The sequence below is a fragment of the Rutidosis leptorrhynchoides genome, chromosome 8, assembly GCF_046630445.1.
Source record: "Rutidosis leptorrhynchoides isolate AG116_Rl617_1_P2 chromosome 8, CSIRO_AGI_Rlap_v1, whole genome shotgun sequence".
NCBI classification, from domain to species: domain Eukaryota; kingdom Viridiplantae; phylum Streptophyta; class Magnoliopsida; order Asterales; family Asteraceae; genus Rutidosis; species Rutidosis leptorrhynchoides.
Window position 1 is genome coordinate 357,003,485 of NC_092340.1, and position 72,089 is coordinate 357,075,573.

At 32.5% G+C, this 72,089-nt stretch overlaps 3 protein-coding genes and 1 non-coding gene across 4 annotated transcripts; 2 read left to right on the top strand and 2 right to left on the bottom strand.

Annotated features, from left to right (window-relative positions):
- Window positions 1-7,115: 7,115 nt before the first annotated feature.
- Window positions 7,116-7,187, top strand: TRNAT-UGU (transfer RNA threonine (anticodon UGU)). The gene has a single exon. It is a non-coding gene; the product is annotated as a tRNA-Thr (tRNA).
- Window positions 7,188-8,163: 976 nt separating this feature from the next.
- Window positions 8,164-12,564, bottom strand: LOC139864654 (uncharacterized). The gene is made up of 3 exons (XM_071853230.1): window positions 12,088-12,564; window positions 11,772-11,893; window positions 8,164-8,749 (listed from the first exon to the last, which is right to left on the bottom strand). The coding sequence occupies exons 1-3, from the start codon at window positions 12,562-12,564 to the stop codon at window positions 8,164-8,166; spliced, it is 1,185 nt and encodes a 394-aa protein (XP_071709331.1).
- Window positions 12,565-36,091: 23,527 nt separating this feature from the next.
- LOC139863046 (protein JINGUBANG-like) lies at window positions 36,092-37,541 on the bottom strand. The gene has a single exon (XM_071851692.1). It carries the CDS (start codon window positions 37,539-37,541, stop codon window positions 36,237-36,239), a length of 1,305 nt encoding a protein of 434 aa, XP_071707793.1. The 3' UTR covers window positions 36,092-36,236.
- A 32,780-nt stretch (window positions 37,542-70,321) lies between these two features.
- Window positions 70,322-71,259, top strand: LOC139864655 (uncharacterized). The gene is made up of 2 exons (XM_071853232.1): window positions 70,322-70,444; window positions 70,537-71,259. Exons 1-2 carry the CDS (start codon window positions 70,322-70,324, stop codon window positions 71,257-71,259), a joined length of 846 nt encoding a protein of 281 aa, XP_071709333.1.
- Window positions 71,260-72,089: the final 830 nt, after the last annotated feature.

The window sequence follows — 72,089 nt, forward strand, 5'->3', positions numbered from 1 at the left end:
GGTTCGTGAATCGACCAGTGGCCAAGTCTTACTTCCCGACGAAGTAAAAATCTGTGAAAGTGAGTTATAGTCCCACTTTTAAAATCTAATATTTTTGGGATGAGAATACATGCAGGTTTTATAAATGATTTACAAAATAGACACAAGTACGTGAAACTACATTCTATGGTTGAATTATCGAAATCGAATATGCCCCTTTTTATTAAGTCTGGTAATCTAAGAATTAGGGAACAGACACCCTAATTGACGCGAATCCTAAAGATAGATCTATTGGGCCTAACAAACCCCATCCAAAGTACCGGATGCTTTAGTACTTCGAATTTTATATCATATCCGAAGGGTGTCCCGGAATGATGGGGATATTCTTATATATGCATCTTGTTAATGTCGATTACCAGGTGTTCACCATATGAATGATTTTTATCTCTATGTATGGGATGTGTATTGAAATATGAAATCTTGTGGTCTATTGTTACAATTTGATATATATAGGTTAAACCTATAACTCACCAACATTTTTGTTGACGTTTAAAGCATGTTTATTCTCAGGTGAATACTAAGAGCTTCCGCTGTTGCATACTAAAATAAGGACAAGATTTGGAGTCCATGTTTGTATGATATTGTGTAAAAACTGCATTCAAGAAACTGATTTCGATGTAACATATTTGTATTGTAAACCATTATGTAATGGTCGTGTGTAAACAGGATATTTTAGATTATCATTATTTGATAATCTACGTAAAGCTTTTTAAACCTTTATTTATGAAATAAAGGTTATGGTTTGTTTTAAAAATGAATGCAGTCTTTGAGAAACGTCTCATATAGAGGTCAAAACCTCGCAACGAAATCTATTAATATGGAACGTTTTTAATCAATAAGAATGGGACATTTCATTGTCGGTGCCATTTCCTTCAAAAATTGCCCAAAAGAATTAAGTTAATCATATAGAATATTAAGAGTAGTCAATAGTATTTTGTAGCATAATATGAACTCATTTATAAAAGCTTTTTCTTCATATTAGCATTTTATAGTTTTAATTCGTGTAGTACCTACCCGTTAAGTTCATACTTAGTAGCTAATATACAATTTAACTACTACAATTCTATATGAAAAACTGATTATAATAATATTTCGCGTTCAAACTTTTATATAATATTTTACAAACTTACAATACTGCTATTATACATATAGGATGAAATATAGCACATAATAACTTTGCTACTCGGCAGCTATAAAGGCAATTCTAGTTAATACGCAAGTTGTTCAGCAAAAGAAATAAAGACACGTAATTCAAAAGTCCAGAAACAAGTCATGCATTCTGGTTTTACTAAGACGACTTCCCATCCTTGGTCTTGTGGAAAGTAACCTTTATGACATTTGGCTAGGCAGCATGTTGTAATGTTGTCAAAAGGACGAGGGTTTCGTAATGTCCAACAGCCCCGTAATAATCTAAAAACCTTGTTTCTCACCCTAACTACTGAATCCGTCACTTGTGGGAAGGTTATATTTAAAAGTTGTAACCCGATGTTCTTTTTCTCACTTTGGTAAGAAGCAAACATCACTAACCCGTAAGTATAACATGCTTCTTTATGTTGCATGTTAGAAGCTCTTTCTAACTCACAAAACCCTATGTTGGGATATGTTGAGTCAAAATAGGTTCTTAAACCATAGCGTAAAATTGCATTTGGGTTCCCCGCATTTAATGCTTTAAAGAAAACACGGCGTAACTTACGATCTTCCCAATGTGATATACCCCACCTATCAAAGGAAAGCCTTTTATAAGCTAAGGCATTTCTAGAAAGTCTTTCAAATGTTTGACAAGTTAATTTCGCCATAACTAAATGTGCTGATGAATTCTGACCGACTCTAGACAAGATTTCCTCAATCATATCCTCAGGTAGGTCTTCTAAAATATTCGGTTGTCTACCCTTAACGTCCATTTTGTTTTTATACTGTAAAATAGACAAGGATTAGATTCGTAAAAGATAATTAACAAATAATACAAACAATTTTTACATAGAACATAAAAGTACAAGCACACTACAATACATATAATACACAACATAATTACAACCCTCTAATCTAAATCACTGGTTTCTTCTTCTTCGGACTTGGTTCATTTTCCTAATTTTCTAGGGATATATGGTGTTCCTCTAATACGAGCCGTTGTCTTCCACAATGGTTTAGAAAAACCTGGTGGTTTAGAGGTTCCCGGGTTATTGTTACATTTTAGGAAATACGGATGTTGCCGATAAATATAAAGTTCATCGGGGTTGGAATCAGGTTTCTCTATTTTTATACCTTTTCCCCTATTATTTTCTTTTGCTTTATTAAATTGGGTCGAGGTAATTTCTATAACATCATCGGAATCCTCATCGGGATCCGATTCATCGGAAAATTGGTAATCTTCCCAATATTTTGCTTCATTGGCGGAAACACCATTGACCATTTTTAACTTTGGTCCGTTGATTGAGGATTTTCTTTTATTTAATCGATTTACCGTAGGTATCAATATTTCTTCCTCTGGAACCTCTTCTTCTTCCGGTTCCTCCTCTTCCGGTTCCTCTTCTTCCGGTTCCTCCTCTTCCGGTTCCTCTTCGGGAATTTGTGAATCTTCCCAATATATATTCGACTCTTCATTGTTATTAGGTGAGTCGATGAGATTTGTACTAGAGGTAGACATCTATCACACAATATCATACATGTTAAGAGATTAATTTATCACATAATATTTACATGTTACAATTTGTAGTTTCCAACAAAAAAAAATATTAAACAATCATTTTTAAAGAAAACACGGTCGAAGTCCAGACTCACTAATGCATCCTAACAAACTCGATAAGACACACTAATGCAAATTTTCTGGTTCTCTAAGACCAACACTCGGATACCAACTGAAATGTCCCGTTCATATTGATTATAAACGTTCCATATTATTGATTTCATTGCGAGGGTTTGACCTCTATATGAGACATTTTTAAAAGACTGCATTCGTTTTTAAAACAAACCATAACCTTTATTTTATCGATAAGGTTAAAAGGACACCACCTAGATTATCAGAATTGATAATCTAAAGATGTCACACTTACACACTACCAATACATATTGGTTTACAATATTAATATGTTACAACAAAGTAAATCTCGAATGCAGTTTTAAACAATATTATACAAGCATGCTGACACCAAGTCTTGCCCATATATTAGCATGCAACAGCGGAAGCTCTTAATAATCACCTGAGAATAAACATGCTTTAAACGTCAACAAAAATGTTGGTGAGTTATAGGTTTAACCTATATATTATCAAATTAATATAATAGACCACAAGATTTCATTTATTCAATAATCCTACACTCGCAAGTGTATAAAAATCATTCTATGATGAACACCTGGTAACCGACATTAACATAATGCATATAGAATATTCCCCGCATACTCGCAAGTATGTCATAAATTGGCAATCGCAATCACCATATAAATCGAAGTATTAACACATTCCAAATTCCAGAATGGGGTTTGTTAGGCCCATAGATTTATCTTTAGGATTCGCGTCAATTAGGGGTCATTTCCCTAATTCTTAGGCTACCAGACTTGAAGGGGCAATATTCGGTTTAATAATCCAACCATAGAATGTAGTTTCGCGTACTTGTGTCTATTTTGTAAAACATTTAGAAAGCTGCATGTATTCTCATCCCAAAAATATTAGATTTTAAAAATGGGACTATAACTCACTTTCACAGATTTTTACTTCGTCGGGAAGTAAGACTTGGCCACTGGTCGATTCACGAACCTATAACAAATATGTACATATATATCAAAGTATGTTCAAAATATATTTACAACATTTTTAATACGTTTTACTGTTTTAAGTTTATTAAGTCAGATGTCCTCGTTAGTAACCTACAACTAGTTGTCCACAGTTAGATGTACAGAAATAAATCGATATATATTATCTTGAATCAATCCACGACCCAGTGTATACACGTCTCAGGTTAGATCACAACTCAAAGTATATATATTTTTGGAATCAACCTCAACCCTGTATAGCTAACTCCAACATTACTGCATATAGAGTGTCTATGGTTGTTCCAAATAATATATATACATGGGTCGATATGATATGTAAAAACATTTGCATACGTGTCTATGGTATCCCAAGATTACATAATATATTAGAATACATGTATAATACAATATGAGTTAGCTAGGATATGATTAATATAGATTTGTTACCAATTTTCACATAGTTACAACAAGCAAAAAAATATCCAATCTTGTTTTACCCATAACTTCTTCATTTTAAATCCGTTTTGAGTGATTCAAGTTGCTATGGTTTCATATTGAACTTAAGTTTATGAATATAAACAGAAAAAGTATAAGTTTATAGTCGAAAATACAGGTTACAAGTCGTTTTTGTAAAGGTAGTCATTTCAGTCGAAAGAACGACTTCTAGATGACCATTTTGGAAAACATACTTCCACTTTGAGTTTAACCATGATTTTTGGATATAGTTTCATGTTCATAAGAAAAATCATTTTTCCAGAAGAACAACTTTTAAATCAAATTTTATCATAGTTTTTAATTAACTAACCCAAAACAGCCCGCTGTGTTACTACGACGGAGTATATCCAGTTTTACGGTGTTTTTTGTGTTTTCAGGTTTTAAATCATTAAGTTAGCATATCATATAGATATAGAACATGTGTTTAGTTGATTTTAAAAGTCAAGTTAGAAGGATTAACTTTTGTTTGCGAACAAGTTTAGAATTAACTAAACTATGTTCTAGTGATTACATGTTCAAATCTTCGAATAAGATAGTTATACATATATGAATCGAATGATGTTATGAACATCATTACTACCTCAAGTTTAGTAGGTAAACCTACTGGAAATGATGAAAAAATAACTTGAGCTTCAAAGGATCTTTGATGGCTTGGAAGTTCTTGAAATAGAATCATGACATAAAAACAAGTTCAAGTAAGATTATTACTCGAATTAAGATAGTTATAGTTATAGAAATTGAATCAAAGCTTGAATATGAATATTACCTTGATTTAGAAAGATAACCTACTGTAAATAACAAAGGTTTCTTGATCTTAGATGATTGCTTGGAATGGATTAGGAAACTTGGAAGTAAACTTGTAAACTTGGAAGTGTTCTTGATGTGTTCTTGAGTAATTGTTTTTATGATGATTATAGGTAATAATCAAAGCTTGTATTTGATTATTTTTGCTGGAAAAATAGTAACTTAGACGTTCATGGAAGAGTGTGTGTGTTTTGAGAGAGAATTGGGAAGAAAATTGGAAGTGAAATGGAGTAGGTGGTGAGTGGTGAAGGTGAGTGGGGTTAAAAGGAGTTCTTGTTTTTGTTTCCTTGCTCATAAGTCATGCTAGATGTTAAATGATGGTTCCCACATGGTTAGGTGACTCAAATGGGCTGTTAAGAGCTGATCATTGGAGTGTATATACTAATAGTAAATACAATTAGAAGCTGTGTATTGTACAAGTACAAATACGAGTAGAATTGTTGATGAAAATGAATGAGGATGTAATCGTAAGCATTTTGTTAAGTAGAAGTACTTGGATAAGTGTCTTGAAGTCTTTCAAAAGTGTATGAATACATATTAAAACACTACATGTATATACATTTTAACTGAGTCGTTAAATCATCGTTAGTCGTTACATGTAAATGTTGTTTTGAAACCTTTAAGTTAACGATCTTGTTAAATGTTGTTAACACATTATTTATTATATCTAATGAGATGTTAAATTATTATATTATCATGATATAATGATGTATTAATATATCTTAATATGATACATATACAGTTAAATGTCGTTACAACGATAATCGTTACATATATGTCTCGTTTCGAAATCCTTAAGTTAGTAGTCTTGTTTTTACATATGTAGTTCATTGTTATTATACTTAATGATATGTTTACTTATCATTTAACATGTTTATATATAGTGTATCAATATCTTAAAATGATTCATATGTAATTAGTAAGACGTTGTTATAACGATAATCGTTATATATACCGTTTTCAAGTTTCTTAATTCAATAGTCTCATTTTTATGTATATAACTCATTGTTAAAATACTTAATGAGGTACATACTTATCATAATATAATGATAACTATATATATATATCCATATGTATGTCATCATATAGTTTTTACAAGTTTTAACGTTCGTGAATCGCCGGTCAACTTGGGTGGTCAATTGTCTATATAAAACCTATTTCAATTAATCAAGTCTTAACAAGTTTGATTGCTTAACATGTTGGAAACACTTAATCATGTAAATATCAATTTCATTTAATATATATAAACATGGAAAAGTTCGGGTCACTACACCCCCCGCTTCCCTCCGATTGGTTACTTCCCCATTGATCCTGCTCATATATATATATATATATATATATATATATATATATATATATATATATATATATATATATATATATATATATATATATATATATATATATATCCCTTAATATATCATTTTTTGTCTTCGTTATTGCGTTTAATTTGTTTATCCCAACGAAGCGGGATCCCCACAATTCTTGTTATGTTCAATTAGAATGCTACAGGTGAGGTGCAAAAAGGCTTACTAACTTACTACATTAGCACTTTTAATTTGCTGTGAACATTGGTAAGTTATAGTTAATGGCTTTGCTTTACACTGTCAACAACTCGCTAAAACACTCGCCCACCTTAAGCAATTATCTGATGTGCCAGATCGTGGTGACGCTCTCAAACCAATGCGTGAGGCCATTTGTAACCTCATAAAGGCTATGTTTGACATAAACCGTTGCATTGATAAATTAAAGGAGCTCAATAATTGAAGTGGACGATAGAGATGAGTTTTTAGTAGGTGGTGTAAACGAGTTGATCACCGGGCTCAATAAGTTCAAGTTGGTTTGATATTTTGATGAGCTTTACAATACATGTTGAATGATATCGGCTCCAAAACTTTTAGGTATGCCTCTATGTAACCTTGAATAACTCGAAGTTTCAAGTATTTTCTGATAATCAATGTTGGTTTATATATTTTAGAATGTGTTATCTAAACGAAAATGTATCAGAACAACTAATAAATTAACCAGTTGCCCCTATAGCTCAGTGGTAGAGCGCCAGTCTTGTAAACTGGAGGTCTGTAGTTCGATCCTGCATGGGGGCATTTTTTTATCACAATTTTTAATAAAAGATAACGTTTATATGTTCTTATTATATACGGTGTATAAAATGAATGAAATCGTTGCTGTTTAAAATATGATACTCCGTATGTTACTTGTTTTTGTTGTAAGACGTTATATAGTCCTCATGAAATGTTGCAAGGTAAATCACTAATTTTTTTGTGTGTGTTTTTTTATCACTTTAATAAGACAAGAGTTAGACCAATCATCTCTTCTTTCCTCTACTAATTTTGAAGTCAAAGCTAGCAAAAAAGTTAAAAAGTTACTCTCTTTTTTTAGCAAACACACGTCATTTTTAAAGTTGTATATTTTAATATCACTCGGCAAGAAACTCTTTCTTTTTTTGAAAGGCAAAACAAAATATCATTAATTAAACATAAGGAGTACATGGGAGGTGGTGTTGAGAATACCACTTCCTTACAAATCGAGCAGGAACACTACAAAAACTAACAGCGCACCTCCAATTTATACTTTATGCAGAGTAAGCACCAAGCAATCAATTGGAGGAAAACAAACAGGATGATCTAAATTAAGACTAATTACACTAATTTAAATACACTTGGGGATTTACCAACCAAACATGCCATTCGAGCTTCTTATTCTTGAGTCTTCTTGAGATCCAATCAAAGCTTAGAATTTGGATTTCATTGAGCGCCGTCGGACCGACCCAAGATTTGTTCTTGAATACCTTTTCGTTTCGATTTTTTCAAATTAAATAACCCGTTGTCCACTCGACCGCTTGCCATATTTTTTCTCCGATGTCGGAAGTGTTGGTGTTGCAAGAACCCACGAAAGCCTCATTAACACTAAGGTTGTTGAAATTGCCCAAACCCCACCACCTATATACACGAGACCAAATGTCCAAGACCGAATTGCAAAAGATTAGCGAATGCTCAATAGTCTCAACGTCGTCATCACAAATCGGCAACGAACCGAGTGCAAATCTATCCCCCTTTTATCTTACTCTATTAGAGTTGGAAGTCTTTTTTTCAACAATCTCCAAATAAATATCTCGATCTTCTTGGGAACTAGATTGTTACGGATTGTTTCCGGGAGTCCTCTTCCATCGATCAAAAGTTTTTCTACAACGATTTCAGTCAGTTTTTTTGTGGTGAATTTTCCGCTTGAAGAAAGGTTCCATTTCCACGAATCATCCTCTTCCGACCAACTGTTAAAACCTGCAACCAAATTCGTTAGTTCTAGCAGCTCAGCAGCAACCCTTCCTTGTGGTTCTCGCCTCCATTGACCGAATAGTTTGTGTCCAGTATCAGTTAACTGAACACGGTCTGCAACAGACGCGTCGCCATCCAAATCTAGCCTGAACAATCTGTTGAACTTGTCTGCCAAACGAACATTTCCCAGCCATATATCCTTCCAAAACTTGGTTGAAACTCCGTTGCCCACTGCTTTGGTGAAAGAAGATTTGAAATCGATTCCAAGCTCTGAGAAGATAGAACATGCATTTATAATATTGGGCCACACATTCAACAAAGAAGCACACGATCTAGGTAGGGTTGAAGTAAAACCGCCACCTGGGACGTAGATGCTTTTTATAATTTTGACCCATAAAGAATCAGGTTCATTGTAGAACCTTGTGACGCCCCGTACAAAACCATCTTGTACGGATCATCAACAACAGGTCCATTACACGGTATAATACTATATGCTGTTTTAAAACAAGTTTTGCATTCATGAAAAGGTAACGTTTTTACCAACGTCAAATGTTTTACAAAAGATGACGTCTTTACCAACGTCAAATGTTTTACAAAAGATGTCGTGCTTCTACGAATAGAAAGCATTAACATAAGTACGTGACACAAAGGTCATTACAAAGCCATTGTTCAAATGTAACATAAGTTGTGAATGCAAAGTAAAAGTTTCATGATTGAGACATCTCTAAACAATGCAGCAGAAGTCTAACACAGCGAGTCTATAACAGCAAGTCTAACAGCGGAAACAACAACGTCTAAGCACCCGAGAAATAACATGCTTTAAAATGTCAACACGAATGTTGGTGAGCTATAGTTTGTTTGTATTCAGCAATGTCATGTAGACCACGAGATTTCATATTCAAAACAGTATGAAAAGTATATGCTTGTCCGTGGGCACCCGGTAACTAACTTAACGTAAAATAAATATCACCCCCTAAAAGTACACTTGGCGAGTGCGTATGATCTCTAAGTATTAAACACCCGTTAAATGCTAGCGCGACTAGCCCGAGTGGGGATGTCAAACCCTATGGATCCATATCTAATATTCGCGTTCACCGGTTCAAAAACCAATGATTAAACGTTACCGTGCTAAGGGGAATCTTTGTGCCGTTATATCACCCACACATATATAAAGTTTAAGTACTCGTGTCTAGTATGTAAAAACATAAAAAAGCGCATGTATTCTCAGTCCCAAAAATAGTTAAAGTAAAAAGGGAGCTATAACTCACAGTGAATGTGCGGTAAAATCGATACGAAAAGTATGCAAGTAGTAAGTCGGTCCGAAAGGTCCTCAACCTAAGTCAAAGGTTACTAAGTCGGTAAATTGTCCCCAAAAGTTTAAAAGTAAAAAAGTTAAGTCTTAAGTATCATCATCATCATTCGTAAAAGATAAAGTAAGTTTTCAACAAGAATAGAGATCGAAACAAAGGGCTGACTTTGGACAGCTGCTACGACCTCTATACAAACTGAAATGACGCGCGGCCAGTGGCCAAGGCTCCGTTTGTGAGTCCTCTTACCGCTGTCCAATTTTCAGATCCTAACTCGATGTCATTTGACCGTGGCGATGGTTCAAGCGCGAGTAGGTCAGAAATTTCAGCACGTCGTTACGAAGGCGTAGTGATTTTCAGAAGGCTATAAATCCTAAATCCTATATCGGATTTAGGCGAGTCTTAAACGAAAAGTCATCTACTCGAACCGAACTATCTTAAAATAAATTTTCCAGAAGTCCCAGGAGTCTGGTCAGACCCCGAAAAACAGAAAACAAGTGCTCCGGTGGGTTTCTTGGTGCTTGACGCTCATCACGGTTCTCATCCTTGATGCGTATAAGCCTCAAGTGTACAACTCTTGATGTTTTAGCATCACTTTGACCAAGTTTCAACCATCAACACACAATGTCAAGACTAAGAAGATATACAACTCACTTAAGAGTTTTAGAAGGACGATGAACCAAGGTTACATCATGTTCTTAGTCTTAACACAAATACAAGTTCTATTCAAGACTAAAGCTACAAACTTTGATTCAAATCAACAAGACCTTAAGTCACATAACTTAGATCAAACAAAGTAATGAAACCCTAAGCTGGAAAGCTTGGATCCCTTAACAATAATTATGAGATTTCAAAGCTAGAAAGCTTGAATCTTTTATGTCCTTGAAGATCTTCAGAGTAAAAAGCTAGATCTTCAAGTTTCATGAAGATCATAAACACAAGTTTTGATCTTTTAACAAAATAAGGTGATCTTAAGCTATAAAGCTTAGATCCATCAAATTAATGAAGATCCAAAGCTAGAAAGCTTGAATCTTTTATGTTCTTGAAGATCTTTAAAGCAAAAGGTTAGATCTTCAAGTTTCATGAAGATCATAAACACAAATTTTGATTTTTTAACAAAATAAAGAGATCATAAGCTAGAAAACTTAGATCCAACAAAGTAATGAAGATTCAAAACTAGAAAGCTTGAATCTTTCATGTTCTTGAAGGATTCAAATCAAAGTTTGAATCTACAAGATATAACAAGATCAAAAAGCTAAAAAGCTTGATCTCATGATGATGATGATGATGTCGTGTTTAAGAAGAGAAGAAGAAGAAGAATAAAATTTTAAGAACTTACAATTTTAGTGTGATAAAGACTAGAGAGAAAATTAGAGAGCAAGTGTGCGTAAAATGAGAATGAGATCAAGTGTGAAATGAAAGAATAAGGCTTGTATTTATAGTGGTGGAGGTGGTGCTTTGTGTCTCCAAAATCGTAGGCCAAGGGGGAACAAGGGGGACAACTTTTTGCTTTTTGCATGGTGGTGGTCTAAAGGTGGTGCTTGTTGTTGGGATCTCATGCAACATATGTAGTAATGGTTAACAAAAATGCTAGTATGTTGGCTCATCTTAATGGGTTTTTGTCCTACATCTTAATAGATCATAAATCCATTAAAGTTGGGCTAATTCAATGATCCATTAACTAGAGTAGGGTGGGCCTAAGTCCATTAAGGTAAAAAGTCCAATAAGACTAACTAGTGTGCATTAGTAAATTACTAAGCGTAATTAAGCAACCAATCAGCCAAGTAATTGTCATTAGAAAATAACAATTAGTTTTACGTAGTCATAATATTCCCATTACGACAAAAGTTTAACGTGTACAAAGTACGTAGCTCGTTCAAAACGACAAGTGACACTAACGGTTGTAAAAGCATTTGAGGATCAAGTTAAGTGATTAAACACTTAATAGCACGTTTTAAGACATTAACGAAAGTAATTAATCATGAATAAAGATCCCAGAGCATAAACTAGCTCAGTACGCACAAATACGCAGTTTCGTGAAAGTATAGAGCACAAAAATATAAGTCTAAAAAGTCGGGTCGTTACAAACCTCCACCACCATTTCCCGGATAAGGCTAAATTTTTACATTTAAGGGAACCGCTACTAAGTCCACCATCCGAGAATGGAAGAATAACACGGTCCCATTTGACCCAAGAAATCTTTTTACCCACCTATAATCCCCTCAAAAAAAAATTCTCCTCACACTCTCTAATTCTTTAAGGATACAGGGCGGGGCACGGAAGATCGAAAAGTAATATAAAGGGAGACTAGCGAGGACCGATTTGACAAGTGTTAAACGTCCACCGAAGGAGATCGTACGTGCTTTCCATTCCGAAAGTTTGAGTTTAAATTTATCCATAACAACCTTCCAATCACTATTCTTTTTTATCTTAGTACTGATAGGAAACCCGAGATATTTGAACGGGAATGAGCCCATGTCGCAACCAATGTCATCAGCTAAAACTTTTACCTCATCATTTGGGATCCCGACGCCTAATAAATTACTTTTTCTCATGTTGATTTTTAAGCCCGAGGCAAGCTCAAAGCATTTAAGGAGATGTAACAGGCTTTTCAAATTTTCACGAACATATTCACCGAAAAATATTGTGTCATCAGCATACTGGAGGTGTGAGACCGTGATGTTGTCGTTACCTACTTTTACACCATTAAAAAGTCTCTTCTCAACAGCGGTTTTCGTGAGTATATTAAGGCCTTCGGTAGCGAGGATAAAAAGAAACAAAGATAGTGGGTCACCTTGTCTCACGCCCCTTCCCATTTTGAATTCTTCTGTTGGAGAGCCGTTCACAAGAATCGAAATTGAAGCTGACTTGAGGCATGACATTATCCACTTACACCATTTATTTCCGAAACCCATACAAGTCATTACTTCACTCAAAAAGTCCCATAAAATAAATGGTCGGTTAATTATTTAGTCTTTTTAGTCATATTATATGTGCCTGACCCATAAAATAAATGGTCGGTTAATTATTTATTGTATTTATATTTATATCAGCTTTTATGAATAAGGTTTTAGTCGAATGTGGTAAAGATGAATCAAAATGCAAATTTGAGTCACAACATAATAATTTTATAAACTAGTGACCTTCAAAGGTAAAATGATAAATCGTGTATGGTTGTGTTATATCTCTCATTTATTAGGTGATAATTATAATTATATTATTGTTATAATTCAGTAGGCTTATAACTACCTTTAGTGGTTTGATTCTTGATGTTATAATTCAGTAGGCTTATAACTACCTTTAGTGATTTGATTCTTGATTAAGAATACTAATAATGAAGTGTAAGAACAAAGATGATAATGGAGAGAAAGAAAGAAACACTTTGTAAGTGTGAGAAATGGTGCAAGTTTAATGCTTGCATTCATGGCTATTTATAGTAAAAATATCACAAGTTTAGGTAATACAATAATATTACTTTTGTGTATCAATAATTGACTATCCATATATATATATATATTTATATATTATAACACTCCCCCTTGGATAGCAATTTTGTTTGTTGAAGATCAACTGTAAGTTACTGCCTCGTTAAAAACCTTGCTAAAGAAAACCCAGTGGGAAAAACTTTAGCTAAGGGAAAAAGAGTGCAGCATGGAGTTGACTCCCCCTCAAGTAGACATCGCTTCGGTTGTTACATCTTTTGAACATGTCTCATGCCAATGTTATGAACGTGTGTTCTGAAAATAGCAGTTGGAAGTGCTTTCGTGAAAAGATCAGCAGAGTTTTTGCTGGATTGAACATATCTCATTTCAATCTCGTTGTCCTTAATGAGATTTTGAGTGTATGAGAAGAATCTAGGAGGTATGTGTTTGGTTCGGTCACTTTTGATATACCCTTCTTTCATCTGTGCTATGCAAGCTGCATTATCTTCATAGATAATTGTTGGACTTTTATCGCGTTCTAGTCCACAAGAATCAGTAATGATTTGTGTCATTGATCTCAACCAAAAACATTCCCGAGTAGCTTCATGTAATGTAATCACTTCGGCATGATTTGATGATGTAGCAACAAGTGTTTGTTTTTGAGAACGCCATGATATTGCAGTACCTCCATTTAGTAATACATTTCCAGTTTGAGATTTAGCTTTATGTGGTTCAGATAAATAACCTGCATTAGCATAACCAACCAAATCTTGTTTTGATTCGTTAGAATAAAATAATCCTAAATCAGTAGTTCCTCGAAGGTATCGAAATATGTGTTTGATCCCATTCCAGTGTCTTTTGGTAGGAGCAGAGCTGAACCTTGCCAACAAATTAACTGCAAAAGAAATGTCAGGTCTTGTACAATTTGTAAGATACATAAGAGCTCCAATTGCACTAAGATATGGTACTTCTGGCCCAAGAATATCTTCATGATCTTCACATGGACGAAATGGATCAGTTTCAACATTGAGTGATCTAACAACCATAGGAGTACTTAATGGTTTTGCCTTGTCCATATTGAAACGTTTCAAAATCTTTTCAGTATATGTTGTTTGATGTACAAGTAAATCATTAGGCATATGCTCAATTTGTAAACCAAGGCAATACTTGGTTTTTCCGAGATCTTTCATTTCAAATTCTTTCTTTAGAAGTTGAATGGCTTCATAGATCTCTTTATTTATACCTATGATGTTAAGATCATCAACATAAACAGCTATGATCACATATCCAGATGTTGTTTTCTTAATGAAAACACAAGGGCAAGTAAGGTTATTTGTATACCCTTTGCTTATCAAGTAATCACTTAATCGGTTATACCACATACGTCCTGATTGTTTTAACCCATATAAAGATCTTTGTAATTTAATCGAATACATTTCTTTAGGTTTTGCATTTGATGCTTCTGGTACCTTAAATCCTTCAGGTATCTTCATATATATATATATATCACTATCAAGTGATCCATATAGGTAAGCAGTCACAACATCCATGAGATGCATTTCTAAATTTTTAGAAACTGCCAGGCTGATTAAGTACCTAAAAGTAATTGCATCCATAACAAGGGAATAAGTTTCTTCATAATCAATTCCCGGTCTTTGAGAAAAACCTTGAGCTACAAGTCTAGCTTTATACCTTGTAACTTCATTTTTCTCATTTCTTTTTCGGACAAAAATCCATCTGTATCCTACAGGTTTCACATCTTTAGGAGTGAGAATGATGGATTCGAAAACTTTTCTTTTATTGAGTGATTCTAATTCAGCTCGTATTCCTTCTTTCCATTGAGCTCAATCATGTCTATTTTGACATTCAACCATAGATGTTGGTTCTAGATCATCATCATTATTCATGATGTCATATGCAACATTAAATGAAAATTTCTCATCAAGATTTTTCATTTCATTTCGGTTCCATAATATTTTTGAATATGCATAATTGATTGCAATTTTTGTATTGACATCATCAATCTCCTCTGCAGTAGGAGTACTGATTTGTGATTCTTCTTGAACACTTTCTTTTACTTCATTATCAGCTGATTTTCTTTTTCGAGGATTTTTATCCTTTGAACCAATTGGTCTTCCACGTTTCTGACATGGCAAAGATTCATGAGTGACGTTATTGCCAGCTTTTGGAATTTCAATTCGAGCTGGAGTATTTACTGCTGGTATATATGATTTTGTCACCGTTTTTGTATCTGTAAATGCATCAGGCAATTGATTTGCAAGTTCTTGTATATGCATTATCTTTTGAACTTTTGTCTCGCATTCTTTTGTGCGAGGATCAAGATACTTTAATTGAGGTTCACACCATGAAACATCATTTTCTTTATTTTTCATTTCTCCCCCTAATCTAGGGAACAATGTTTCATTAAAATGACAATCAGCAAAACGTGCTGTAAAAACGTCACCTGTCATAGGTTCAATATACCTTAATATTGAAGATGTTTCATATCCAACATATATTCCCAACCTCCTTTGAGGACCCATTTTTGTACGTTGTGGTGTCGCAATTGGAACATACACTGCACAACCAAATGTTCTAAGATGGGAAATATTTGGCTCTTGACCAAAAGCAAGTTGTAGGGGGGAATATTTATGACTTGCACTTGGTCTGATGCGAATCAATGCAGCAGCATGTAAAATTGCATGACCCCATATAGATACAGGGAGTTTTGTTCTCATTATCAATGGTCTAGCGATTAACTGTAAACGTTTAATCAATGACTCGGCTAAACCATTTTGTGTATGCACATGAGCAACAGAATGTTCAACAACAATTCCTATAGACAAGCAATAGTCATTAAATGCTTGAGATGTAAATTCGCCAGCATTATCAAGTCTCACCCTTTTAATGGTGTAATCAGGAAAATGAGCTCTCAATTTAATAATTTGGGCAAGAAATTTCGCAAATGCCACATTACGGCTTGATAACAGACAAACATGAGACCATCTGCTAGATGCGTCTATTAGAACCATGAAATATCTAAATGGTCCACATGGTGGATGAATTGGTCCACATATATCACCTTGAATTCTTTCAAAAAACATTGGTGATTCTTTCTCAACCTTAAGTGGTGAGGGTCTAGTTATCAATTTTCCAAGAGAGCAAGATGTACATGGAACCATTGTATCATGATGGATTTTTCTATCCTTTAGTGGATGTCCATGAGTACATTCAATAATCCTTTTCATCATTGTTGATCCTGGATGGCCTAATCTGTTATGCCATAAACTGAATACACCAGGATCAATATATTTTTCGTTAACTACCATATGTATTTCTGGTACATTTATATGTGTATAATGTAATCCAGAACTAAGTCTTGGCAGTTTTTCAACCACATGACTTGTCAGTGATACTTAAATATTTCTCATTTTCTGTTGTCACTGACTGATAATCATACCCGTTAAGGTATATGTCGGAGAAACTCAATAAATTTCTGCTTGACTTGGGAGAAAATAAGGCATCATTTATTAAAAATTTTGTACCATTTGGTAGTATGAAATTTGCCTTTCCTATCCCTTTTATCAAGTTAGCAGGTCCTGATATTGTATGTATAGTTCCTTCCGTTGGTTTTAGATCAATAAAATATTTCTCGAATTTAAGTATAGTGTGTGTAGTTCCACTGTCTGCTATACAGAGATCTCCACCACTTGATTGATGTTGTATTCCAGCAAAATTCATATTGAACTTCATATATAAGAAATAAATAGTGAGTACATTAATATTACACAATATTTTACACGCAAATAGATAGTACTGAAACATTTAGCAAACATAATGACAAAGACAGACGATATTAAATCGTTTATTTTTCGAAAGACACACAACTTAAACATTCAAGAAATCTTCATATAAATCAGATGGTTTCTCAGTGACTGTTGGATCGACGTTATCCACAAAGTTTACTTCCTTTTCTTTATCTTTCAGCGAATCCTGATACATCTTAACAAGATGTTTAGATGTTCGGCAAGTATTAGCCCAGTGACCCATTCTACCACATCTGTAGCAAGATTCTTCAGAATTTTTAGAAGAATTTTCTTCAACATCTTGTTTAGTGGGCTTGTTTTGTGGTTGATATTTATATTTTCGTGGATTATTATTTCTTTGACCACCACGGCCACGACCACGACCACGTCCTCGCCCATTACCATTACCATAAGGATGGTTTCTACCATAGTTATGGCTTTTGGCATGATGATGGTGATGGTTATTATAACCACGACCTTGCCCGCGTCCTTGTCCCTGTTTATAATTATTTGCAGTATTTGCTTCAGGGATTGCAAGTGTACCAGTAGGACGGGATTGCTGATTTTTCATTAATAGCTCATCATTTTGCTCTGCAACTAAGAGATATGAATTAAGTTCAGGATATGTTTTGAACTTTAGCATTCTCAAATTTCTTTGCACTGTGATGTTTGCAGCATTCATTGTGGAGAAAGTTTTCTCCATCATGTCTGCATCACTTATTTCATGTCCACAGAATTTAAGTTGTGAACATGTATTATGCAGAGCTGAGCTATATTCATTTACTTTCTTAAAGTCTTAGAACCTTAATGTTCTCCATTGTTCCATAGCAGCTGGAAGTAAAATTTCTCTTTGATTATTGAATCTGCTTTTGAGACCTTCCCATAAAACATGGGGATCTTCTACAGTCACATAATTATTTTGTAAGCATTCGTCAATATGTTGATGAATAAAGCAACATGCCGTTGCTTGTTCTTTTTCAGAACAAGTGTTGTTTTCATTTATGGCTTCAAGAATGCCCATTGATTTAAGATGCATTTTTACTTTTATAACCCATGGCATGTAGTTGTTTCCAGTTGATTCTAAAGGAGTAAATTTAAGTTTTTCCAGATTCGACATTTTCTATTAAAACAAACAACATGATAAATTATAGTCACTTTATATTCATAAGTATATAAACATTAAACATAAATTTAATATAACATAAATGATAAGTAGGTGACAGTGTCGACCATATGTAAGCAATCATTAATAAATGTTATATAACATAAATATAAATATTAGTAAACATAAATGATAATTAGGCGACAGTGTCGGCCATATAAATGTTAGATAATAGAAATATAAATGTTAGTAACATAAATGATAATTAGGCGACAGTGTCGGCCATATAAATGTTAGATAATTGAAATATAAATGTTAGTAACATAAATGATAATTAGACGACAGTGTCGACCATATATTATTCAGGTGGTATAACCGACCATATATCATTTAGGTGGCAGAGCCAACCATAATTAGTATTAAGATTATCGTGCTGATAACGTGTTATAATTCAGTAGGCTTATAACTACCTTTAGTGGTTTGATTCTTGATGTTATAATTCAGTATGCTTATAACTACCTTTAGTGATTTGATTCTTGATTAAGAATACTAATAATGAAGTGTAAGAACAAAGATGATAATGGAGAGAAAGAAAGAAACACTTTGTAAGTGTGAGAAATGGTGCAAGTTTAATGCTTGCATTCATGGCTATTTATAGTAAAAATATCACAAGTTTAGGTAATACAATAATATTACTTTTGTGTATCAATAATTGACTATCCATTTATATATATATTTATATATTATAACAATTATATGTGTTGTTAATTAGTTTCAACTTTCAAGTGGTATATATACAAATTTAAATGACAACTCATGTTTCTGGATCAGGGTTCAATATAATTCAATAATTACATGTTTACATTGTAATTCACTAAATCCAGAATTTGTGGCTTGGAAATAAGAATTCGTACATGCAAATTGCAAATATTTAAGGTTTGTTGACCTATGAAATTGTTGTCACATTACAACTTGCTCAATATTTGTATATTTGTGTTCAACATTGTGCACTTCATTTAGTTTCTTTTCATTTTCTTTTTTTTTTCATTTTTTTTTTTTTTTTGCCTACGCATTCCATATGCTATATGTCAATATGACTCAAACGCATCACGGTCTCATTAATTTTTAGGCTCCTGTACCAGACATAAAAAAACTTTTAAACATTAATTATTTTTGGATTAATCTAGTATCCAATTCGCTTTTCGTATCGACTAATTATATGACAATCACTTGTTTCACAAGTTTTCCGGAGTCATCAACAACAAAAGTTATACATCTACAAATATAATAATAATAATAATAATAATAATAATAATAATAATAATAATAATAATAATAATAATAATAATAATAATAATATCAACAAAGCTATCAATATTAATAACTTTTGTTCCTGGTTCGCAAATTATTTTTAAAAGAATATTAATAAATGAATATAGTTATATAGAATTTACAAAAGTTGGGATTCATAAAGATTTTCGAGCATTGTGCGACCGCACACTTGCACATATTTAAAGACGTTCTTACATATATGTTGCGTTCTTTCTTTGTGATCATTTATTAAAAAAACTATAATAACTATAATAATATGCTAATCATTGTATGTGAAAATGGATTTACCATATCCAAGCCCATGAATTACTCATATTATTGATTAGTCCAATTCATTGTCTTATATTTTAATCATTTCATTCCATATTAATTGTCTTTAGAAAAACAAAAACACACCGTTTATGTTATAAAAAGATATGGATTTGATTCAGCCTTTAGATCTTCTATGTATGAGATTTCGTTTGGCAACGTCTATGTTATAAAAAATTAAACTAGGGATAATTAGAAAATGAATTTGATGTTTTGCCGCGATTGGGTTTAGGGTTTATGGGAACCCATTGTTGACGATGGCCAGGGCAAGGGTGATTAGGGTTTCCAAAACTATTAGGATTTCCGAATCAAAGGATTATGTCTCTTGTAAACAGATTATGTGTGTTCATAGATTTATTATCTTTTCGCCTTCTCTCGACCAAAATCCAATCAGCATCATCGTCGATCTCTGAGCAAACTGCATATATAAAGAATAGATACATCTTGGATGGAATCTTGGTTGCAAATGAGGCTTTACATGACATAAAAGCTTCAAAAAGAAAGGGTTTTCTATTTATGGTTGATTTTGAGAAAGCATTTGATAGCATCAATTAGTCCTTCTTTATGGATATAATAGAACCGATGGGTTTTGGCACGCGTTGGAGGAAGTGGATTAAATCTTGTGTCTCTTCGGCCTCAATTTCCATATTGTTCAATGGTTGGCCTACCAACGAATTTAATCTTCAAAGGGGGGGGGGGGGGGGTTCGTCAAAGGGATCCGTTATCTCCGTATCTTTTTATTATGGTAGCCGAAGGTCTTAACAATCTCACAAAATCTGCGGCTACAAGAAACAAATTTGTGGATATTGAAATAGGGCACGAAAATGTTCGTCTTACCTATCTCCAGTATGCGGACGACACCCTATTTTTTGGTGAATGGAATAGGATGAATGCACACAATTTATTGAAAATACTTACATGCTTTGAAGCGACATCGGGACTAAAAATAAATTTTCACAAAAGTTGTGTATATGGATTAGGGGTACCAAAAACTAATACGGATGTGATGACAGCTTGGTTAGGGTGTTTAGCAGGTTCTCTTCCCATAACGTATCTAGGCATTCCCATCGGCTCTTCCATGAAAAAAGCAAAGGAATGGGATTCAGTGTTCGAAAAGTTCCAAAAAAAAGGGCTTGCGGATTGGAAGGCTAGATAGCTATCATACGGAGGAAGGCTCACTCTTATTAAAATCGGTATTATCTAGCATACCTCTTTATTTCTTTTCATTTTTTCCGGCCCCCTCATGTATTATCAAAAAACTTGAAAGTTCGATAGGTCGTTTTTTTTTTTGGCGGATCTAGCGAGGTATCGAAAATGACTTGGGTTAAATGGGATACTTGCTTATTGCCCCATGAATATGGGGGTCTCGATATTGGTCTATTTGAATTAAAGAACCGAGCTATACTGAAAAAATGGTGGTGGAGGTTTAAAAAAGAAAATAACTCCCTTTAGGTACGTGTAATAAAAAGTATTTATGAGGCGGAGAGGGGTTTAATTGAGTCATATTCTCCCCTTGCGGGTCACCGTTCATCAACTTGGTCTTATATTTTAAAAGTGGGTAAATATCAAATAAATTCAAACCCTCTGTTTATCCACTCCTTCAAAAAAGGATTGTGGATGGCTCTCTAACTAGTTTTTGGGATGAAACTTGGTTTGGAGATTTTTTACTTAAAGATAAATTTAATAGACTTTACCGGCTCGATTTAAACCTAAAACGCAACCATTTTTGACCGGGTACGTTGGATGGACAATGGCATTCATACTGATTGGTGTTGATTTCGTAGTATCTCGGAGAGATTACCTGTGACGACCCGGAAATTTCCGACTAAATTTAAACTTTATCTTTATATTATTCTGACACGATAAGCAATGTTTGTTAAGTTAAATCTCAAGGATTTTAAACTATGTTTATACATTCATTTAAACCTCGACCAAATTCCAATGATTCACGAACCATTAAATGAACATATATGAATATGTATGTATATGTGTATATGTTATAAATTGAAAATGTCAACAAAGTATTTAAACGTATAATGCTTTATATGAACGTATTTGTTTCAATATGATTATCGACGAAATTAAAAAATATATATATTAAATGATTGAATTATCAGAAACTTTGAATTATGATTACAAGTCTCTGTTGAGAGGTCCACTATGATTTGAGAAAATCTATTCCTCTTAACGATATTCGAAATAATTTGTAAATAATTTGTAAAGCTATTTATAAATAAAAATAAAAAGTGTCATTTACGAAAGTTAGACAAAAGCTAGTGGAGAATTGGTTTTCATAATATTCTATTAATCTATTTTCAAACGTACAAAAACGTTTTCAGTTTAAAAAGAACTTTATTATTAAAACATATATAACTTTTATAAATATCTAGAATCACTTTTGACAACTCATTACTTAACCAGTATAATAAATATAACGATATTTATATTTTATTTCATTAAATATATATAATGATTTAAATTAATATTATATATATACGCGTATTATACATACATAGTTTTTATACTTTTACTATACTTTAACTTTACCTTTACTTTACTTTTACTTTACTTTAACTTTAATAATTCACTTAAATTCATACTTTAATAATTCACTTTAATAATTCATACTTTAATAATTCACTTTAATAATTCATACTTTAATAATTCACTTTAATAATTCATACTTTAATAATTTACTTTAATAATTCATACTTTAATAATTTACTTTAATAATTCATACTTTAATAATTCACTTTAATAATTCATACTTTAATAATTCAAAAATCTATTATAAATAGAATTCAATAGGTTTCATTATTTCATAGAAACTTGAAAATATATTTCTCTAAACTCTCTCAATCGATTTACATATATATATATATATATATATATATATATATTTGCTCTATATTATTTCAAGATATTATTAGTATACATAAAATATTACGACAGAGTGATGTCCGAGTGATTTCAAAATAGTTTTTTGAGTGAGTCGAAGCTAAGGAAATTATGGGTTATAGCTATGGAGGTGATGGGTATGGTTCATGGGTATGCTCGTGAGGTCAATCTAGTGTCTATCATCTCTGTTTCGTCTACGTACTTTCCTGCAATATTGAATCTCAATATTGATACGTGAGCATTCATAACTTAACTTTTATATTTCAATAGTGTATCCCTGACTAGTGCTCGAGTATATAGGATTATGCATGCTTGTACATTCGATATTGTGCTTAGATAGGTTTGTTGAATCCTGAATTAGATACATATGCTACTGAGATAGGGTATATGATATGCATGTCATTGGAAAGCTAGCGAAAAATTAAGAACTTTTCATTTAGATATCGAATGGTTTCGATGAACGGATTAGAAGTTATAGTCAACTGAATTTTAGTATTATTGTTAAAATGATTATTATTACAGAAATAAATCGATAAATATTATCTTGAATCAATCCACGACCCAGTGTATACGTATCTCAGTATTGATCACAACTCAAACTATATATATTTTGGAATCAACCTCAACCCTGTATAGCTAACTCCAACATTCACATATAGAGTGTCTATGGTTGTTCCGAAATATATATAGATGTGTCGACATGATAGGTCGAAACATTGTATACGTGTCTATGGTATCTCAAGATTACATAATATACAATACAAGTTGATTAAGTTATGGTTGGAATAGATTTGTTACCAATTTTCACGTAGCTAAAATGAGAAAAATTATCCAATCTTGTTTTACCCATAACTTCTTCATTTTAAATCCGTTTTGAGTGAATCAAATTGCTATGGTTTCATATTGAACTCTATTTTATGAATCTAAACAGAAAAAGTATAGGTTTATAGTCGGAAAAATAAGTTACAAGTCGTTTTTGTAAAGGTAGTCATTTCAGTCGAAAGAACGACGTCTAGATGACCATTTTAGAAAACATACTTCCACTTTGAGTTTAACCATAATTTTTGGATATAGTTTCATGTTCATAATAAAAATCATTTTCTCAGAATAAAAACTTTTAAATCAAAGTTTATCATAGTTTTTAATTAACTAACCCAAAACAGCCCGCGGTGTTACTACGACGGCGTAAATCCGGTTTTACGGTGTTTTTCGTGTTTCCAGGTTTTAAATCATTAAGTTAGCATATCATATAAATCAAAGTTTATCATAGTTTTATATGTATGAATTGAATGATGTTATGAACATCATTACTACCTTAAGTTCCTTGGATAAACCTACTGGAAAAGAGAAAAATGGATCTAGCTTCAACGGATCCTTGGATGGCTCGAAGTTCTTGAAGCAGAATCATGACACGAAAACAAGTTCAAGTAAGATCATCACTCGAAATAAGATTGTTATAGTTATAGAAGTTGAACCAAAGTTTGAATATGATTATTACCTTGTATTAGAATGATAACCTACTGTAAGAAACAAAGATTTCTTAAGGTTGGATGATCACCTTACAAGATTGAAAGTGAGCTAGCAAACTTGAAAGTATTCTTGATTTTATGTAACTAGAACTTGTAGAATTTATGAAGAACACTTAGAACTTGAAGATAGAACTTGAGAGAGATCAATTAGATGAAGAAAATTGAAGAATGAAAGTGTTTGTAGGTGTTTTTGGTCGTTGGTGTATGGATTAGATATAAAGGATATGTAATTTTGTTTTCATGTAAATAAGTCATGAATGATTACTCATATTTTGTAATTTTATGAGATATTTCATGCTAGTTGCCAAATGATGGTTCTCACATGTGTTAGGTGACTCACATGGGCTGCTAAGAGCTGATCATTGGAGTGTATATACCAATAGTACATACATCTAAAAGCTGTGTATTGTACGAGTACGAATACGGGTGCATACAAGTAGAATTGTTGATGAAACTGAACGAGGATGTAATTGTAAGCATTTTTGTTAAGTAGAAGTATTTTGATAAGTGTATTGAAGTCTTTCAAAAGTGTATAAATACATATTAAAACACTACATGTATATACATTTTAACTGAGTCGTTAAGTCATCGTTAGTCGTTACATGTAAGTGTTGTTTTGAAACCTTTAGGTTAACGATCCTGATAAATGTTGTTAACCCAATGTTTATAATATCAAATGAGATTTTAAATTATTATATTATAATGATATTATCTTGTATGAATATCTCTTAATATGATATATATACATTAAATGTCTTTACAACGATAATCGTTACATATATGTCTCGTTTAAAAATCATTAAGTTAGTAGTCTTGTTTTTACATATGTAGTTCATTGTTAATATACTTAATGATATGTTTACTTATCATAGTATCATGTTAACTATATATATATATATCCATATATATGTCATCATATAGTTTTTACAAGTTTTAACGTTCGTGAATCACCGGTCAACTTGGGTGGTCAATTGTCTATATGAAACATATTTCAATTAATCAAGTCTTAACAAGTTTGATTGCTTAACATGTTGGAAACATTTAATCATGTAAATATCAATCTCAATTAATATATATAAACATGGAAAAGTTCGGGTCACTACATCCGTGTTAGATCCTTTGATATTTATTACCAAATATAATTTTTCAATCTCTTTCCAAAATAGACAGTTTTGTCACAGCTTCAGCAAATCACCTTCATTTGTTTATACGAATAAACCTTATTAAAACAATTACCCCTTCATCATTGTTACCGAGGAACCTTTCATATCTCGCCACCTTAGCAATAAACTTACCAACAACTTCAATTATCTTTGACTTTTCGAAAAATCATTATATTTATTGAAATCACATCATTTACTCATTCGCATCTTGTAACGAGAATTGTCATACGAATCATCGGAAAACAGTAACCAGTATTTTGAAATCTCGCAGCATGTCTACGCCAACAGTTATATGTGTACGTAAAACGTCTATCTCCTGGACTTACATACTTTGAATGTGAAGTTCTGAAAAATATTTTGAACTGCAAACTAGTTCTTGAAATGCTGACGAAGCATCAAAAACTGTAAACGATCTTAACAGTAAAAAAGTTTGATGACAAAGAATAGTAAGGTGGTAAAGCTGAGAAGAGAAGGTTTGGAACTGGAAAACGGATTGAACAGACTATGAAGGAGGCTGTGGAAAAATCACAAAGACTAAATCTGCCTTCAAAGAATCCAAATGATTCAGTGCCTGCTAAAGTCATTAACGAATACCTTACTCTTTATTCTAAACCTTTACAGAAAAATCTTCATCATCATCCATCAATATTAAAAATTCTAAGATATTATCATATCTTTCATTATAAATATCCACGATATTTCTGAAGATATTTTCACAACTAATCTTATCTGAAGTCATTTATCTCTTTGCGCTATCAGTGTTACATCATATAAGAAACTATTAGTTTCTATATTCTATAAACTTTCGAGTTTAAATTATGAATGTTTTGAAGTAGTGTTGGGAACTGAAGCATGAGTTAGTATAATATAATGACACTTGATCAACGTGATTATATTACAGTAAGTCATGATGAGTTTCTAATGGGACATGACGATTCACAGATCATGTCGTCATCATGTTCCATGTTACACGACTCTTGTATTCTATTTAATCTCTAAAAATATCAAGAATATATTTTCTTGATGATTCGGTCTTTTCAGGGTATTCTGGTAAATTAATAATCAAGATCGTGCCATTGCCATTTCCTTCTTAGAACATTAACTATGTTCATTCTAAAATTCATATCTGCGAATACTGGACCATTACAAACGTTGCTTAATCGCAAGAAGAAGAAACGAAAGGACAAAACTCCAAAATAGAAATTGGAGTATAAATCGTAGCAAATAGAAGGGAGCATTAACTGTGAATGTCAATGATTATAGAAGACAAAAGCAGGGGCTTTGAAATATAAGGGAAGATATAAAACCCAACAACCACCCAAAAATTATAAACCGTATATATCGATGCATATAGCAATATAAAGACACGGAAGAACTAAAAACACTATAAAATCGAGAGTATAGTAGAAGTAAATAGATTCTTCCGGAGGCAGATGAAAAAAAAGAACGACAGATATGAAAGTGAGGAGTATATCGAGAATCAGTACTGGATGAAGCATATTGACAAATACTTTAAAATATGAGTTAAGGGAGAAAGAATAGAAGGTGTGAGTTGTAAGGAAATGAAGGAGGTGGATTTATAGTGAAATACCCGACAGAGAAATCAAGATGGATTATCGTATTAATTTGAAGAGAATCATAATCTCCTTAATCACCGAAGCATCAAATCCAACATAGATTACAAAGATTTTCTTTAAATTCTAAGATCAATTGTGATGACGTTAAAAGATATGACGAATCACTATAATCTTATTTCCTTCATTTACGATAACTTCCCTCATACGCTTCGAGTAATCGAATTATTTTATCCATACTTCTTAGACATGATAAAACTTCATAATCGTCATAATAACATTCTCATTGTTTGCCATAACGACCTCTATCAAATTTCGGGGACGAAATTTCTTTAACGGGTAGGTACTGTGACGACCCGAAAATTTCCGACTAAATTTAAACTTTATCTTTATATTATTCTGACACGATAAGCAATGTTTGTTAAGTTAAATCTCAAGGATTTTAAACTATGTTTATACATTCATTTAAACCTCGACCAAATTCCAATGATTCACGAAGCATTAAATGAACATATATGAATATGTATGTATATGTGTATATGTTATAAATTGAAAATGTCAACAAAGTATTTAAACGTATAATGCTTTATATGAACGTATTTGTTTCAATATGATTATCGACGAAATTAAAAAAAAAATATATTAAATGATTGAATTATCAGAAGCTTTGAATTATGATTACAAGTCTCTGTTGAGAGGTCCACTATGATTTGAGAAAATCTGTTCCTCTTAACGATATTCGGAATAATTTGTAAAGCTATTTATAAATAAAAATAAAAAGTGTCATTTACGAAAGTTAGACAAAAGCTAGTGGAGAATTGGTTTTCATAATATTCTATTAATCTATTTTCAAACGTACAAAAACATTTTCAGTTTAAAAAGAACTTTATTATTAAAACATATATAACTTTTATAAATATCTAGAATCACTTTTGACAACTCATTACTTAACCAGTATAATAAATATAACGATATTTATATTTTATTTCATTAAAAATATATAACGATTTAAATTAATATTATATATATACGCGTATTATACATACATAGTTTTTATACTTTTACTATACTTTAACTTTACCTTTACTTTACTTTTACTTTACTTTAACTTTAATAATTCATACTTTAATAATTCACTTTAATAATTCATACTTTAATAATTTACTTTAATAATTCATACTTTAATAATTCACTTTAATAATTCATACTTTAATAATTTACTTTAATAATTCATACTTTAATAATTCACTTTAATAATTCATACTTTAATAATTCAAAAATCTATTATAAATAGAATTCAATAGGTTTCATTATTTCATAGAAACTTGAAAATATATTTCTCTAAACTCTCTCAATCGATTTATATATATATATATATATATATATATATATATATATATATATATATATATATATATATATATATATATATATATATATATATTTGCTCTGTATTATTTCAAGATATTATTAGTATACATAAAATATTACGACGGAGTCATGTCCGAGTGATTTCAAAATAGTTTTTTGAGTGAGTCGAAGCTAAGGAAATTATGGGTTATAGCTATGGATGTGATGGGTATGGTTCATGGGTATGCTCGTGAGGTCAATCTAGTATTTATCATCTCCGTTTCGTCTACGTACTTTCCTGCAATATTGAATCTCAATATTGATACGTGAGCACTCATAACTTAACTTTTATATTTCAATAGTGTATCCCTGACTAGTGCTCGAGTATATAGGATTATGCATGCTTGTACATTCGATATTGCGCTTAGATAGGTTTGTTGAATCCTGAATTAGATACATATGCTACTGAGATAAGGTATATGATATGCATGTCATTGAAAAGCTAGCGAAAAATTAAGAACTTTTCATTCAGATATCGAATGGTTTCGATGAACGGATTAGAAGTTATAGTCAACTGAATTTTAGTATTATTGTTAAAATGATTATTATTACTATCGTCATTATTATTTTAATAGAAATATCATTGTTATTATAAAATATCATTATTACTATTATGTTAGTATTATCATTTTATCATAATAACATTTTTAGTAAATATAAATATTGTTATTTTTTTTATAGAATAATAATAATTATTATTACAAAATAATACAACTTTTACTTATTATTATTATGATCAATATTATTTTATCAAATAAATAGGGGATACAAAGATATTTTTCATCACGCGTAATATAATTACATTAATAATACTTACCACTATAGTTTTACGATATTAAGTGAACTTTATAAATTTTACTACTTAAGATATATAAAAGTATATTTTATCATATATAAACGTTAATATAAATTTTTATTAATAAATGACTTTTATTATTATAAAATCTAATAAATATATTTAAATATATAAAATGACTATAGTTAAGTTATATAATAAACACGTATAAATTTTAGAAGTCATTTTGGATCAAGTTGACTTTTGCATGTTAGTCTCGAGCATTAGGATTGTGGTACACTATGACTTGACCAAAAATTGTTAGACAAATATTGACCAACATATAAATATATATAATTAATATAGGTTCGTGAATCCGAGGCCAACCTTGCACTTGTTAAATGACGTTATATGTATTTTTACTACGAAATACAGTATTGTGAGTTTCATTTGCTCCCTTTTATATATATTTTTGGGACTGAGAATACATGCGCTGTTTTTATAAATGTTTTACGAAATAGGCACAAGTACTAAAACTAATTCTACGTGGGTTTAAACCAGAAATATACCCTTAGCTTGGTAACATTAAACTACTTGTCTATGTACGGTAGGCGCGAATCCTAAAGATAGATCTATTGGGCCTGACAAACCCCATCCTGACTATGGGATGCTTTAGTACTTCGAGGTTATTTTAAACACACCTAATCTGGTGTACTTCAGAGGGTAAAACATGAACGTTAAGGCTTGTTACCGGGTGCCTACAGCTTATAGAATACTTTTATACACTTGCGAGTGTACGGATATTTATAGAAACTGAAATCTTGTGGTCTATTACTATTACGGAAATGATTGATTATGATAAACTAATGAACTCACCAACCTTTTGGTTGACACTTTAAAGCATGTTTATTCTCAGGTATTAAAGAAATCTTTCGCTGTGCATTAGCTCATTTTAAGGATATTACTTGGAGTCATTCATGACATACTTTGAAAGACGTTGCATTCGAGTCGTTGAGTTCATCAAGATTAATATTAAGTCAGTTATAGTTGGATGTAATATGAAATGGTATGCATGCCGTCAATTTTTGATGTAAAGAAAGTTTGTCTTTTAAAAACGAATGCAATGTTTGTAAAACGTATCATATAGAGGTCAAATACCTCGCAATGTAATCATCTATTGTGAATCGTTTATAATGTATATGAACGGATCCTTTTTACCAGGGGACGTCACTAATCTTACTAACCTTTTATCTAGTTTTGTGCCATGTAGTTCCAGGCAAAAAGAGTGGACATGGACCTCAAGCACAATGGGATTGTTTTCGGTAAAACTGCTTTCGTGCCTAATGGGCCAAACTGCTATTAGCAATCTTGCAATTAATACCTGCACCCTGCACAATAAACTTGTTCCCTTAAAGTTGAATTATTCATATGGCGAGCAATGCATAATCGGCTCCCTATGAAGGTCGAACTCGACAAACGAGGCTTGAACCTAGGCACAATACGTTGTCATGTATGTGACGATGGCCTTGAAACTGTTGAACATTTGATTTTATGATGTAATGTAGCATTTGAAATCTGGAAAAGGTTTTCGAATGGTGGAAATTGGGACCACCTCCGCCTCTATCTTTGGCCAATGCTTTCAAAGCAAACGGATCTGCACTTAACACCCCTTGGCACGACCGAGTGGGTACGGGTTATTTGATCTGGAAGAATAGGAATGCCACAACGTTTTCTAAATCTAAACTCACAAGTGCCATGATTTTCAAAGAAATAGAAATAAAATCCTTCGAATGGATCGCGAATAGATGCAATAAAGTTATTTTTGATTAGAACGAATGGATCTCAAACCCTATATATTTTGATTCGAATGGTTTTGGAAGAACATGAATTGGCTAGCTCCTTCGCTGCATCATTTACCCATCGTAACAGTTTGACCTCTCATTGGGCGAAATGAGTTCAGTTTTGGCTACTTTATCGCTGATTAGTTCAGCAATGTGGTCGTACTTTTTCCCTGTTTGTTTCAAGTCTGCCTGATGTCTGGTCAGGGTGTTATGTGGGTTGAGGAATACTACTTCGTTTTCTTCACGCTGCTATATTGTTGCTTTTTTTAATTTTTCCTGTTATCGTGTTCTAAAATTTTCACTTTTATCGTGTTTTAGGGCCCTGCCCTTCTACTTGTAAATATTCACATTCTATTAATATAATGACTTATCTGCTGGTAAAAAATAAATTATTCTTGAAGTATGCTAAGCTTATGCGTTTCTTTAGAACAAAAAACAATGTTTATTGTTATGGCCGGACAATAAGTCCAATTGTTGATATTGAAATGTCCCGTTCATATTGATTATAAACGTTCCATATTAATTGATTTCGTTGCGAGGTTTTGACCTCTATATGAGACGTTTTTCAAAGACTGCATTCATTTTTAAAACAACAATAACCTTTATTTTATCAATAAAGGTTTCAAAAGCATTACGTAGATTATCAAATAATGATAATCTAAAATATATTGTTTACACACGACCATTACATAATGGTTTACAATAGAAATATATTACATCGACATATGTTTCTTGAATGCAGTTTTTACACAATATCATACAAACATGGACTCCAAATCTTGTCCTTATTTTAGTATGCAACAACGGAAGCTCTTAGTATTCACCTGAGAATAAACATGCTTTAAACGTCAATAAAAAATGTTGGTGAGTTATAGGTTTAACCTATATATATATCAAATCGTAACAATAGACCACAAGATTTCATATTTCAATACGCATCCCATACATAGAGATAAAAATCATTCATATGGTGAACACCTGGTAACCGACAATAACAAGATGCATATATAAGAATATCTCCATCATTCCGGGACACCCTTCGGATATGATATAAATTTCGAAGTACTAAAGCATCCGGTACTTTGGATGGGGTTTGTTAGGCCCAATAGATCTATCTTTAGGATTCGCGACAATTAGGGTATCTGTTCCCTAATTCTTAGATTACCAAACTTAATAAAAAGGGGCATATTCGATTTCGATAATTCAACCATAGAATGTAGTTTCACGTACTTGTGTCTATTTTGTAAATCATTTATAAAACCTGCATGTATTCTCATCCCAAAAATATTAGATTTTAAAAGTGGGACTATAACTCACTTTCACAGATATTTCCTTCCTCGAAAATAAGACTTGGCCACGGATCGATTCACGAACCTATACAAATATGTACCTATATATCAAAGTATGATCAAAATATAATTACAACCATTTTTATCTTGTTTTAAAGATTTGAGTGTATTAAGTCAGCTGTCCTCGTTAGTAACCTACAACTAGTTGTCCACAGTTAGATGTACAGAAATAAATCGATATATATATTATCTTGAATAAATCCACAACCCAGTGTATACACGTCTCAGGCTAGATCACAACTCAAAGTATATATATTTTTGGAATCAACCTCAACCCTGTATAGCTAACTCCAACATTACTACATATAGAGTGTCTATGGTTGTTCCAAATAATATATACATGGGTCGATATGATATGTCAAAACATTTGCATACGTGTCTATGGTATCCCAAGATTACATAATATATTAGGATACATGTATAATACAATATAAGTTAGCTAGGATATGATTTGTATAGATTTGTTAAACATTTTCCGTAGCTAAAAAGATCAAAAATATTCAATCTTGTTTTACCCATAACTTCTTCATTTTAAATCCGTTTTGAGTGAATCAAATTGCTATGGTTTCATATTGAACTCTAATTTAAGAATCTAAACAGAAAAAATATAGGTTTATAGTCGAAAATTTAAGTTACATGTCAATTATTAAAGAGGTAGCCATTTCCGTCGAAAAAACGACATCTTGATGACCATTTTGGAAAACATACTTTCACTTTGAGTTTAACCATAATTTTTGGATATAGTTTCATGTTCATAAGAAAAATCATTTTCCCAGAAGAACAACTTTTAAATCAAAGTTTATCATAGTGTTTAATTAACTAACCCAAAACAGCCCGCGGTGTTACTACGACGGCGTATATCCGATTTTACGGTGTTTTTCGTGTTTTCAGGTTTTAAATCATTAAGTTAGCATATCATATAGATATAGAACATGTGTTTAGTTGATTTTAAAAGTCAAGTTATAAGGATTAACTTTTGTTTGCGAACAAGTTTAGAATTAACTAAACTATGTTCTAGTGATTACAAGTTTAAACCTTCGAATAAGATAGCTTTATATGTATGAATCGAATGATGTTATGAACATCATTACTACCTCAAGTTTTCTGGATAAAACTACTGGAAATGAGAAAAATGGATCTAGCTTCAAAGGATCCTTAGATGGCTTGAAAGTTCTTGAAGCAGAATCATGACATGAAAACAGTTCAAGTAAGATTTTCACTCGAAATAAGATTGTTATAGTTGTAGAAATTGAATCAAAGTTTGAATATGAATAATACCTTGAATTAGAAAGATAACCTACTGTAAATAACAAAGGTTCCTTGATCTTAGATGATTACTTGGAATGGATTAGAAAGCTTGGAAGTAGACTTGCAAACTTGGAAGTATTCTTGATTTTATGAAACTATACTTATGGAATTTATGAAGAACACTTAGAACTTGAAGATGGAACTTGAGAGAGATCACTTAGATGAATAAAATTGAAGAATGAAAGTGTTTGTAGGTGTTTTTGGTCGTTGGTATATGGATTAGATATAAAGGATATGTAATTTTGTTTTCATGTAAATAAGTCATGAATGATTACTAATATTTTTGTAATTTTATGAGATATTTCATGCTAGTTGCCAAATGATGGTTCCCACATGTGTTAGGTGACTCACATGGGTTGCTAAGAGCTGATCATTGGAGTGTATATATCAATAGTACATACATCTAAAAGCTGTGTATTGTACGAGTACGAATACGGGTGCATACGAGTAGAATTGTTGATGAAACTGAACGAGGATGTAATTGTAAGCATTTTTGTTAAGTAGAAGTACTTTGATATGTGTCTTGAAGTCTTTCAAAAGTGTATGAATACATATTAAAACACTACATGTATATACATTTTAACTGAGTCGTTAAGTCATCGTTAGTCGTTACATGTAAATGTTGATTTGAAACCTTTAAGTTAACGATCTTGTTAAATGTTGTTAACCCAATGTTTATTATATCTAATGAAATGTTAAATTATTATATTATCATGATATTATGATATATTAATATATCTTAATATGATATATATACATTTAAATGTCGTTACAACGATAATCGTTACATATATGTCTCGTTTCGAAATCATTAAGTTAGTAGTCTTGTTTTTACATATGTAGTTCATTGTTAACACACTTAATGATATATTTAAATATCATTTTATCATGTTAAATATAGTGTATCAATATCTTAATATGATACATATGTATTTAGTAGACGTTATTATAACGATAATCGTTATATATATCATTTCGAGTTTTTTAACTTAGTAATCTCATTTCTTATGTATATCACACATTGTTAATATACTTAGTGAGATACTTACTCATCATAATCTTATGTCAACCATATATATATATATATGTCTATATATATACCACAACATGTAGTTTTTACAATTTTGTAACGTTCGTGAATCGCCGGTCAACTTGGGTGATCAATTGTCTATACAGTGGCGAATCTAGGATGAAAACCCAATGGGGTCCTTCAAAAAAAATTCAGAACTAATTATATTTTAAAGGTACTTTAGTGATTGTTTAACTCAGAAAAACCCCAAATTTTAAAATTATATGGGGTCCTATAGTTGAATTTAGTGGTGTCCTATACAATTTGAAGAGTACATTGTATAAAAAATTTTCGAAGTAGTGGGGTCATCGGACCCCACACCCCATAAGGTAGAATCACCCCTGTGTCTATATGAAACTTATTTCATTTAATTTAGTCTTAACAAGTTTGATTGCTTAACATGTTGAAAACATTTAATCATGTAGATAACAATTTCATTTAATATATATAAACATGAAAAAGTTCGGGTCAATATATATATATATATATATATATATATATATATATATATATATATATATATATATATATATAGTTGTCATTCAACAGGATATGAAACATAAAATATTACGCCTATCATTCATAGTAAAATTTATATCGAAATGTGCATAGATCGATGTTTGACTACGACTTTGAGTGCACTTTACGTGTTTTACCTTATCTTTCTGTCCTACAAACATATTTATTTCCTCCCCTCCAATCCCCTTGAATTGTGTCATTATATTATTTTACCTATTAATTAATTAATAAATAATTGATAAATTAAATTAAATTTAATTTAATAATAAGTAACGGCGTCAAAATTGATACGAAAATTGAGTAATTTTTTATCCTTCATCAACTTTGTATGATTTTTTTTTCATTTCTTCTAAAAAGGAATTAGAATTTCTGTAATTAATCTTATAAATATAAATATGTATAATCCGTACACCATTTAAATATTGTCTCTGTCGAAACATTAACGCGTAACTCCTTAATGTAAACTCTTTACACAGCTCTATGCCAAAAACCTTGGTATAAACCTCTTGCTCTATGTACATGCATGTTTATTGATCACATAAAAAATCACTAAAATTGTGATCTGTAAATGACTTTTACATCTTTAAAGAACAATGATAATTTCATTGTAGCTTAAGACCTTAGTTATCTACCATTGTCACTTCAACTAAACACACCCTTATCATAACTCTTACTCCGTATTATTTTCTATATATATATATATATATATATATATATATATATATATATATATATATATATATATATATCAAAAACTGATAAAAGCATCAAAACCTTATGTTTTCAAAGTTTGGCTTGGGATAATTGGCTAGATTATGTAAAAAAAATTTGCTGAAATTATAAAATGTAACGCGAAAACATCACTTAGCGAAAATTAAAAACCATAAATCCAAACCAAACAATTCAATTCAATCTAATTGGTAAAATAATAAAATAATCACCAATTATGAGAGAACTTTGTGTACATGGATTACAAAATTGCATATGTTTTCTTTCGTCTCTATGTTACACGTTCCATCGTAATTCATAAATCATAATCTATAGGATAAGTAAATAATTACAACTAATTTAACCCTTAATAGCATCCACAAACTTTTATCACAACACATAATAAATTACAACGAACAACCAAAACGAGTATAGTTTCATCATAGTTTTAGTTTAAGTAGATGCCTCGACATGGGACTAGCCACATTCGATACCATGACCTTCCATATCTTTATTTCCCCTTCAAAACTTCCACTAAAAACTTTAATCGTAGAATCATATTCTGATTCAGCAGAATCAAAATCTGCCACTATTGACCGGACGGGTTGTCTATGCCCGTCCAGTACAGTTAAACAACAAAACTTCCCTTCGAGCCCACGTTGCCAGATCCTAACCGTCCGATCAGCCGACCCACTGAACAACAAATTCGACACGTTAATCAAACAAAGTATTGCCTTACTATGACCCCTCAACGCTCCGGTCACTGCCATATAATTTGCACTATCTTCCTTCTCCCACACCAAAATTGACCTATCACAAGCGCCCGAAAACAAAACCGACCCGACCTCATTCAATGCAAGCGCGTTCACTGCCGATTTATGCTTCACCAAAGTAGCAATAAGCCCATGCTTCTTCTCATTAAACGATTTCCCCCAAACCCTAATACGCCTATCGGCTGATCCGGTATAAATCGTCCCATCCTTGGCCACCACAACCGCGTTTATCGCATCATCATGCGCTTTAATACTCTCAACACATCGAAAATCTTTCATATTCCATATCTTTAAATACTTATCCCATGAAACCGAACACATTAACCGATCATCAACAATCGATAATCCAGAAACCGCATCATGATGCTCAATCCACAACTTTCGTCTATGTCGTCTTACATTAACGTAATTCCTACTCATAATCGACCTTAACAACCGATCCTCTAACGTGGGTAACGTCCCAACGTTTCTATGCCGTTTACTCTCCGTTAACTTCCACACTCTAATTTTACTATCTTGATGAGATGTAAACACGTTTCCGTTACCAAACATAACAGATTTAACGGAACCTGAAGATGAATTATTAACACAAAAAGTATCTAATAACAGAAACGCATTTGTGTCGAATACGTGTATTAGGTTTCCGGTGGCTGCATAGAGAAGGTGGTTATGAACGGCTAGGTAGTTGACATGTGCCGCCGGTGAGGGTTTGAGGGTGATGAGGAAGTTATGTGTGACGGCGAGGTTTAGAGTTTCCGGCGAGAGTTTTTGTAAGGATGGAACGGATGGTAGGGTTTGAAGAGAGAGGTTGCTGTTGAGACTGCTGTCGGAAGTTTGGTCGGAGATGGGGCTGCTTGTGTCGGAGAATATGAGGTTGTGTGGTCGTGGGTGGGTTTTTTGTGGATGGTGTACGGTGGAATCGGTTGTGCAGATGGTGGCGGAACATGTGGATATGAGTGACCGGAATTTCATGTCGTCGGTGGTCGGAAAATGTATTTTAATAGAATAGAAATGAGTTGTTTTTATGATGTTTGTAAGGAGTGGGAGACGAAGGAAGTGATATAAATAGAGCTTCATCGAGATTGAAAATCACACTAGATATATCCTTTTTTGTTTTCAGTGTATAATTATACGGAGTAATAATTATAATTATGTCGTTTTCTTTATTTTTCTTTAATATATCTTTTTTGTCTTCTATTATTAATCGGTCGATATTTTGAAAAAAATAATCGTCAATTTATAAATTAATCAAGGATTAATGATTAATGGGATTGGAGTATTTATATACAATAATAAATTTCAAAATTATTTTAAATAAAAAAGAAAACAATTAAAAAATATATAAATTTCAACATAATTGGCTAAAAACAAATACGAAATCGTCGATCTTGTTCAAAAACTTGTTTAAATTCATGTTAAGATATTAACTAATTTTGATATTTAGTAACTTTGATCAATAAATGTGATTTTGACCCATTAATCAACGTTAACTGTTTAATCAAACGAAATTTGAAAAATTGAAACAGAGTGTGCTTAAAAGTAAGGAATCGACAATTAGTCGGGAGTAGTCAATGTAATTTACAACAGTGATCGTAACTATATCAAGTAACTAACAAGTCAAATAACGGTATTTATGCATTAGAACGTGTTAATTAACAAGCCACCCATTGTAATCAGGGGCAAATCTATGATTAAAATTCAAAAGGTTATCGAAATTTTTTTCAAACCTAATTTTTTAAAAGTACTTTAGTGGTTGCTTACTTAAAAAAAATAATAATACGTAACCTTAAAAAATATGAGGTCATATCTTTAAATTCAGTTGTGTCTTACACAATTTGAGTTATATTTTTTTTAAAAAAATCAAAGGGTCCTTAATACATTTTTTTCGTTAGAAATAATACCGAGATAAATAATGAAATGTCCCGTTCTTATTGATTAAAAACGTTCTATATTAATTGATTTCGTTGCGAGGTTTTGACCTCTATATGAGACGTTTTTCAAAGACTGCATTCATTTTAAAACAAACCATAACCTTGATTTTATCAATAAAGGTTTAAAAAGCTTTACGTAGATTATCAAATAATGATAATCTAAAATATCCTGTTTACACACGACCATTACATAATGGTTTACAATACAAATATGTTACAACAAAATAAGTTTCTTGAATGCAGTTTTTACACAATATCATACAAGCATGGACTCCAAATCTCGTCCTTATTTAAGTATGCGACAGCGGAAGCTCTTAATAATCACCTGAGAATAAACATGCTTAAAGCGTCAACAAAAATGTTGGTGAGTTATAGGTTTAACCTATATATATCAAATCATAATAATAGACCACAAGATTTCATATTTCAATACACATCCCATACATAGAGATAAAAATCATTCATATGGTGAACACCTGGTAACCGACATTAACAAGATGCATATATAAGAATATCCCCATCATTCCGGGACACCCTTCGGATATGATATAAATTTCGAAGTACTAAAGCATCCGGTACTTTGGATGGGATTTGTTAGGCCCAATAGATCTATCTTTAGGATTCGCGTCAATTAGGGTGTCTGTTCCCTAATTCTTAGATTACCAGACTTAATAAAAATGGGCATATTCGATTTCGATAATTCAACCATAGAATGTAGTTTCACGTACTTGTGTCTATTTTGTAAATCATTTATAAAACCTGCATGTATTCTCATCCCAAAAATATTAGATTTTAAAAGTGGGACTATAACTCACTTTCACAGATTTTTACTTCGTCGAGAAGTAAGACTTGGCCACTGTTGATTCACGAACCTATAACAATATATACATATATATTAAAGTATGTTCAAAATATATTTACAACACTTTTAATATATTTTGATGTTTTAAGTTTATTAAGTCAGCTGTCCTCGTTAGTAACCTACAACTAGTTGTCCACAGTTAGATGTACAGAAATAAATCAATAAATATTATCTTGAATCAATCCACGACCCAGTGTATACGTATCTCAGTATTGATCACAACTCAAACTATATATATTTTGGAATCAACCTCAACCCTGTATTGCTAACTCCAACATTCACATATAGAGTGTCTATGGTTGTTCCGAAATATATATAGATGTGTCGACATGATAGGTCGAAACATTGTATACGTGTCTATGGTATCTCAAGATTACATAATATACAATACAAGTTGATTAAGTTATGGTTGGAATAGATTTGTTACCAATTTTCACGTAGCTAAAATGAGAAAAATTATCCAATTTTGTTTTACCCATAACTTCTTCATTTTAAATCCGTTTTGAATGAATCAAATTGCTATGGTTTCATATTGAACTGTATTTTATGAATCTAAACAGAAAAAGTATAGGTTTATAGTCAGAAAAATAAGTTACAAGTCGTTTTTGTAAAGGTAGTCATTTCAGTCGAAAGAACGACGTCTAGATGACCATTTTAGAAAACATACTTCCACTTTGAGTTTAACCATAATTTTTGGATATAGTTTCATGTTCATAATAAAAATCATTTTCTCAGAATAACAACTTTTAAATCAAAGTTTATCATAGTTTTTAATTAACTAACCCAAAACAGCCCGCGGTGTTACTACGACGGCGTAAATCCAGTTTTACGGTGTTTTTCGTGTTTCCAGGTTTTAAATCATTAAGTTAGCATATCAAATAGATATAGAACATGTGTTTAGTTAATTTTAAAAGTCAAGTTAGAAGGATTAACTTTTGTTTGCGAACAAGTTTAGAATTAACTAAACTATGTTCTAGTGATTACGAGTTTAAACCTTCGAATAAGATAGTTTTATATATATGAATCGAATGATGTTATGAACATCATTACTACCTCAAGTTTAGTAGGTAAACCTACTGGAAGTGACAAGAAATGATCTAGCTTCAAAGGATCTTGGATGGCTTGAAAGTTCTTGAAGTAGGATCATGACACAAAAACAAGTTCAAGTAAGATTTTTGCTCGAATTAAGATAGTTTATAGTTATAGAAATTGAATCAAAGTTTGAATATGAATATTACCTTGAATAAGAAAGATAACCTACTGTATATAACAAAGGTTTCTTGATCTTAGATGATTACTTGGAATGGATTAGAAAGCTTGGAAGTAAATTAGTAAACTTGAAGGGATTTTTGAAGTATTCTTGAAGTGTTCTTCCTATGATGATTATAGCTTGATTCTTGAAGTGATTTTTGATGAAGATGATGATTAACTACTGGAAAAATACGTTCATAATAGTGTGGGTGTGTTGAAAGAGAATTAGAAAGAGAATTGGAAGTGAAATGGAGTGAATGATGAGTGTTAATTGGTGAGTGGTGAGTGGGGTTAAAAGGAGTTCTAGTTAGTTGACTAGCTCATGGTAGAAGTTAAAATTGATTAGTCATACATGACATAATCAAGAGTGGAATCCCATGCTAGTTCCTATTGGTATATACCCATAGTAAGTACGTTTTGAAGCTGTGTATAATACGGGTAAGAATACGACTAGAATTCTTGATGAAAGAAAAGAATGGGAAAGTAACTGTAACCATTTTCGTTAAGTATGAGTGTTTTGATATATGTCTTGAAGTCTTCCAAAAGTATTTTAATACATCTAAATACACTACATGTATATACAATTTAACGGAGTCGTTAAGTCATCGTTAGTCGTTACATGTAAGTGTTGTTTTGAAACCTTTAAGTTAACGATCTCAATTAATATTGTTAACCCATTGTTTATTATATCTAATGAAATGTTAAATTATTATATTATCATGATATTATGATATATTAATATATCTTAATATGATATATATACATTTAAATGTCGTTACAACGATAATCGTTACATATATGTCTCGTTTCGAAATCCTTAAGTTAGTAGTCTTGTTTATATGTATATAACTCATTGTTAATATACTTATGGAGATACTTACTTATCATAATCTCATGTTAACCATATGTATATCCATATATATATCATCATGTCGTTTTTACAAGTTTTAACGTTCGTGAATCGCCGGTCAACTTGGGTGGTCAATTGTCTATATGAAACATATTTCAATTAATCAAGTCTTAACAAGTTTGATTGCTTAACATGTGGAAACATTTAATCATGTAAATATCAATCTCAATTAATATATATAAACATGGAAAAGTCCGGGTCACTACAGTACCTACCCGTTAAATAAATTTCGTCCCGAAATTTTAAGCTGTTGAAGGTGTTGACGAATCTTCTGGAAATAGATGCGGGTATTTCTTCTTCATCTGATCTTCACGCTCCCAGGTGAACTCGGGTCCTCTACGAGCATTCCATCGAACCTTAACAATTGGTATCTTGTTTTGCTTAAGTCTTTTAACCTCACGATCCATTATTTCGACGGGTTCTTCGATGAATTGGAGTTTTTCATTGATTTGGATTTCATCTAACGGAATAGTGAGATCTTCTTTAGCAAAACATTTCTTCAAATTCGAGACGTGGAAAGTGTTATGTACAGCCGCGAGTTGTTGAGGTAACTCAAGTCGGTAAGCTACTGGTCCGACACGATCAATAATCTTGAATGGTCCAATATACCTTGGATTTAATTTCCCTCGTTTACCAAATCGAACAACGCCTTTCCAAGGTGCAACTTTAAGCATGACCATCTGTAGAGACCCGAACTAATCCTCCCGGACGAAGTCTTCAACAGTTGGTCCCATTGCGATGATCGACTCCAAATAGGGTCCTTAATATGAGCTATTGCACAGCGGAAGACTTAATTCGTACCTGAGATTAACATGCTTTAAAAAGTCAACATAAAGTTGGTGAGATATATAGGTTTGATGCTAGCAGCGTTATAACAATGGACCACAAGATTTCATATATAAACATTTAATAAAAATATTCTAAGTGGTTGAGCACTTGGTAACCATACTTAACATTTAATCACGTCGCATATTCCCTTTATTATGAAATCTTACTACACTGTACCAAGTGTAGTCACAAAACGAAGTACTGTGCAACCGTTGAATACTGGTCGTCCAGTCCGGTTGGGGTTGTCAGGCCCGATAGATCTATCAACAGGATTCGCGTTTACAATACCGCTGTAAATAACAGTTACCAAGCTACAGGGAAGTATGCCAGTGGTACAACTCAACGTAGAATATATTTTTCAGTTACTTGTGTCCATAACGTAAAACATAAAATACATGTATTCTCATCCCGAAATATTTAGAGTTTAAAAGTGGGACTATATACTCACCTAATGTATTTTGTAGTAAAAATACATCTAGCACCATTGGTAACTTATAAGGTTGGCCTTCGATTCACGAACCTATGTCATTTAAATATATATTAACATTTACTCGGAATCAAACAGTTTCATGGATTACAAATTAATATATTATATATTAAATTTATATATGTTTATACATTTGAAAATAATTTTTATTTATTATACATTTATATGTATAAATATATATATATATATATATATTTAAAAAAATACCTAATTGGTTATTTATGAATATTCATATAAAATTTTAATATAATTAATACACACTTATATATAGTAACATTCATAAGTATAGTTTTATGTATACATAATATTTATTTTGTAAAATAATATTAATAACAGTAATATAAATTTTATTTGTTTATATTGATATCACATAATGATAGTAATACTAATCATAATCCTAATGATAATGATAATAAATTTAATACTTATTGTTTGATAGTAATTTTAATAATAGTTATAATACTTTGTAAAAATTGATATTTATTAATAATTACATTAATTAGAATATGAATAATGATAATGATATTAAGAATGACAATTAATAATTTAAAAAAAAAAATTATACCTTTATTAAGTTCCATAAAAAAATATTTTGCCCACGGTGGGGCTCGAACTCACAACCTCCCGGTCATCAACACCACCCTCTAACCAATACTCCATAACTGTTTTTCTGATTAAACCTCAACTCAAATATACTTAAACCTGTACGTGTTATAAGTATAATCATCTCCTTCATAATTCCATAACAGATCCGTCATTTATCTTAACAACAAGCAAATTTTGAATGCTTAAAATAAACAGAAGAATTCAGATATAATGGTTTGGATTACAAAAAATATATATAAAATAAAAAAATAAAAAAAAAGGCAGCAGGAGCTGCTGCTGCTGCTCGACGAATGCACAAAAGAAAGAAAAAAAAAAAATTGTTTTCGAGTTCTAGATCGTTTCAGAAAAAGATCATAACATAGATTGTGTTACAAATATTTCCTATAATCATTATAAATTATCAATTTGACTTCAATTAAAACAAATAATTCGAATTTCATCAAAGAACCAATTTTTGACTTTTTGATTTATAAACTTTAACTTCAGAATTAGAATTCAAGAAAAGGAATTGAAGCTTGAACACTTACATATAGTTTGAACAAGGGTTTCCTAACATGATTGCATTTAAGGATTTTGTAAAACACATGAAAATCGAGTTTTGGCTAAAATTGTTCAAGAACTCCGACGGGTTTTTAAAAAAAACAAAAATCTGCTTCGTTGATTTGGATTTACAGAACACGAAATTTATGTATGTGATTAGAGTGATTTGTGCAGTGATAAGAATTGATGGATGATTGTTAATGTTTTGGATTCAGTCGACCTTAGCTCACATGTGTACAGATATATTAGAAAGAAGAGTAAAAAGAAACAGATATAAAGAAAAAGAGACTGAGGGGATATATATAAACGTGTTTTTATCTGTCTTTTCTTTTCTTTTTTTTTTCTTTTTTTTTCAGAATAATTAATAATAATAAACATGTTTATAAATATAATATTATTAACCTTGTTAATAATAAATGTATAATACAAATAATACTATAATAACAATAATAATATTAATGATCTTAATAATAATAAAGATATAATTAATTAAATTATTAATAATAATAACTATAAAACTTAAAATGTTATATTAATAATAATTAATAATAATACTAATAATATTCTTAATTCTAGTATTTAATAATCAATAACTAATAATTCAGTATATTAATAACACTGATTATATTAATAGAAATTTTATAAATAACAAATAATATTTCTAATAATGATAATCATAAGATTTATAACACTAATGCCATTAGTATTAGTATTAGTATTAATACTATTATTAGTTACAATAGTATTAATATGATAATAATAATATAACAATATGTATATGTCAAATTTTATATTTATGTCATCATATTATTAATATTGTTATGTATTTTAATAATATAGTAAAAGTAATAATATTACTTCAACAATTTTGTATAAAAAAATAATTACTTATGTAAATTTTAATATTCTGCTAACGTTTATAAATCGTAAAATAGATTTCCTAGTATATTAATCATACCGTTTAATGTGTTGTTAATATTTCACAAATTAACAATCATATATATTCATACATATCTATTTACACAAAATTGTTCGTGAATCGTCAGGCCTAGTCAAAGGGTAACTGATCATCCGAATATAGATTTCAAACTTTCTAGACGCAACATTAGGGTTTTTGCTTATCGTGTCGGAAACATATAGAGATTAGGGTTTAAATTTGATCGGAAATTTCCGGGTCGTTACAGTACCCACCTGTTAAAGAAATTTCGTCCCCGAAATTTGGTAGAGGTTGTCATAAATAACAATAGAAATGTTTTCATGACGAATATGAGATAATAATAGAGTTTTATCATTACTGAAAGATATAGATAAAACGATTCGATCATAGGAAGCGTACGAGTGAAGCTATCACAAATGAGTGAAATGAGTAATATGAAATTGTTTTAACCGATGACGGTGTTATGATTAATTTCTGGAATTTACGAAAAGAAAATCTTCGTAATAAGATTTAGTTATGCGGCGATTTAGGAAATCAAAATCTTCTTTGATTAATGCAATAATCTGTTCCGATTTCTCTGTCGGATATATTGATATAAATCCACTCCCTTTGTTTCCTTATTCTCCGCACTTTCTATTCTTTCTTCCTTTACTCATTCCTTAATATGCTCTATTTAATCCTGATTCTTACTATACTTCTAACTTTCATATCTTTCATTCTTCTCTTTCATTTGCCGCCAGAAGGATCTATTTACATTTATGATTTCCTTGTAATTATAATGTTTCTAATTCTCCCGTGTCTTTACGTTGCAATACGTATTGATATACACGGTTTGTAGTTTCTGGGTAATTGCTGGGTTTTATATCTTCCCGTCCTCGAGTCAAGCGAACAATGGTCCGGAATTCGTAGGTATGAAATTCGGAATGAACTTAGCTAATGCTCTAAGAAAGAAATGGTAATGGCTCGATTTCAATTTATCAAATTATCATAATTCCGAAGTGAAATTAGAACTATCAGGAAGATATGTTCTCGATATGTTTGAAAATTGAATAAAATGTAAGAGTCGTGTAACATGGCACATGATGACGGTACTGTGAATCATCACATTCCATTAGGAACTTAACATGGCTTATTATAATATAATGAAGTTGATCAAGTTTCATTATATTATATTAATTCATGCATCAGTTCCTAACACTACTTCAGAACATTCCCATTTTTAACTCGAAGGTTTTAGAACTTAGAAACTAACACAGTTTCTTTTATGTTGTAACGCAGATGTCACGGAGAGATAAATGATCTCAGATAAGAATAGTTATGAAAATATCTCCAGAAATATGAAGGATATGTTAACGGAAGATATTAAGATATCTTATAGTATCTAAAATTTGATGATGATGAAGAATATCATCTGGAAAGGTTTAGAATAACGAGTAGGGTTCTTACTAACGGTTTCAGGAGGCACTGAATCGTTTGGATTATTTGAAGACAGGTTCAGTCCTTGTATTTGTTCTTTGTTTCCTTCACGGTTAGCTCAAATCGTTTTTCAGTACCAAATTTTCTATCGAGCGTTCCTAACACTCCCTTCTTTATCATCAAACTTTTGGCTATTTAGGCTATCTATGAGTTTACTGTTTCCTCTGCATTTAATGCAGCCATAACTGAATCGTCGGTTATCAATCCGAGGTGTTTTCGAGCGAATTGTGTTTTTAGATGATTAAACGCTTATGGTAGTATGGTGGAATATAAAAGGTTTTCTGATAGCGACTGCGCAAGAATAACGTATATATCGAGACTAACCTTTCTGAGAAGTCGAGGTTAACTTGCTGAAGCTTTGATAAAATTGGCTAATTTGGAAAGGGATTACAAAGTTATTTTGGGTAATAATAACACCAAATGAATTATCACTGCTTCGTGTTGAATGTTGACTCAGTTTTCGAGAGTTTCCAGGTGTATAACTATATGCATAAATCTTTCTTCCGTAAACGAGGTGCGGCTGGTTCAACTTCTCGATCGAAGTGTTTTCAAGAATCATGAAAAGATTTGAATGTAATTGTAACTGTCGAGATACAAATGAGGTTTAAGATGGAATCAAGTGGCAAGCTTGAAGAATTATTTAGTTTCATATGTTATAATCAATATTTTAATTTAATTCATTTTAATTGTCCAAAGTTAGCAGTCCAACAGTCTGATGGTTCAATAATTCATATATAATTTAATATATAATATTCGAATTAAATAATACGTATCGTGACCCGTGTACCGGTCTCGGTGTCGATCACAACTCAAAGTATATATATATTTTGGAATCAACTCCGACCCTGTATAGCCAACTCCCACCTTCACATATAGAGTGTCTATGGTTGTTCCGAAATATATATATAGATGGGTCGATATGATAAATAGAAACCTTGCATACGTGTCCCGTTATTTAAAGTGCGTAAAAGTAAATAACAGAAATTAAATGACGATAAATTAAATGCGTAAAGTAAATAACAGAAATTAAATGACGATAAATAAAATTGCGAGAATGTAAATTGCGATAAATTATATGTTAATCAGTTAGCTGGGAACAGTTAGCCGGAACAGTTAGCGTGAAATCCTATCACAATTCCAATTAATTAATTCGTTTGTTTCTAACACTTTTTATTTTTGTCAAATGTTTTCTTCGTTATGCCACTTGTTGGATTCTGATAGGTCAAAATTCAAATATGAAATTTGAATAGAAATGGTTATTCTGTGGTGAACGGATACGTATATCGGTAGTTGTAAGTAGTATAGTAAATGATCGTTGAATCAGATTCGAAAAATGTACAGTGTAACTTATTAATATAAATTCTAAATATTCCTCGGGTACTACCCACCCGTTAAAATATTTTCATCATTAACAGTTTGTACAAAAGAAATTTTTTTTAATTACCATCTTTATGAAAATATACTTGCATATATATTTTCTTCAGATGTAATTGTAGATTTAATGAGTCGATAAAATATTAAACTCATTTGATTTATCGTTAACGGTAGATTACAAAATTTCTAAAGCATTAGAGATTACATAATTGCCATGTCGAACGAAGATAAATGAGATAAAACGATATGTGAAACGAAAATAATCGACGTAAAACGATATGTAGAACGAAAATCATACTCGAAGTACAGATGGTGATATTGAGGCGTGTGATATTGATATCCGAGGTACAGATTGAAATGTTGAGAGTTACGGCGCGATTATGGTTTAGGGATGATATGGGTACTGTCGGTGTTGATGATGGTGGTACGGATTATGCTGCTGGTGCTGCTGCTGGTGTTTGTAACCTTCGCACCATATTCTCCAAAGCCGTCACGCGAGCGCGAAGTTCGTTAACTTCTGCTAGTACACCGGGATGATTGGTGGTTGGAGTGAGCGAATGAACAAGATCTGAAATATGGGATAGTATGTAATGGTGATGAAATACTCAGATTAAGGGGAGAGAAAATGGTTTCTCGAACAGATTCGCCGGTAAGCGCTTCAGGTTGAAAAGGGCAATTTGGTGGATGGAAGAGATCTTCGATGTGAAATGATTTTCGAATATAATATGATATTCTAGTTTCATAGAATATCTATGTATATAATACTAAAGATTTTGTAGACTACGGATGAATTTATAGCATATGTCAGGCAAGTCTACAGATGCGTTAAGATATGAATTATCAGGTACACTAAGATATGATTTTTGTCTATACACTATCGATGCACTAATTGCAGCAAGACGTGTCTAGACTTAAGAATGATAAGCAGGCAATTCCCTAAGGATGATAAGTAGATGTTTTCCGACAAGATATGATAAGCAAAACTTTTGACAGGCAGACACGGTCAAAGTCCAGACTCACTAATGTATCCTAACGTCTACCAGCTAGACACACTAATGGGAGACCTGGTTCGCTAAGACCAACGCTCTGATACCAACTGTAGAGACCCGAACTAATCCTCCCGGACGAAGTCTTCAACAGTTGGTCCCATTGCGATGATCGACTCCAAATAGGGTCCTTAATATGAGCTATTGCACAGCGGAAGACTTAATTCGTACCTGAGATTAACATGCTTTAAAAAGTCAACATAAAGTTGGTGAGATATATAGGTTTGATGCTAGCAGCGTTATAACAATGGACCACAAGATTTCATATATAAACATTTAATAAAAATATTCTAAGTGGTTGAGCACTTGGTAACCATACTTAACATTTAATCACGTCGCATATTCCCTTTATTATGAAATCTTACTACACTGTACCAAGTGTAGTCACAAAACGAAGTACTGTGCAACCGTTGAATACTGGTCGTCCAGTCCGGTTGGGGTTGTCAGGCCCGATAGATCTATCAACAGGATTCGCGTTTACAATACCGCTGTAAATAACAGTTACCAAGCTACAGGGAAGTATGCCAGTGGTACAACTCAACGTAGAATATATTTTTCAGTTACTTGTGTCCATAACGTAAAACATAAAATACATGTATTCTCATCCCGAAATATTTAGAGTTTAAAAGTGGGACTATATACTCACCTAATGTATTTTGTAGTAAAAATACATCTAGCACCATTGGTAACTTATAAGGTTGGCCTTCGATTCACGAACCTATGTCATTTAAATATATATTAACATTTACTCGGAATCAAACAGTTTCATGGATTACAAATTAATATATTATATATTAAATTTATATATGTTTATACATTTGAAAATAATTTTTATTTATTATACATTTATATGTATAAATATATATATATATATATATTTAAAAAAATACCTAATTGGTTATTTATGAATATTCATATAAAATTTTAATATAATTAATACACACTTATATATAGTAACATTCATAAGTATAGTTTTATGTATACATAATATTTATTTTGTAAAATAATATTAATAACAGTAATATAAATTTTATTTGTTTATATTGATATCACATAATGATAGTAATACTAATCATAATCCTAATGATAATGATAATAAATTTAATACTTATTGTTTGATAGTAATTTTAATAATAGTTATAATACTTTGTAAAAATTGATATTTATTAATAATTACATTAATTAGAATATGAATAATGATAATGATATTAAGAATGACAATTAATAATTTAAAAAAAAAAATTATACCTTTATTAAGTTCCATAAAAAAATATTTTGCCCACGGTGGGGCTCGAACTCACAACCTCCCGGTCATCAACACCACCCTCTAACCAATACTCCATAACTGTTTTTCTGATTAAACCTCAACTCAAATATACTTAAACCTGTACGTGTTATAAGTATAATCATCTCCTTCATAATTCCATAACAGATCCGTCATTTATCTTAACAACAAGCAAATTTTGAATGCTTAAAATAAACAGAAGAATTCAGATATAATGGTTTGGATTACAGAAAATATATATAAAATAAAAAAATAAAAAAAAAGGCAGCAGGAGCTGCTGCTGCTGCTCGACGAATGCACAAAAGAAAGAAAAAAAAAAATTGTTTTCGAGTTCTAGATCGTTTCAGAAAAAGATCATAACATAGATTGTGTTACAAATATTTCCTATAATCATTATAAATTATCAATTTGACTTCAATTAAAACAAATAATTCGAATTTCATCAAAGAACCAATTTTTGACTTTTTGATTTATAAACTTTAACTTCAGAATTAGAATTCAAGAAAAGGAATTGAAGCTTGAACACTTACATATAGTTTGAACAAGGGTTTCCTAACATGATTGCATTTAAGGATTTTGTAAAACACATGAAAATCGAGTTTTGGCTAAAATTGTTCAAGAACTCCGACGGGTTTTTAAAAAAAAACAAAAATCTGCTTCGTTGATTTGGATTTACAGAACACGAAATTTATGTATGTGATTAGAGTGATTTGTGCAGTGATAAGAATTGATGGATGATTGTTAATGTTTTGGATTCAGTCGACCTTAGCTCACATGTGTACAGATATATTAGAAAGAAGAGTAAAAAGAAACAGATATAAAGAAAAAGAGACTGAGGGGATATATATAAACGTGTTTTTATCTGTCTTTTCTTTTCTTTTTTTTTTCTTTTTTTTTCAGAATAATTAATAATAATAAACATGTTTATAAATATAATATTATTAACCTTGTTAATAATAAATGTATAATACAAATAATACTATAATAACAATAATAATATTAATGATCTTAATAATAATAAAGATATAATTAATTAAATTATTAATAATAATAACTATAAAACTTAAAATGTTATATTAATAATAATTAATAATAATACTAATAATATTCTTAATTCTAGTATTTAATAATCAATAACTAATAATTCAGTATATTAATAACACTGATTATATTAATAGAAATTTTATAAATAACAAATAATATTTCTAATAATGATAATCATAAGATTTATAACACTAATGCCATTAGTATTAGTATTAGTATTAATACTATTATTAGTTACAATAGTATTAATATGATAATAATAATATAACAATATGTATATGTCAAATTTTATATTTATGTCATCATATTATTAATATTGTTATGTATTTTAATAATATAGTAAAAGTAATAATATTACTTCAACAATTTTGTATAAAAAAATAATTACTTATGTAAATTTTAATATTCTGCTAACGTTTATAAATCGTAAAATAGATTTCCTAGTATATTAATCATACCGTTTAATGTGTTGTTAATATTTCACAAATTAACAATCATATATATTCATACATATCTATTTACACAAAATTGTTCGTGAATCGTCAGGCCTAGTCAAAGGGTAACTGATCATCCGAATATAGATTTCAAACTTTCTAGACGCAACATTAGGGTTTTTGCTTATCGTGTCGGAAACATATAGAGATTAGGGTTTAAATTTGATCGGAAATTTCCGGGTCGTTACACCATCTCTCCAATTTCAAATTCTATATCTTTTCTTTTAATGTCAGCGTAGCTCTTTTGTCGACTTTGGGCGGTTTTCAACCGTTGTTGAATTTGGATGATCTTCTCGGTAGTTTCTTGTATAATATCTGGAACCGTAATCTGTCTATCCCCCACTTCACTCCAACAAATCGGAGACCTACACTTTCTACCATAAAGTGCTTCAAACGGCGCCATCTCAATGCTTGAATGGTAGCTGTTGTTGTAGGAAAATTCTGCTAACGGTAGATGTCGATCCCAACTGTTTCCGAAATCAATAACACATGCTCGTAGCATGTCTTCAAGCGTTTGTATCGTCCTTTCGCTCTGCCCATCAGTTTGTGGATGATAGGCAGTACTCATGTCTAGACGAGTTCCTAATGCTTGCTGTAATGTCTGCCAGAATCTTGAAATAAATCTGCCATCCCTATCAGAGATAATAGAGATTGGTATTCCATTCTGGAGACGACTTCCTTCAAATATAGTCGTGCTAACTTCTCCATCTTGTCATCTTCTCTTATTGGCAGAAGGTGTGCTGATTTGGTGAGACGATCAACTATTACCCAAATAGTATCAAAACCACTTGCAGACCTTGGCAATTTAGTGATGAAATCCATGGTAATGTTTTCCCATTTCCATTCTGGGATTTCAGGTTATTGAAGTAGACCTGATGGTTTCTGATGCTCAGCTTTGACCTTAGAACACGTCAAACATTCTCCTACATATTTAGCAACATCGGCTTTCATACCCGGCCACCAAAAATGTTTCTTGAGATCCTTGTACATCTTCCCCGTTCCAGGATGTATTGAGTATCTGGTTTTATGAGCTTCTCTAAGTACCATTTCTCTCATATCTCCAAATTTTGGTACCCAAATCCTTTCAGCCCTATACCGGGTTCCGTCTTCCCGAATATTAAGATGCTTCTCCGATCCTTTGGGTATTTCATCCTTTAAATTTCCTTCTTTTAAAACTCCTTGTTGCGCCTCCTTTATTTGAGTAGTAAGGTTATTATGAATCATTATATTCATAGATTTTACTCGAATGGGTTCTCTGTCCTTCCTGCTCAAGGCATCGGCTACCACATTTGCCTTTCCCGGGTGGTAACGAATCTCAAAGTCGTAATCATTCAATAATTCAATCCACCTACGCTGCCTCATATTCAGTTGTTTCTGATTAAATATGTGTTGAAGACTTTTGTGGTCAGTATATATAATACTTTTGACCCCATATAAGTAGTGCCTCCTAGTCTTTAATGCAAAAACAACCGCGCCTAATTCCAAATCATGCGTCGTATAATTTTGTTCGTGAATCTTCAATTGTCTAGACGCATAAGCAATCACCTTCGTTCGTTGCATTAATACACAACCGAGACCTTGCTTTGAAGCGTCACAATAAATCACAAAATCATCATTCCCTTCAGGCAATGACAATATAGGTGCCGTAGTTAGCTTTTTCTTCAATAATTGAAACGCTTTCTCTTGTTCATCATTCCATTCAAATTTCTTCCCTTTATGCGTTAATGCAGTCAAGGGTTTTGCTATTCTGGAAAAGTCTTGGATGAACCTTCTGTAGTAACCAGCTAGTCCTAAAAACTGGCGTATGTGTTTCGGAGTTTTCGGGGTTTCCCACTTTTCAACAGTTTCTATCTTTGCCGGATCCACCTTAATACCTTCTTTGTTCACTATGTGACCGAGGAAATGAACTTCTTCCAACCAAAATGCACACTTTGAAAACTTAGCGTACAATTCTTCCTTCCTCAATACTTCTAACACCTTTCTCAAATGTTCACCGTGTTCTTGGTCATTCTTTGAGTAAATAAGTATGTCATCAATGAAAACAATGACAAACTTGTCAAGGTATGGTCCACACACTCGGTTCATAAGGTCCATGAACACAGCTGGTGCATTAGTTAAACCAAACGGCATGACCATTAGCTCGTAATGACCGTAACGTGTTCTAAAAGCAGTCTTTGGAATATCATCTTCTTTCACCCGCATTTGATGATACCCGGAACGTAAGTCAATCTTTGAATAAACAGACGAGCCTTGTAGTTGATCAAATAAGTCGTCGATTCTCGGTAGTGGGTAGCGGTTCTTGATGGTAAGTTTGTTCAACTCTCGGTAGTCGATACACAACCTGAATGTACCATCTTTCTTCTTGACAAACAAAACAGGAGCTCCCCACGGTGATGTGCTTGGTCGAATGAAACCATGCTCTAAAAGTTCTTGTAATTGGCTTTGCAGTTCTTTCATCTCGCTGGGTGCGAGTCTGTAAGGAGCACGAGCTATTGGTGCAGCTCCTGGTACAAGATCTATTTGAAATTCAACGGATCGATGTGGGGGTAATCCCGGTAATTCTTTCGGAAATACATCGGGAAATTCTTTTGCGACGGGAACATCATTGATGCTCTTTTCTTCAGTTTGTACTTTCTCGACGTGTGCTAGAACCGCATAGCAACCTTTTCTTATTAGTTTTTGTGCCTTCAAATTACTAATAAGATGTAGCTTCGTGTTGCCCTTTTCTCCGTACACCATTAAGGGTTTTCCTTTTTCTCGTATAATGCGAATTGCATTTTTGTAACAAACGATCTCTGCTTTCACTTCTTTCAACCAGTCCATACCGATTATCACATCAAAACTCCCTAACTCTACTGGTATCAAATCAATCTTAAATGTTTCGCTAACCAGTTTAATTTCTCGATTCCGAAATATATTATCTGCTGAAATTAATTTACCATTTGCTAATTCGAGTAAAAATTTACTATCCAAAGGTGTCAATGGACAACTTAATTTAGCACAAAAATCTCTACTCATATAGCTTCTATCCGCACCCGAATCAAATAAAACGTAAGCAGATTTATTGTCAATAAGAAACGTACCCGTAACAAGCTCCGGGTCTTCCTGTGCCTCTGCCGCATTAATATTGAAAACTCTTCCGCGGCCTTGTCCATTCGTGTTCTCCTGGTTCGGGCAATTTCTAATAATGTGGCCCGGTTTTCCACATTTATAACAAACTACATTGGCATAACTTGCTCCGACACTACTTGCTCCGCCATTACTCGTTCCGACACCATTTGTTCCTTTCGTTCTATTAACCCCTGGTCTGTAGACCTCACACTTCGCCGCTCTATGACCATTTCTTTTACACTTGTTGCAAAATTTGGTGCAGAACCCCGAGTGATACTTTTCACACCTTTGGCATAGCTGCTTCTGATTGTTGTTGTTGTTGAGGTTATTATTGTTGTTGGGATGATTGTTGTAGTTGCTGTTGTTGTTGTTGTTGTTGTTGTTGGGCCGTTTGTTGTAGTTGCGATTGATGTTGCGATTGTTGGAATAATTGTTGCGATTATTGTTGTAATTGCTGTTGTTGTTGTTGTATTGGTGATTCTTATCACCGTTTTCCTCCCACTTTCTTTTGACTTGCTTCACATTGGCCTCTTCAGCAGTCTGTTCTTTAATTCTTTCTTCAATCTGGTTCACGAGTTTGTGAGCCATTCTACATGCCTGTTGTATGGAGGCGGGCTCGTGTGAACTTATATCTTCTTGGATTCTTTCCGGTAATCCTTTCACAAACGCGTCGATCTTCTCTTCCTCATCTTCGAATGCTCCCGGACACAATAGGCACAATTCTGTGAATCGTCTTTCGTACGTGGTAATATCAAATCCTTGGGTTCGTAACCCTCTAAGTTCTGTCTTGAGCTTATTGACCTCGGTTCTGGGACGGTACTTCTCGTTCATCAAGTGCTTGAATGCTGACCACGGTAGTGCGTACGCATCGTCTTGTCCCACTTGCTCTAGATAGGTATTCCACCATGTTAACGCAGAACCTGTGAAGGTATGCATAGCGTACTTTACTTTGTCCTCTTCAGTACACTTACTTATGGCAAACACCGATTCGACCTTCTCGGTCCACCGTTTCAATCCGATCAGTCCTTCGGTTCCATCAAATTCCAAAGGTTTGCAGGCAGTGAATTCTTTGTAGGTGCATCCTACACGATTTCCTGTACTGCTAGATCCAAGGTTATTGTTGGTATGTAGCGCAGCCTGTACTGCGGCTATGTTTGAAGCTAGAAAAGTACGGAATTCCTCTTCATTCATATTCACGGTGTGTCGAGTAGTCGGTGCCATTTCCTTCAAAATAGTCAAATGGAACAAGTTAATCATACAGAATATTAAGAGTAGTTAATAGTATTTCGTAGCATAATATGAACTCATTTATAAAAGCTTTTTCTTCATATTAGCGTTTTATAAGTTTAAATTCGGGTAGTACCTACCTGTTAAGTTCATACTTAGTAGCTAATATACAATTCAACTACTACAATTCTATATGAAAAACTGATTATAATTATATTTCGCGTTCAAACTTTTATACAATATTTTACAAACTTACAATACCACTTATTTTACATAAAGCATGAAATATAGCAGACAATAACTTTGATACAAGATAGTTGTGAAGATAATTCTAGCTAGTTCACAAGTTGTTCAGCAAAGGCAATAAAGACACGTAATTCATACGTCCAGAAACAAGTCATGCATTCTGGTTTTACTAGGACTACTTCCCATCCTTGGTCTTGTGGAACATAACCGTTATGGCCGTTGATAAGACAGCGTGTTGTAACGTCGTCAAAGGGACGAGGGTTACGTAATGTCCAACAGTCCCGTAACAATCTAAAAACCTCATTTCTTACCCCAATTACCGACTCCGTCACTTGTGGAAACGTTTTGTTTAATAGTTGTAGCCCGATGTTCTTGTTCTCACTTTGGTGAGAAGCGAACATTACTAATCCGTAAGCATAACATGCTTCTTTATGTTGCATGTTAGCCGCTTTTTCTAAATCACGAAGTCCAATATTCGGATATATTGAGTCAAAATAATTTCTTAACCCATTGCGTAAAATAGCATTTGGGTTCCCCGCAATATATGCGTCAAAGTAAACACATCGTAACTTATGGATTTCCCAATGTGATATCCCCCATCTTTCGAACGAAAGCCTTTTATAAACCAAGGTATTCTTGGAACGTTCTTCGAATGTCTTACAAACTGATCTCGCCTTAAATAGTTGTGCCGAAGAATTCTGACCAACTCTAGACAAGATTTCATCAATCATGTCTCCGGGTAGGTCTCTTAAAATATTGGGTTGTCTATCCATTTTGTGTTTTTATACTGTAAAATAGACAAGAGTTAAATTCATAAAAAAAAATACTTATTAATACAAGCAATTTTTACATATATCATAAAGCATAAGCACACTATATTACATATATTACACCACACGAATACAACTATCTTATTCCGACTCGCTTGTTTCTTCTTCTTTGGTTTTGGTTCGTTTTTCCAAGTTTCTAGGGATATATGATGTTCCCCTAATACGAGCCGTTATTTTCCACATTGATTTAGAAAAACCTGGTGGTTTAGAGGTTCCCGGGTCATTGTTACAACTTAAGGACTTCGGGGGTTGACGATACATATAAAGTTCATCGGGGTTGGAATTAGATTTCTCTATTTTTATGCCCTTTCCCTTATTATTTTCTTTTGCCTTTTTAAATTCAGTTGGGGTAATTTCTATAACATCATCGGAATTCTCGTCGGAATCCGATTCATCGGAGAATTGGTAATCCTCCCAATATTTTGCTTCCTTAGCGGAAACACCATTGACCATAATTAACCTTGGTCGGTTGGTTGAGGATTTTCTTTTACTTAACCGTTTTATTATTTCCCCCACCGGTTCTATTTCTTCATCCGGTTCCGATTCTTCTTCCGGTTCCGATTCTTCTTCTGGTTCCGACTCTTCTTCCGGTTCCTCTTCGGGAACTTGTGAATCAGTCCACGAATCATTCCAATTTACATTTGACTCTTCATTATTATTAGGTGAGTCAATGGGACTTGTTCTAGAGGTAGACATCTATCACATAATATCAAACGCGTTAAGAGATTAATATATCACATAATATTCACATGTTAAAAATATATAGTTTCCAACAAAATTTGTTAAGCAATCATTTTTCAAGTAAACACGGTCGAAGTCCAGACTCACTAATGCATCCTAACAAACTAGATAAGACACACTAATGCAAAATTCTGGTTCTCTAAGACCAACGCTCGGATACCAACTGAAATGTCCCGTTCTTATTGATTAAAAACGTTCCATATTAATTGATTTCGTTGCGAGGTTTTGACCTCTATATGAGACGTTTTTCAAAGACTGCATTCATTTTAAAACAAACCATAACCTTGATTTTATCAATAAAGGTTTAAAAAGCTTTACGTAGATTATCAAATAATGATAATCTAAAATATCCTGTTTACACACGACCATTACATAATGGTTTGCAATACAAATATGTTACAACAAAATAAGTTTCTTGAATGCAGTTTTTACACAATATCATACAAGCATGGACTCCAAATCTAGTCCTTATTTAAGTATGCGACAGCGGAAGCTCTTAATAATCACCTGAGAATAAACATGCTTAAAACGTCAACAAAAATGTTGGTGAGTTATAGGTTTAACCTATATATATCAAATCATAATAATAGACCACAAGATTTCATATTTCAATACACATCCCATACATAGAGATAAAAATCATTCATATGGTGAACACCTGGTAACCGACATTAACAAGATGCATATATAAGAATATCCCCATCATTCCGGGACACCCTTCGGATATGATATAAATTTCGAAGTACTAAAGCATCCGGTACTTTGGATGGGATTTGTTAGGCCCAATAGATCTATCTTTAGGATTCGATTCAATTAGGGTGTCTGTTCCCTAATTCTTAGATTACCAGACTTAATAAAAATGGGCATATTCGATTTTGATAATTCAACCATAGAATGTAGTTTCACGTACTTATGTCTATTTTGTAAATCATTTATAAAACCTGCATGTATTCTCATCCCAAAAATATTAGATTTTAAAAGTGGGACTATAACTCACTTTCACAGATTTTTACTTCGTCGAGAAGTAAGACTTGGTCACTGTTGATTCACGAACCTATAACAATATATACAAATATATTAAAGTATGTTCAAAATATATTTACAACACTTTTAATATATTTTGATGTTTTAAGTTTATTAAGTCAGCTGTCCTCGTTAGTAACTTACAACTAGTTGTCCACAGTTAGATGTACAGAAATAAATCAATAAATATTATCTTGAATCAATCCACGACCCAGTGTATACGTATCTCAATATTGATCACAACTCAAACTATATATATTTTGGAATCAACCTCAACCCTGTATAGCTAACTCCAACATTCACATATAGAGTGTCTATGGTTGTTCCGAAATATATATAGATGTGTCGACATGATAGGTCGAAACATTGTATACGTGTCTATGGTATCTCAAGATTACATAATATACAATACAAGTTGATTAAGTTATGGTTGGAATAGATTTGTTACCAATTTTCACGTAGCTAAAATGAGAAAAATTATCCAATCTTGTTTTACCCATAACTTCTTCATTTTAAATCCGTTTTGAATGAATCAAATTGCTATGGTTTCATATTGAACTGTATTTTATGAATCTAAACAGAAAAAGTATAGGTTTATAGTCGGAAAAATAAGTTACAAGTCGTTTTTGTAAAGGTAGTCATTTCAGTCGAAAGAACGACGTCTAGATGACCATTTTAGAAAACATACTTCCACTTTGAGTTTAACCAAAATTTTTGGATATAGTTTCATGTTCATAATAAAAATCATTTTCTCAGAATAACAACTTTTAAATCAAAGTTTATCATAGTTTTTAATTAACTAACCCAAAACAGCCCGCGGTGTTACTACGACGGCGTAAATCCGGTTTTACGGTGTTTTTCGTGTTTCCAGGTTTTAAATCATTAAGTTAGCATATCAAATAGATATAGAACATGTGTTTAGTTAATTTTAAAAGTCAAGTTAGAAGGATTAACTTTTGTTTGCGAACAAGTTTAGAATTAACTAAACTATGTTCTAGTGATTACGAGTTTAAACCTTCGAATAAGATAGTTTTATATATATGAATCGAATGATGTTATGAACATCATTACTACCTCAAGTTTAGTAGGTAAACCTACTGGAAGTGACAAGAAATGATCTAGCTTCAAAGGATCTTGGATGACTTGAAAGTTCTTGAAGTAGGATCATGACACAAAAACAAGTTCAAGTAAGATTTTTGCTCGAATTAAGATAGTTTATAGTTATAGAAATTGAATCAAAGTTTGAATATGAATATTACCTTGAATAAGAAAGATAACCTACTGTATATAACAAAGGTTTCTTGATCTTAGATGATTACTTGGAATGGATTAGAAAGCTTGGAAGTAAATTAGTAAACTTGAAGGGATTTTTGAAGTATTCTTGAAGTGTTCTTCCTATGATGATTATAGCTTGATTCTTGAAGTGATTTTTGATGAAGATGATGATTAACTACTGGAAAAATACGTTCATAATAGTGTGGGTGTGTTGAGAGAGAATTAGAAAGAGAATTGGAAGTGAAATGGAGTGAATGATGAGTGTTAATTGGTGAGTGGTGAGTGGGGTTAAAAGGAGTTCTAGTTAGTTGACTAGCTCATGGTAGAAGTTAAAATTGATTAGTCATACATGACATAATCAAGAGTGGAATCCCATGCTAGTTCCTATTGGTATATACCCATAGTAAGTACTTTTTGAAGCTGTGTATAATACGGGTAAGAATACGACTAGAATTCTTGATGAAAGAAAAGAATGGGAAAGTAACTGTAACCATTTTCGTTAAGTATGAGTGTTTTGATATATGTCTTGAAGTCTTCCAAAAGTATTTTAATACATCTAAATACACTACATGTATATACATTTTAACGGAGTCGTTAAGTCATCGTTAGTCGTTACATGTAAGTGTTGTTTTGAAACCTTTAAGTTAACGATCTCAATTAATATTGTTAACCCATTGTTTATTATATCTAATGAGATGTTAAATTATTATATTATCATGATATTATGATATATTAATATATCTTAATATGATATATATACATTTAAATATCGTTACAACGATAATCGTTACATATATGTCTCGTTTCGAAATCCTTAAGTTAGTAGTCTTGTTTATATGTATATAACTCATTGTTAATATACTTATGGAGATACTTACTTATCATAATCTCATGTTAACCATATGTATATCCATATATATATCATCATGTCGTTTTTACAAGTTTTAACGTTCGTGAATCGCCAGTCAACTTGGGTGGTCAATTGTCTATATGAAACATATTTCAATTAATCAAGTCTTAACAAGTTTGATTGCTTAACATGTTGGAAACATTTAATCATGTAAATATCAATCTCAATTAATATATATCAACATGGAAAAGTTCGGGTCACTACAAATAACATGATTGAAAATGATTGTCGTGTGAAGTACTTTTGTGCACCTACATTACTAGGCTCACGTGCAAGCCTGCCACGTTTTGTTATAAAACAATTGAGCTACTTGTTGGACTCGTACCCATTTTGTTGATTGCTTATTTGCCGCAGCTGTAACAAGTTGATTTTTTTTCCCGCAAAATAATAGAAAATATATTTGTCTTCTTTCTTTCGATAATGTACCTCAATAGGTTAGGAAATCCCATACTTTCAGTGACATACCTAGATAGGTTGGGAAATTCCATTTCGATAGTTAGGTAACTGTAGGAGCTATTCGGATCTTCAGATCGATGTTCTAGCGAATCGTTGACTTTCGGGTGTCGATTTAGTCGAACCGGACCGTGTAGATCGGATTAGATCGATGCCTAGAGTCGTTATTCGACTTGGGTGGGTTTTTCGGAACTGTTGTGGTAGAGAGAAAACACCAGGAAGGGTTTTAGGGTTATGGAGCGATTAGCCTTAAACTGAAGAGCTAAACCTCCTTACATACTCACATGGGTTCTGGCCCGTTGGACTTGTCGGCCCAGACCCGTCTGTCTTGATTTAGCGTCAGTTGATTCGAACTCGGGACTTATATGCACCAACATATTGAGCACAAATATTCTTTTATTACTTGTTCATTAGTGTCCGACATTTTAAATTAGTTAGGATTAAATTCAAGATTAATGAAATTTCCGATTAATGACACACGGTCGATTGTCTTAGTCACACGGTCGATTGTATGAGACACACGGTCGATTATATGATTAACACGGTCGATTGTCTGACAAAATTTGGGCAGCACTTCGTTACTCAATAAGCCTTTGGTATTACAAACTCACACGGCCGACTTTTATCCCCCTCGGTCGATTGTATAGCTCACACGGTTGAGTGACTGAACTCACACGGCCGATTGACTTAAGGAAACTCACACGGTTAAACTGAAAGATACACGGTCGGTTTACTACCTCAATCGGTCGATCTAAGGACTCACACGGTCGGTTGTCAAGACACACACGGCCGAGTGTGTTCTTGACAGATGCAGGTCGGCTATTAGGGTTTTCTAGACCAAAATCGATTTTACTATCGATTTTTGATGAAAAACACTAAATCAAAACGTAGAGAACAATGGAAAAGACTCCAGAAACACCTTTTGACAACAAAAACACCAACTATAACGTAGAAAAAGAGATTAAATGATTAAAACACAAAAAAAAACAAAAAACACTCACTTTTTGACCCAAAAACGATTTTGATCAAGCAAAACCAGAGACTCCAGCTCTGATACCACTTTGTTGGAGCTATTTGGATCTTGGGATCGAAGGTTTTCGTCAATCGTTGACGTTGGGGATCGAATGAGTCGAACCGGATCGTTTTGGATCGGATTAGAACGATGCCCTAGAGTCTTGATTCGACTTGGTGGGTTTTTGGGATCACAGGGATGAGAGGAACGATCTGTAAAGGGACTAGGGTTGAGAGGAAATGAGCATCAGATACAAATGTGCATCATCGTCTCTATTTATACTAATCGGGCTTTCTTTTATGTTGGTTGATTAAAACTTGGGCCTTAATATGCACCAACAGATAGTAAGATCAATTTTACAACGTAACAAAAACAACAAACTTATAGAGTACTACATCTTAGTTTCTGAATGGAGGAAGTTTAGTTGTTGGGATGAAGGGTAGAAGATGACTGCAAATGGCCCACTTGCCTTATTTAGTCAATATGTAGATAATTGACCCCTTTTATTATACATGAACCTTCACAATGGATCCTTTTTTTTTTTTTTTTTTTTTGTAAAATCCTAACTATACACCCCAACTGTAATAAGAGCTCGCCAAATTATAAAGAAAATATTTGTTTTAACTTTAAATATGCCCTACTTATCTAGTTTGGTAAAATCTAATTGTGTCTATTATTATGGAAAGAGTTAATTACATTGATGGACCATGTGGTCTTGGTTAAATTACATTGCTAGTCTCTAACTCTTAAAAATTATATGCTTCGTCTCTGTATTTTTAGTCCAAACGGCGGTGGTTCCTGTAATCTTGGTTAAATTACGTCGCTAGTCCCTAACTCTTGAAAATTATATGCTTCGTCCCTGTGATTTTAATTATATATACTAGATAATTAGTTTTGTTTTTTATAACTATTCATTTTTGTTTTATGTTTTTATTTCTTTTTCTTTATAAAAATATTATTGCTTTTTTTACAGATTATATTATTTCAAGTTTTTTATAAATTTTAGTAAGTATACATGTATTTTTTAGTTTTTATTTAATAAACGATTTACGTCGATATGCGAATTGTATTGTAATTATATATATAGTGAAAATATTTTCCGCAGCTATGCGTAACTCACACACACATATTATTGAGATGGTAGGGGTCAGCCCTCCCAAATATTTCGGTTGCAGTCACTAATTTAGGGCTTATTTACTTTTAGCTTATTGAAATTAATGGGCTGAAATGATTAATCGGTCACCCAACATGGGTGTTTACTTATGACTTAAATATTAATACAAACTATATACATGCATTATTCGGTAAGGCAAGAAAGTGATGTGCTCCCCATATTGCTGACCTTTTTACCACTGTAACCTCAACTTTCTATATTATATTAATATTAATTAATTAACTATATTAAATGGTGAGGTGATGTTTCCTTATTTTTATAAACGAATTCTATTTATATAGTGGATAGTATAAATAAACATAATATAATATACTTCAACTCGTTTATTATATTTCAAATTAACAATTAATTAATTGTTTTCATTAAGAGTAAGATAGTCATTTGGTTTTATTAAGATTGTTATTTGGTAGAACAAGTAAACAACAATTACTGAGTAATAATTTACTCCATAAAACTATCTATATCCATATAGTCACATATACCCATGTAGCAACTTAATGAAAAAAAAAGTAAACAGACATTTACATGAACAATAGTATTACTTAAGTGGTTTTAAAAGTATGCTTTAAGTATGTAGTTGCAAGATATACTATTTTTCTCTACATATTTATTTTTCTTTCCCTTTCCCTTTCCATATTAATATTATTTTTCTTCCTCGCGCTATTTTTTTAATTATTCGGTTGTCTACAATATTTTACAATTACCTATTTTTCATTTATTTAGACTCTTTAATACTCCTTCCATCTTATTCCAATAGTCCTCGTTTTACTTTTCTAGTCTTTTTTACCAACTTTGACTTAAAATATCTTTCTTTATTTGTGTTATATATTATTTAGTAAAATGTACATATAAATGAAAACACGTTTAAAGCTCAATACATTCATATAAATATCATCACATAATACATAACACAAACAAATATATTATAAATCAAAGTTTGTAAAAAAAAAAAAAAAAAAAAAAAAAAAAAACTTAAAAAATCAAACGTGGACTATTGGAATGAGACAGGGGGAGTATAGAGTAATATAATATTTGATGACCTCCTTTTGTTTATAAAAATTTACTCGTTTTTTCACCGAAAAAAATATAATATATAATATTCAAATATTTATATTTAACTACTTATTGATATATAGGAATATTCTAATGAATTTAACCTTTAAGTTGAGATCAAAAGGACCAATCAGAGTGCAACATGTGGCGCGACAATCACATGTGACTGGAAAAAAAATTCAAATTTTTTTTTTCGATTTTTATTCAATCACATGTGATTGGATTTGACATGCAGTAAATCACATGTGATTCCGAATGTCAATCACATGTGATTGTAAAACTCAGTCACATGTGATTCTGCATGTCAAATCCAATCACATGTAATTGAAAAAAAATTAAAAAAAAAAGAATTTTTCTTTTTTCCTTTTCAATCACATGTGATTGAAAAAAAATTAAAAAAAAGAATTTTTCTTTTTTCCTTTTCAATCACATGTGATTGTCGCGCTACATGTCGCACTCTTATTGATCCCTTGAATTTCAAGGAAATTGTCGGATTCACATGATTACAACTCGATTGATATTGATATAATAATGAATTGACGATAATCTATAGCTATATAAACAAGAGCTTAAAATAGCATACATGTCATTAGCACCTTATTAATAGGATATTATGCCATGTGAATTTTACAGATGTCAGAGAGTTCAAATCGGATCATGGAGATAAGCACTAGGCAGTTTTTACTTTGCTATTTTGTAGGGAGTTCACGTTTGTAAATTGATTTAGTATTAAAAGTGATTTTTAGTTTTTTTTCCTGTATTAAAAAGGATCATTTATTATTTCATTATTGTGCATCAATACTCATGTCTATTATTCCCTTATTTTGCCATCTGCTACTGTTGCTATTTGGTCAATAATATTGTTGCAAGGCCGCTTGTTTTGTCATTGGTTTAACATATCTCGGAACGATACATAATCGTCATTTACTTTCATATACCACTAACAATACATATTCAATTGTATGATGTTATTCATATGTATATTGTTGGTGAATTCAAGGGTCCTTATAAAATCTCAAAACTATATAATATTAGTTGAATGATGAAAATTTGAGTAATGTATATAATATTTTCTTGGTAATTGGTAAATTATCATTATTAAAATGATAAGCTCATCTCATCATAGAATATAAATTATTTATCTATATATGACGATTTGTGAGCAGTCGTGCAACGCACGGGCTCAAAAACTAGTAACATATACATGTAAATTATTAAACAATACAATATTTTAAATCGTATGTTTGAAATATGTTACTGGTCCCTCCAAAAATTATGTTCATGAACTCTACAGTAATTCTCCCCGTTCACACTACATCTAACATCTACTTCGGAGATCTTTTTTCTTCTTCTTCATAGATCATCTCCGGCGGGCGCAAACGCCGGTAGATCTTTATTCGGTGATCTCTGGCGGGCATAAACGCCTAACACCATGGTGGGCAACACTCGATTTGTACCTCTAAAAGATGGGTGGAAAACCAAGACTAGACGCAGCAAAAAACATTCTTATCGAAAACTTGACATCAATTTTCAGAAACGATCGGAGAACGAGTATCAATCGTTCTATGTTACTAATTTTCCGGAACATGCCGATGTTCCGGCCTTATGGAAGGTGTTTGATGGCTATGGTCTCCTGGTAGACGTTTTCATAGCGAAGAAGAGAGCAAAATCCGGTAAACGATTTGGCTTCATTAGATTCATGGGAGTTAAGCATGTGCTTGGTATGGAAAATAGGCTTGCAGACGTATGGATGGGGAACTTTCACCTCTACGTGCAAGCTTCTAAATCTGACAGCTCAAAAATTACCAAGTACGTTCCAAAGCGGGTTACACCGGTTGTGGGTTGTAATGCAGATACGACACCAAAAGTTGTTAACGAGAACGCTATTCCTAAGATTCTCAAGAATCCAGAAAAAAAGAAGGTGGATATAGTAGACGAGAACTCTTATGTGTCCAAGGCGTCGGGTTCTGATTCTAATGCTAGACAAATGAAATTCACTTTTGACGACTGTGATCTCGTGACGGTCAAAGAAGATGACCACTTACTCATGGTTAAGGTAAAAGATTTTACTACACTCTACTCGATTTATCGTCTTTGTTTAGCCGAGGGTTTTAGTGATTTTAAGATTCAATATGTGGGTGGATATTGGATTTGGTTGCAATTTACTTCGGCCGCCAGTCTTACTGCCTTCAAATGCAATTTTAACTTGATGTCCCTATTCGCTTATGTAAAAGAAGCAACGGATGGGTTCATTGTTGATGAGCGCATTATATGGGTTGAAATCTCGGGGTTACCTACATGTGCTTGGGGGTCTAACGCGTTCAAAAAGGTTGCATCATGTGTAGGACGTTTTCTTTTTTTTGAAGCAAATTGCAATCTGCCATTGTCAGTGGGTCGTGCATGTGTTGCTACACATGACAAAAAAGTTATCTCCAGGTCTGAGGTATTCGACATTAATGGGGTTGACGTGGAGGTTCAATTCAAAGAAGTTGGTACGTGGACGTTCAACATTGATACAACGTTAGACGTTTCTAATGAGAAATCGGTTGAATCAGAGAAGGAGGACTTGTTTAGTGTTAATTCAGATTCAGATTCGATACATAATTCTGACCCGTTTCAAGAATTCGCTGGGGTCAACATTAGAGAACAATCTGTCGATAATGTCTCGGTTAATAATGATGGTGATGGCACGCAATCAGATTCACAGCATCCTGTTGCTACTAAACCTATTCGGTGTAATAGTTTTAGTTATACTTGCCCTCCTGGATTTACTACCCTACATGATGAGTGTCAAAATTATGTAGAGTCTGGAACATCAGTTGACTGTTTGAATCAACAGATTTATGGTAGTGCGTTTAATAATGAGTTTGACGATTTAGCGGAGGTAGGAGATATGCTTGGTTATAATTTAAAAAGATGTGGTTTAGTTGTGGATCGTGCTCATACTACTAGTTTCCAATGAAGGTTATTTCTGTTAATAGTTGCGGGTCGAAACTATTCCATAAAAGGATATGGTTACGCGAGTTATGTCTTTCTTTTAATGTTCAATTCCTCGGGCTTCAAGAATCAAAGATGACTCGGCTTCGAATTGCTCGTTTACGTTCTATTTGGGGCAATCATAATTTTGATTTTGCGTTAAGTTTGGCTCGTGGTTTCTCAGGTGGTATTATCTCCTTATGGGATCCTAATGCATTCGTTAGAAGTGCCATATGGACCGATGATCATTTTGTCATTGTTAAGGGTTTATGGATTCGAGAACACATTGAAGTGTTTATGGTGAATGTCTACGCCCCACAACATTTAAATGATAAAATTCTTTTGTGGAACAAGTTAACAGAATTTATGTCTTCGAATGTTGGGGAGTACATTTTTTTCGGTGATTGGAACGCGGTTAGATATGAAGCGGAACGAAATGGCACCGTTTTCTGTCCTTTAGATGCAAGTGCTTTTAATCATTTTATTGACTCAAATGCTCTCTATGAAGTTCCTCTAGGTGGTCTTCAATTCACTTGGAGAAATAAATCAGGTACTCAGTTTAGTAAACTTGATAGATTTCTTATTACTAATAATGTTCTTGAAGGTGTAACCGATCTAAAAGGTGAAGTCATGGCTCGCGGCTTATCCGATCATTCTCCCATTTCGTTAATGCAAGATAAAGTTGATTTTGGTCCGACATATTTTAAAGTGTTTGATTCATGGTTCGAAAGGCGTGACTTCGATGATGTCGTTAAGAACGGATGGGCTGAATTTTCATCTGTTTCGAATCTTAATGTTGTTTCTAAGATGAGGATGTTGAAACAAAAGTTAAAGGCATGGATTATTTCTTCTAGATCCTTCGAAGCAACTCGTCTTAAGGTTATTTCGGATCAAATTCAGGCCCTTGATGTTACCATTGACGCTGGTAGTGCTAGTTCTGATTCTGTGGAACTAAGGAATTGTCTGTTTAAAGAAAAAGTTGATATTTCCCATTTTCTTTCCCTCGATTCTCTCCAGAAAGCAAATGTTAAATGGGATGTTGAGGGAGACGAAAACTCCAAGTTTTTTCATCGGATGCTAAAGTTAAAACGTCGTCAACAACACATTCAGGGTTTAATGGTGGACGGTAATTGGATTGCAGACCCAACGTCGATTAAAAATTTGTTTCATGACTTTTTTAAACAGAAATTTGGCTCGTGTGGTTCCGAGGCTGTTTTTAACTCGATTCAACCTCATTATATTCTCACACCCGAAGACGTTAATTTTTTAGAACAATCCTTTGATGATGAGGAAATCAAACGTGCAGTTTGGGATTGTGGTAGTTCTAAAGCCCCTGGACCAGATGGGTTTTCGTTTCGGTTCATCAAACATTTTTGGGACATCTTGAATCATGATATTTGTCAAGGCATCCGTGAGTTTTTCTTGACATCAATTATGCCATCGGGGGCGAATTCCGCCTTTTTATCTTTAATTCCGAAAGTGTGCAACCCGATTACTTTCAATGATTTTCGACCGATCTCACTTGTCGGCTTCTTTTATAAAATTGTAACGAAACTCCTCTCTATTCGTCTTGCACACGTGATCGATAAGATAATTAGCCCAGTTCAATCGGCGTTCATAGCGGGTCGTCAGATTCTTGACGGTCCGTTAATGCTAAGTGAGATTATGTCTTGGTACAAAAAATCGAATAGAAAGATGTTACTCCTTAAAGTTGACTTCGAAAAGGCGTACGATTCAGTGAACTGGGATTACCTCATGTTCATGCTCTCTTCTTTAGGTTTCGGTCCTACTTGGTGCGGTTGGATCATCGGTTGCTTGAATACGGCTAGAACGTCCGTGCTTGTTAATGGTTCTCCGACTTGTGAATTCCCGATTAAAAGAGGTTTAAGGCAAGGTGATCCTCTTAGCCCGTTTCTTTTCATCATCGTTATGGAAGGTTTACATCTAGCTCTGCATCGGGCCATGGAGGTTAATTATATTCGTGGTATTAGAGTGGGTTCTAGTGATGTCCGTTTATCACACTTCTTATACGCAGACGACGTCATTATTTTCTCTGAATGGGGTAGTCGTGAACTTAATCACATACTTTGTATTCTCAAGGTATTTTACTTAGTTTCGGGTTTAAGGATTAATATTTCTAAATCTCACATTTTCGGTGTTGGTGTCGTTGATAGCGAAGTTAACGCTTTTGCGAGTATTGCAGGCTGCCGTACGGGCTCTTTTCCCACTAATTATTTGGGTATTCCTATAGGTAATAACATGAAGTTAGTGGCTAAATGGGACTCGTTGGTTGAGAAATTCCGCTCAAAACTATCCACTTGGAAGGCTTCTTTGATTTCGGCAGGTGGTAGACTTACGCTCTTAAAATCGGTTATGGGAAGTCTCGGGATTTACTTTATGTCCGTTTTCAAATGTCCGGAAATGATTTTCAAACGGCTCGAATCGATACGCTCAAGATTTTTTTGGGGCGGTAATAACTCAACAAAAAAAATGGCATGGGTGAAATGGAATACAATTTTATCTTCTTTCGCTAATGGAGGGTTAAATGTTGGAAGTTTAAAAGCATTTAATCTTGCGTTAATCTTGAAGTGGCGTTGGCGATATTTGTTTAAACCGGATGATTTTTGGGTTTCAATCGTTAAGGCCATTCATGGAGATGTTTTTGAGCGTACGACTGTTAATGGTTCTTGGTCGAACATCGTGGATACTTGCTCTAAAGTTATTTCAGATAATTTGTTACCTGCAAACTACATTCGTTTGGAAATTGGAAATGGTCAAAAAGTGAGATTCTGGCACGATTTATGGACCGGGAGCACGAGTCTCGCTACACGTTATAATAGGTTATTTCATCTCGATACGAACCAGAATGATGTTGTTGCTAATAAGTTGGTTAATGGGTCGTGGCAATGGGTTTGGGCTAGAGAGAACATTGGCAGTCGTAACTCATCTCGGCTAGATGGTCTACGGAACGAAATTCAAAACGTTTCTCTTTCTGACCGAGATGATTCGTGGCGTTTCGACATCAGTTCGGATGGCCTTTTTTCAGTTAATATTGCGAGAAAGGCCATGGATTTGGTTTTGCTTTCTTCCACAAACATCCCGACAGTTTGGTACAAGTTCATACCTCGAAAGGTTAACATTTTCTTATGGCGATTTCGTATTGACTCTTTACCTCTACGTTGGAATCTATCCGCGAAAGGTCTCGAATTAAACTCGATCGTCTGTCCCGTTTGCAATAATGGTATAGAGATGAGGTCTCATTTGTTCTTCGGCTGCAGCTTAGCTTCGGAGTTATGGCATAAAGTTCGAGTTTGGTTGGACTGTAATATGCCCTTTTTCTATTCGTGGGTCGAAGTAGTTAGTTGGATCGAGAGCTTGAGTTCGACTTCAAGTTCTAAACATAAGATCGTCGCGGTTACGGCTACTCTTTTATGGGTCATTTGGAGATTTAGAAACGGTATTGTTTTTAATGAGCATATTAGTAGAAATAGTCTTTTTGATGTTACTAGATTATTTTCTTTTCGTTGGCTTAAGAATAGAGGCCATGTTGTTTCTAATTGGAACACATGGTTGTCTTTTCCTTTGTAATTTTTCCTTTAGCGTCTTGCTGAGGAACGTTGTTTGGTTATATATTATTTTGGCCGTTAAAAAAAAAAATGAACTCTACTTTTATCAAGTTATACCTGTTTCACTTATAATTGATGAGTGTATCAGAAGCCTAACAACAGTGTAACTTTGAAGATATTTATGTGAGCATACATCATTATGTTCCTAATAAACTCGATTAGGTAAAACACACAATATGCGTGGCCTTATTAATTTATAATGTAGCCTGTCAATAGACACATCATTTGATTGCTAAGTTATTCGTATATGTATCTATTTATCTATCTATCTATAGTTAATATTAAAATTCTATAATGATGATGTCATTATTAGACTAATTCATTTGTTTAGAAAAATAAAAAAGAAAAAGAAAAAAAATCTAAACATGGTGGGTGATGTCATTAATCTAAATAATAAATTAAATCTTGTTAATTATTTAATTATTATTAAATCTTATTAATAATTATTTTAATTATTAAAATTAAATAATTTTGAATTATTTTAATTAATTATTTTGAATTGAGTACGAAAAGGTATAAAAGCTAGACAGACGGAAACCAATTCTAAATTTATATTTTAATTTACACTTTTAAAATAAAATGACAACCAATATTATATCTTAAGATTGGATGTAGATTTTTTAATATGCATTTTAGGTGTTTGATGAAATGTTCAGCTGACGAGTTTTTTAGTCGGACTCTGTGGTTCCACGCAGTGGCGACTCCACTTGATGTCAAGTGGGGTCAAAGGACCCCATTAACTAAATTTTTTTATACATAAAATACTACAAAAACGGTATAGGACACCATTAA

Bases quoted from the DNA above. Each gene is read 5' to 3' on its own strand.
- LOC139863046 (XM_071851692.1), bottom strand. From the start codon at position 37,541: ATGAAATTCCGGTCACTCATATCCACATGTTCCGCCACCATCTGCACA.
- LOC139864655 (XM_071853232.1), top strand. From the start codon at position 70,322: ATGGAGATGTTTTTGAGCGTACGACTGTTAATGGTTCTTGGTCGAACA. The intron at 70,445-70,536 runs GTCAAAAAGTGA...GATACGAACCAG, and splicing joins TCGTTTGGAAATTGGAAATG to AATGATGTTGTTGCTAATAA.
- LOC139864654 (XM_071853230.1), bottom strand. From the start codon at position 12,564: ATGTCATGCCTCAAGTCAGCTTCAATTTCGATTCTTGTGAACGGCTCT. The intron at 11,894-12,087 runs GTTGTTATGGAT...AGGGGATTATAG, and splicing joins AAAAGAATAGTGATTGGAAG to GTGGGTAAAAAGATTTCTTG. The intron at 8,750-11,771 runs GTTTGTAACGAC...AATTATAAAAAG, and splicing joins TCCGGGAAATGGTGGTGGAG to CATCTACGTCCCAGGTGGCG.